General features: G+C 45.0%; 6 protein-coding genes and 1 long non-coding RNA gene across 9 annotated transcripts; 4 read left to right on the top strand and 3 right to left on the bottom strand.

Moving 5' to 3' along the window:
• The first annotated feature begins 524 nt into the window (after positions 1–524).
• Positions 525–5,168, top strand: LOC127345440 (probable disease resistance RPP8-like protein 2). 2 transcript variants are annotated; one of them, XM_051371916.1, is made up of 3 exons: positions 525–1,383; positions 2,590–3,979; positions 4,092–5,168. In XM_051371916.1, exons 1-3 carry the CDS (start codon positions 864–866, stop codon positions 4,999–5,001), a joined length of 2,820 nt encoding a protein of 939 aa, XP_051227876.1. In that variant the 5' UTR covers positions 525–863; the 3' UTR covers positions 5,002–5,168. The 2 variants fall into 2 exon arrangements, with proteins under 2 accessions (XP_051227876.1, XP_051227875.1); XM_051371915.2 differs by lacking the exon at positions 525–1,383 and adding an exon at positions 1,551–1,758 and having other exon boundaries at positions 2,591–3,979.
• A 755-nt stretch (positions 5,169–5,923) lies between these two features.
• LOC127340267 (F-box protein At5g49610) lies at positions 5,924–7,057 on the top strand. Its single transcript, XM_051366038.1, has one exon. The coding sequence runs from the start codon at positions 5,924–5,926 to the stop codon at positions 7,055–7,057; it is 1,134 nt and encodes a 377-aa protein (XP_051221998.1).
• A 3,322-nt stretch (positions 7,058–10,379) lies between these two features.
• Positions 10,380–13,824, bottom strand: LOC127345439 (E3 ubiquitin-protein ligase At3g02290). The gene is made up of 5 exons (XM_051371914.2): positions 13,563–13,824; positions 13,127–13,390; positions 11,116–11,497; positions 10,806–10,915; positions 10,380–10,686 (listed from the first exon to the last, which is right to left on the bottom strand). Exons 2-5 carry the CDS (start codon positions 13,226–13,228, stop codon positions 10,660–10,662), a joined length of 621 nt encoding a protein of 206 aa, XP_051227874.1. The 5' UTR covers positions 13,229–13,390; positions 13,563–13,824; the 3' UTR covers positions 10,380–10,659.
• Positions 13,825–14,985: 1,161 nt separating this feature from the next.
• On the bottom strand, positions 14,986–16,570 carry LOC127345438 (putative UDP-rhamnose:rhamnosyltransferase 1). Its single transcript, XM_051371912.2, has one exon. The coding sequence runs from the start codon at positions 16,503–16,505 to the stop codon at positions 15,084–15,086; it is 1,422 nt and encodes a 473-aa protein (XP_051227872.1). The 5' UTR covers positions 16,506–16,570; the 3' UTR covers positions 14,986–15,083.
• Positions 16,571–26,182: 9,612 nt separating this feature from the next.
• On the top strand, positions 26,183–36,440 carry LOC127345437 (uncharacterized). Of its 2 annotated transcripts, none has more exons than XM_051371911.2 (8): positions 26,183–26,202; positions 27,116–27,249; positions 27,772–28,019; positions 31,193–31,282; positions 31,378–31,531; positions 34,178–34,317; positions 34,461–34,496; positions 35,362–36,440. In XM_051371911.2, exons 2-8 carry the CDS (start codon positions 27,174–27,176, stop codon positions 36,040–36,042), a joined length of 1,425 nt encoding a protein of 474 aa, XP_051227871.1. In that variant the 5' UTR covers positions 26,183–26,202; positions 27,116–27,173; the 3' UTR covers positions 36,043–36,440. The 2 variants fall into 2 exon arrangements, with proteins under 2 accessions (XP_051227871.1, XP_071684732.1); XM_071828631.1 differs by lacking the exon at positions 26,183–26,202 and adding an exon at positions 26,996–27,027.
• Positions 36,441–38,420: 1,980 nt separating this feature from the next.
• Positions 38,421–39,750, top strand: LOC127338831 (auxin-responsive protein SAUR40-like). Its single transcript, XM_051364798.2, has one exon. The coding sequence runs from the start codon at positions 38,837–38,839 to the stop codon at positions 39,326–39,328; it is 492 nt and encodes a 163-aa protein (XP_051220758.1). The 5' UTR covers positions 38,421–38,836; the 3' UTR covers positions 39,329–39,750.
• Positions 39,751–50,750: 11,000 nt separating this feature from the next.
• LOC139837707 (uncharacterized) lies at positions 50,751–53,148 on the bottom strand. The gene is made up of 3 exons (XR_011754338.1): positions 53,097–53,148; positions 52,930–53,004; positions 50,751–50,803 (listed from the first exon to the last, which is right to left on the bottom strand). It is a non-coding gene; the product is annotated as an uncharacterized lncRNA (long non-coding RNA).
• Positions 53,149–60,948: the final 7,800 nt, after the last annotated feature.

The following is a 60,948-nucleotide window of genomic DNA, read 5'->3' as shown; positions in this document are numbered from 1 at the left end:
GTTTATGGAAATTGAAATAAAAAAGCCAAAAAAAAGTAATTTAAATGTTTGGGGCGGCGTTTGGGGGACGCGGCTGGGGAGCGACGTCCCCCAAACGCGGCACGAACAAAACACGTCCCCAAACGCTCAATCCGGCGAGGTTTGGGGGACGCTTTGGGGGACGCGACTGGAGATGCTCTTAGTCTCGTGCTATTTTAGTTTTCTCTATCACTCTCATGCTCAAAATATGTTGCATATAAGATTTGGTCAAAATCAAACTCCGTAAAGTTTAATCATCTATATTGATAAAAATAAAAACATATACAACAAAATAATAATATTTTGGAATTGTTATGAACTATATTTATATATATATATATATACATTTGACATGGTAGAACTTTATATTATTATTTATATTCTTAATTAAAGTTTGCACAGTTTAACTTACACGAAAAATTATGCACAACACAAAATTAAAATGGGCAGGATGGAGTATATTAGTTTTCTCCTCGACCTCCCAGAGACTGCACTGCAAGTCTGCAACCACTAAACTCAACCCCCATCCGGTTCACTCTTCGCCTCTGACCATTTCAACAATCTCAGCTGCAGCTGCACAGTGCACACACACACAAGGATTTAGACTAGTGATAGTGGCGAGAGAGTGAGATCGAGGTGTTTGGTGTTGGTTCCCTCACGCCGGCGGCCGGCTCCACCATTGACCTTTCACCCCCACCAAACTACGAGCTGCTCTTACTACATTCCTAGAACCCTCAGCCTCAGAGGGGATATTTGCTCTGGTTTGCTTCAGGGCTTCAGGCTGCCTGAGACCATAGCCAGCAAGCACTGCACGCACAGGCACATCACAGAGTGTAGGCGAACCGATGGCGGAGACGGCGATCACGACGGTGCTGGCGAAGGTGGCAGAGCTGGTAGCCTGGGAAGCCGCAGTGCTGCTGGAGGTGGGCGACGACGTGCGCCTCCTCCGCGACAAGCTCGAGTGGCTCCACACCTTCATCCGCGACGCCGACCGCAGGCGCCGCCTCCGCGACGACGAGTTCGTCGCCGTCTGGGTGCGCCAGACCCGCGACGTCGCGTTCGAGGCCGAGGACGCGCTCGACGACTTCCTCCACCGCGCAGGGCGACACCGCCGCCGACGCAACCCGCCCCCGGCGCTCCCCACCGGGGCTCGGTGCTCCGCGTGGCGGTGGCGCTGGCAGTGGCAGTGGCCCCGCCGCCCGCGCTGCGCGGGGCTGCAGGTCGCGCTCCGCCACGACCTCTCCGCCCGCGTCCGCCAGATCAGGAAGAGGCTCGACGAGATCTCCGCCAACCGCGCCGCCTACAACATCGAGCACGCGCCGGCGCCCGCCTGGGCCGCTTCCTCCGCCACCACCCTCGATCATTTTGCTGCGGCAAAACAGGGGATTAATTTGGTCTCTCGATCGGGTTCTTGCAGTTCCAACCGAATTTTGTGTCCTTCATTTCGTTTTGTTCTTGACGATTCCTCTTTGTTCGTTCTTAAATATCTTCATTGTTGATTGTGTTTGTCTTTTCATTTCGTTTTGTTCTGCGAGCAAAGATTCTGCTGAATTCTTAAGCTACTTTATTTTATATTACAATGATTACCCGCACAGCCACTCTGAAAATGACATCAAACTATATGATTGAAGGATTGACTATAGCTCAGTCGATTTCGATTTGCCTGCTCGACCAAATTAAGTTGTCAGCGTTATATTGTTCCGGTGGCAGCAGTCGTTCTAGCCACACCCATGGACCATGGTAAAGTCTTCGGTATTTCAGCGCTTCTATAGAAAGAATCATGTTTACAAACAGTTGACTAGCTTGTGTTTTGAAATGCCTTTCTGATGAACAGCTTAGCTTGTACTAGTAACATTTTGATGATTCTGCTATCTTTCTTTTATTGTTGTCTTGCAAGGTTCTGCTGAATTTCGAAGCTACTTAATTTTACATTTCCTGTTTTTTCCACTCTGAAAGTGGCATCAACGCATGTAATAATATTCACCAAAATAGCGCCATCGATTGGCCTGCTTGTGCTAATTGACAGCAGCACTTCTGCAGCACTAGTTCTGAGTGTTAAATTAAGCTAGCTACCAATTAACCTGCACTACTGTATTATGCACAGAAAGAAGAATCATGCAAGGCAAGCAGGAAAATCAAACTGCTTGAACAATTTGTTCACTTAGATTCTTGCAGTTCCAACCAAGAACCCCACAAAAATTTGGTGTCCCATTTCATTTGTTCTTGACGATTCTTCTCCGTTTGTTTTAAAATGTCTTCCTTGATGATTCTGCTATCTGTGTGATAAGATTCTGATGACTTATCAGGCTGGTTAATTTTATATTACAGTGATTACCCACTCTGAAAATGTCATCAAACGCACCTATAATTAAGGAATTTACTATAGCTCACTCGACTTTGATTGGCCTGCTTGACCAAATGAAGATGTCAGCATAATTCAGTTCCGGCAACAGTAGTTATGATAGCTAACCATGGCAAAGCTTCAGCATAGTATTCAGTGCTAAACAAGCTACAGAATATCAAGCATTACTGAATTATGTACTGATGACTGGCTTGGTGCATTTGGATGCAGGGATGATCTGGAGGAGTACACTGTCGGCTTCGACAAGTACAGCAACATGCTCAGGGAGCAGCTCCTCGACGTCGACGCTGTCTCTGGCCGCGCCGTCGTCTCCATCACGGGCGAGAGCAGCATCGGCAAGACCACGCTAGCTCACAAGGTCTACCAGAGCCCCGAGGTCCGCAACCACTTCGCCATACGCACCTGGACGGTGCTCCCTCCCAACAGCCGCCCATCCGACGTGCTCCGTGACATCCGTAGGCAGGCCGGCTCCCAGCTTCGGCGGTTCACGTCCCACGGCCAGGTTGTGGAAGATGGTGGTGGCTGCGACGCTGGCAACAAGGGCAAGGACATCAGCAACTCGCTGTTCCGGAACATGACCGGCAGGCGGTACCTCGTCGTGGTCGATGGCAGCATCGCGGTTGCTGACTGGAACAGCCTCCGGGCGTCGCTCCCCGATGAGGGCAACGGCAGCAGGGTGTTGCTGGTCACCGACGCGGCGGGGCTGGAGGTTGTGGGCTACGCCGGTGGCCCGACGTACGACCCCATCGAGCTGACGCGGCTCAACCCGGAGAACACATACGAGCTGTTCCGGCGCAGGGTGTTTGGCCGCCGTGGCGACTGCCCTGGACGGTACAAGTCGAGGTACTACCAAGACGTGTTCCGGATCACCCGTGGCCTGCCGCTGTCCGTCGTCGTCCTTGCGGGCGTGCTCCGGTCCAAGGAACTGCCGGTGGAGTGGGATCAAGTGATGATGCAGCTGCTGGCGGCAAGGGACCAGCCACAGTGCAAGAACAGCAACGGCGGGAGGCGGATAATGTCGCTGGCATTCGACGACCTGCCGCACCACCTCAAGTCATGCTTCCTCTACTTTGCGGCGATGCCAGAGAGCGTGCACGTGGACGCGGCGAGGCTGGTGAGGCTGTGGGTCGCTGAGGGGTTTGTCCGGCCGCGGCGTGGGAGCACCATGGAGGAGGTCGGGCAGGGGTACCTCAAGGAGCTCATCTCCCGGTGCATGGTGCAGCTGGTGGACAAGGACGAGTTCGGCACTGTGAGGACGGTGGTGGTGCATGACCGTCTCCACGCCTTTGCCCAGGACGAGGCGCAGGAGGCGTGTTTTGTCGAGAGCCACGACAGCACCGACGTGCTCGCCCCCGCCACTGTGCGCCGCCTCGCTGTCCAGAACACCACCGGCAAACATGTCCACCTCGGCAATGCACTGCCCAAGCTCCGCACCATCGTCTGCGACTTCGTCAATGGCAGTACTACCAAGCCCAGCGTCTGCTTCCACTCCACCGACCTGGGCTTCCTCCATGCTTCCAAGTTCCTCCGCGTCATCGACATCCATGGCCTTGAGCTCAAGAAATTACCAAATGAGATCGGCTCAATGATCCACATAAGGTAACCTGAGAATTTTCTGAACATTTTTTTGAGAGAGAAAGAATTTTCTGAACATTGGTATAGTAAGTTTGATGCTAAATACTGAATAATTTGAGATGATTTCCTGGATCAGGTACCTTGGCCTTCAGTGCGGTCAGTTGGAGAGGCTGCCGAGCACGATAAACAAGCTGGTGAACCTGCAGTCACTGATACTCAAGGGCAGCAATGGCATGCTGGGCGTGACCGCCGCGTTCTGGATGATCCCAACGCTGCGGCACGTCGTGGCACCGTTCGCGCTGCCCAAGTGCTTGGGTGACCTGTACAGCCTCCAGACGCTCCATGGCGTGCAGCCGCACTGCTGGGACACACGTATCGGTGCCGGCAACCCGCTGGGGAGGGCCACTAACCTCCGGTCGCTGGAGCTCAGCGGGCTCACCGCCGCGCACGTCGGCACGCTGACTTCTGCACTGGAGAGCCTCGACCTGCTGGTACACCTGGTGCTGCAGGGCGAATCACTGCCACGGGCCGTGTTCACCGTCCCGAGCCTGCGGCGGCTGCAGAGCTTAAGGCTGGTGGGGTCCATGGACGAAGATGAGGACGAGGAGGAGGCCGATGACGTTGCCGTCCGGTACATCCGGCCGAACCTGACGAGGCTGTCGATGTGGTACACGATGGTGGGGCAGAGCTTCGTGGACATGCTGGGCGAGCTGCCGAGCCTGGCAGAGCTGAAGCTGATGTGGGGCGCCTACGACGGCGAGCAGCTGGTGTTCCAGGACGGCGGGTTCTCGGGACTGCATACGCTGGGGCTGGCGCTGCCGGAGCTGGAGGAATGGACGGTGAGATCAGGGTCCATGGCGGCGCTGGTGACGCTGACGCTGTTCCGGTGCGCCAACGTGCAGATGCTCCCAGAGGCTCTGGCCGGGATGAAGGAGCTGGAGGAGGTTGTGCTGTTCAAAATGCCGAAGATGGTGGGGAGGATCGAGGAGGGAGGCGAGGATCACCACAAGATCAAGCATGTCCCTGTCGTTCAGACCATCCGGTAGAGAGTGCCATCCAAAGTTCCAAACCATGCTATCACAATACTTACAGGAACAACAGAGCATTGCTACTTTCTTATATGCACTTGTATTATCATGTATGCATCTGAATGTGCAAATGTATTACCTTGAACATTTTGGATTTAACAGAACATAGCGTACCGTTTGTGTTAGCTGCCTGCCTGCTAAAAAATGATCAGGGTCTGTTTGGTTGACGCCCAGGCTAGCCACGCCAAATCCAGGGCGTGCCAATATTTTGGTCAAGGATTTGCTCGCCCCTGTTTCGCCCGCGTGTGGCGTGAAATCTGAACTGGGTTGCCAATATTTTGGTGTGGCTCAGCTAGATGGGCTTCAATCCAAAGGCTGGCCTATACTTCCAGTCAACGCCAAGATTTTGGTAAGGTAGGTGCTGGCCACAATCCAAACAGGCCCTCAGTGAGTGTAAGCTGAACGATGTTGTTTCAGGTTCATTTTGCACATTTTCTGTGCTTAGGTTTGGCACCAAATCGTCCAGGATGACATGTATTTCCTGATTATCAGATTGATCCTATCAACTTTGAACTGATGAACAATCTCATTTTGGTGCACCCAACTTGTTTTTTTAGATGGGCCAATTGTACTCCATTATGGCACATTATGGCACGACATAATCGTCCGGAGCCAAAAAGTTTACATCAGGTGATAGTATATCATCAAGCCATACATAAACATTCTACATTTCACACTCAACGCCTAATGCCGCCAAAGCGTGAGCTGGCACAAACTAAAAACTATAGAAATTGAAAGTGATCCGTGGTCTTCAAAGCTGGCTTGAGTACAGGGCAACGCAGCGAGCGCCAAATAGAAGGACACGATCACCACCATGCATCACCATTGACCCTCGTTAATTTCTGTGTGGAAAATGAGCTCTCCGCCGGCAAGGGCGACCATGGCGAAGCCCGTGAGAACATGGGGTGCCCATGGAAGCAGCAGCCTCCCGGAGGAGATCTTGGTGTGGGAGATCCTCGTCCGTCTGCCCCACAAAGATCTCGTCCGCTGCCGCGCCGTGAGCCACGCGTGGCGCCGTGCCGCCTCCGCCCGCGATCTCCTCCTGGAACACCACCGCCGCCAGCCATCACTCCCCCTCATCAACCGCAGAGTAAAACCCGGCGCCGGGGAACCCCGCTGCTGGCTCCACGTCGCCGCCTTGGACCATGAGAAGCTCCAGCCCGTGGCGCGGCTGGACAGCCTGCACGTCTGCGTGAAGGCTTCCTGCGACGGGCTGCTGCTCCTGGCGGAAGGAGTTCGCGGCACGCCTACCGGCATGAGCGCCTCCATCTGCAACCCGGCGACGCGCCAGATGGGCCGTCTCCCGCAGCTGAAGGGGTACGTCGCCATGGGGCTCTACCGGCACCGCCCCACGGGCGAGTACCGGCTGCTGCTGCGCTGGTGGTTCAGCAGGAGCTCGATGTACGTCTTGGAGCTGGACCGCCACGAGCTGCCGCTGAGGCGCATCCAGTGCCCGCCGGACGCGTCGCACTACCGGTTATCCTCCTCCTCCTCCTCCACGCCTGTCCTGCTCCACGGTAACCTGCACTGGACATTGGACACTCTGGCTGTGCCGCGTCGGACAGAAATACAAGTGTTCGACACAACAGCAGAGTCATTCCGTCGAATGAGTTCTCCTGATGTTCCTATACGCGGGGCTGATCTGTTTGAGATGGACGGCGTTCTTGGCATGTACAGCTGGGATGATGCCATGAGAGTTGTTCGTATCTGGGCGATGCAGGAGTACGAGAGCCATGTCTGGGCTCTCAAGTGCAGCGTCGAATTGCCCATGATGCCGGAGATGCCGCTGACCCAGGAGCGTCGGAGGAGCATGATGGTTGTGTGCGAAGAGGGGGTTGTGCGCGTGCTGGTCGCTTGTGGAGGATTGCTGCTCTGTGTTGACACTGAGGGCAAGTTGCTGGCAAGTTCCCGTGATGATGATCATAGCCTCTCCATTTCGAAGCAGTTCCTGAAGACAAGCCTGGTTTCACATGACTTCTTCTCAACGTTTCAGGGTGACATGAATGATCGATGAAAACAGAATGATCGATGTGTATGTAAATTCTCACACGCCTTGATGATGTTAGTCAACCGTGGTGCTGCTTCTGCATTATTTTGCTTTATAAAGAACAGTCTCTATGTTCTGCGTCATGTTTGGGCCGCAAGTTCTCCTTATGGTGTATGCGTCATGTGCCAAGAGTTTATGATCAGCAAATCATGGATGCTACTATTTGGTGCCATGACATAATAATTCCCTGCTTGTTCTCTACTAATGTACAAGGATACTCAAATTCTAGTCTGCTACTCTGCTTGTCAATGATTCTGAATTGTTGTGTGGGCAATGCTTTTGCTGCCACTATGTTCTCATTTGCAAAATTTACAGTCTCTAGAATCAGGAATTATGTATTCAGACTGTACAATTAATGCCATCTCCTTTTGTTTTTGAATCATAGCCAAGTATTCGTGAATGTCCGCCCTTGTTCTATTTTTTCTACTATGAATGTCTGCCCTTGTTGTATCATGACATTTCCATTTTTTGCTTTTTTCTCAACTACATAAGAATGTTCATGCCTTAGCTGACGAGAAGAAGGGCAGTGCGCCTGGTATTACCTTGGTGAAACACAATCTTTTTCTAAGTCTGCACCTGTTTCCTTTTTCTTTTCGGCAAAGAATTTTATGAAATTGATATAAGAAACAAAGCAGTGAAAAAAAGAATTTTGACCCGTAGTTCTCGGTTCACCTAGGCATGACATCGGTTAAGGCTTTTCTCAGGTTGGTGGACAGTCGTCATTCTTGTTGTAATGACTGCAAACATTCTTCAGAAGTTGTGCTGCACTTTCTCTGCCTGCAACTGTTGTTCTCAACATGCACGTATTGCAGTGAAATGATCTGGCGGAGCCAGCAGTGTGGAAGGGCGGGGCAGGCCGCCCAACCCATATGTCTTCTATTGAAAGTAATAAAAAAATCCAGAGCAAGTTAAGGGCTCATTTGATTCATAGGATTGATATAGGAATTATGTAGGAATTGAATCCTATAGGAAAATTTCCTATACAAGTCATTTGATTCATAGGAACATATCCTATAGGAATTATTCCTATAGGAATCTTGTAGTACAAATCCTATAGGAAAAAAGCATTAGCTCATACCTCATGGAAAAATTCCTTTGCTACAATCAAAAACATACCATATTCCTATAGGATTCAACTTAGCATGACATTCCAATCCTACACCTTTCCTATTCCTACACTCTTCATATTCCTATGAATCAAAGGAGCCCTAAGGTCTGCCCTACCCTAATAAAATGGGCTGGATTCGCCATTCAGCAACATCGTCATCCACTAAAACTGGAGATGCTCCTGGAGGTGCTGGCCGAGATGAAGGAGCTGGAGGAGGTGGGGATGGCTTTACCGGTGCTTTCTTCAAAAACTGTTAGGGGCTCATAAAAAACGATGGCATGAACGCCATCCATCAATTCAACAATCTTCATGTGGTTCACCTTCAATGGCTAAATTCGGCCAATATTGTTCTTTTGCCAAAACAGGAGATCTCCGAGCATAGACCGGCGAGGGCGCCCTGCTCTGGTGGGCTGGCTGTGTGGCGAGCGTTCTGGGCATCAGAATCGTGTGCAGGTAAGGAATTCCCCTCTTCAGGAGAACTTAATCATAACAATCTATAAAATAAAGGATGTGAAGAATCCCCTCGAAGTACATGGGTGTTGTGTGCTTGTTAAATGTATTACTAGTAAGTAGTAACACTCGCTACTGTATGTATGCCATGGTTTCAATACCTGATACTTTGGTGTCAGCAATATTAGTTTGGTACTGACATGATCATGATCTCTACCGTACAGATCCTGAACGGAAGATCATTCTACCTAGGTACTTCAATCCTGTTGGGGCTCATCTGAGTGGATACCTTGGTGAAGACCCATGTGGAATTCCTAATAATCCCATGTCCTATGTTTAGCAAGTTGTTGTTGGTAGGAGGCCATCTCAGACAATATTGGGGAATGACTACGGAACAATAGATGGAACTGGGGTAATTATTCTTGTCATTTACACCCGCTGCAATTTTATTTATCCATAGTTGTGCCTTTTGAAGATATGTTAGCATCTGGATTTTGAAGATATGCACCAAATTTAGTAGGCTTAGGGTCCTTCATTTGGGCCTGGATGGCCACTGATGCCGGCTTAAGAAGGTTAATACCAGATGTTTTTGGGGTGACAAATGGGTGCAGAATATTGTGAATGTCATACTGACAACCATTAAGCTACGATCTAACCGAACCTCCTCAATCAACAAAAGCCATGATACAAACAATCAGAAAAAAGGAAAGGGATTAAAAACTTTAATATGTTTCTCAAAAAAAAAAATCTGTCCTGTGATGTTCCTGTTTGCTGGAGAATATTTCTGTATGGACCTACCTCGCGAAAATAAATCCATATATGTTAAGTTAATTGCAGATTTTCTAGCTATGTCTGTCCTGTGACCCTCATATTCTCGACCATGTTGTGTGGTGCAATCTAGTCTGGTGTATGATATGTGCCTATTACTTACCGCAGGAAGTCGCAAAGAGCTCTCTCACAGCGGTAGCGCCTAACTTCCTCATCATGGTGGTTGGTCACTTTTTATATGGCATAGGAATTGGATTGGTAATAAAACTGTGCAATATTCTCATTTACATCATAGTTGATATTGCAAATTATATGATTATTATGGACACGCACACATTTCTTTATGAGTCTTGTGTGAGTCACTTTCATTAGGTATGCACGCTGCTACAATGTATATCACAAATACTGTTATATGTTGGTGAAAAGAAAAAGGCAGGCTTCACTGAGATCTTTCAAGGAAAGTGTCTAGAAGCAATGATAATTTGATTTTGAATATGGTTTCAAATTCCCTGGAGATATTAAATATCCTATGATTATGGTACTTAGTGATGTCATTGCTTCTGTTTCATCTCTCCAAGAGACAGGGTTAAGGCAAAAGTTATTTATGATAGCCATATTATATTGTGCTCTGCAGTTACAGGTTTCACTTTCTGGTTACTGGAATTTCAGATGTTGCTGCTAAAAAAAGCACTATTTTCAGTGAGTACAGAGAACTCTTGGCTACAGCAGCAGCACTACAGGTAAGTTTCTTTTATCCATTTATTTCCCATGTTGTGGATGGTTTGCAAGCTGTGAACAGAGAAGATACGGACTGGAGCATAGAACAATTAGTTTTCTTTATTTCTGAAACAAAGGAAGAAAGAAATAATAACACTTAAAACACCATCCTTTTCGCGAGAATCATTCAATAAAAACAGCACGGTTCCTGCTGTAAACAGTTGGCAAAGAAGTAGCAATAACTGGTGAAGTTTCCAGAGTTTCAAGCTTCAGTATGCCAAGCTAATGTAATCACCCAAAATTCATCAGACTAACATCAGTTTGAAATGTCAGTTTCACATTGGCACAAATCATCAACTTTGTGGAGAAAAGAAAAAAAGATTATCTGCTCTAGAAAGAAAAGCCGAATTTTTGCTGGAGGTTTCAGCAAACAATCTAGCGACTTGATTTGATCAACGCTATGTACACAGTACACAACCTACACGATTCATGGCTTCAGCATACGCAAAGACTTGCGGCAGCATGGCTATTGCTCCTCGTTGAATAGCATTACCTGCAATGGGGCGGTTCAGTATTCAAAATGTTAGACATGGTTTTTGCCAGATTCATGCAAATACAAACTAATGCTTCTCTTTCTAAGGTGAAAGAATTTCTGTTAAAGAAGCTAAGTACCTTGGCGCAGAGAGGGCAAGATTGACTTCTTTCCATCCACTCGTAAATGCAACCAAGATGGAAATTATGGTTGCATTGCAACTCTATTTTTGGATTCTCGTAATCATACTCTGTAAGAAAAAAAAGAAATGAATTCAGGCAGGTGGAATGCTACATTTTTCGTTCTTTAACGTCTGTTATCGACAATGGTAACATGAATAAATGTGAATCTTCTTTGTAACACACACAAGGTGAAGAACTCTACATTATAAAGCTCATCGAACGAAAAAAAAAAGATGTCAGGATTGGAGTGGTACTTGCGTTAACTGACCTTCTAGGCATATTGGACAGTCATCCTGAAATTCAGAAGGAACATCGACTTGTGTTCCCACAATCTTTTGACCGTGTGATTGAGCTTTAAGGGTTGACATGTGAGCCTTGTGAGCTGCGCGACCTGAGCTGATATCAGAATTGTTACTTTCTTCAAGTTGAAAAGATTTCCGGAACCGCGTTGAACCTTTGTCATGCCCTGCCACTAGTGGGTGCTGCTCCATCTGATGGATGGACTGAGGATCGTCATAAGGTAATGGCCTCGGAGGGCAGCGAAAAGTATTCATTGCATCATCCTGCCCTGAACCAGTGGAACCAGCAAGAGGAACCCTTCCCTCAACAGGTGCAACCCGTGTATCAGCTCTTTGACGTGCAGCGGGACCCTGGGAGAAAGTAGTTATGAAACTGTGTAGCAACTGACTGAAACATGCGAGTGTGAACAAATGGAACACATTTTTTGAAGAATCAGCACCAAGGCATGCTGCAATTCTGTATTAGTATCTTGCTTATTCAGTACCAAGTTGTCAAGCTTCAATTTCTATAAATAGCAGCTCTGGGCTGATTGTCAAACAAGGCGATCAAGGCTTGTCCGTTTGTGGAGTGAATAGCATAAAACCACCACATTGATGGCGAAATTTACCGTATACTACCACTTTATGTTTGCGGGACAGAAAACCACCACATTTTGCTCGGTTTTTTGCGGGATGACCTAAACCCGAATTGAACGCGAATTGACAGGGAATTTGACTAGTCAGGGCTGAGGTGGCATCACAGTTAGTGAACCTGACCTTGGTCCCACCTGTCAGGCAACATTAAAAAAAATAAAAGTATGGAAAATCAGAAAAAGGAGAGATCATCTTCCCAATCCCGACCCGACCGTGCTTCTCAGGCCGCCGCCGCGCGCTTCTCCGGTCAGGACGCCGCCGCGCGCTTCTCCGGGCCGCCTCAGCTCACCGCCGGCGCGCCCCCCCCCCCCCCCCCCCGCGCCCCATTCCCGCCGGCGTATGGCCCGTGGCCGCCCCCCTCCCCAGCCCCGTCGGGGAGCTCCGCCACGACACCAAGAGCATGCGGCGGCGGCGCTCTGCGGCGCCCTCACACGAGTGGAGCGGGGGAGGCGTGGAGGTAGGGGCCGGCCTTCGGCCGCGAGCGAGAGCGTGGCGGCGGCGCCCTATGCCGGTGCCATCTCCACCATCCTCGCTCCGCCGTCGACGAGTCTTTGGCGCGCCGTGTGGTGGGCTCGATCTTGAGACGCCGGGAAGGCGGCGGCGCTGATGGGAGGCGGGGGCCCGCACCGGTGGTGAGCTCGCGGCGGCGGCCCGACGGAAGGGCGCGGCGGATGGGCACGGTGAGGCGGCGGCGGGCGGGCTCGGCGAGGTCCGCGGCGGCGCAGGCACGGCGAGGCGGCGGCGGGCGGGCTCGGCGAGGTCCGCGGCGGCGGATGGGCAAGGTCAGGCGGCCACGTGCGGGCTCGGCCAGGCGTGCGGGTGCGGGACGGGTTGGGATCTTTTTTTACAGTTTTTTTGGATTTTTTTAATTGAACTATTATATGGGTCCCTCTCCATCTCACAGATTCCTGCCAGATCATCACTTACAGGAGACCCCACCGGTCAAAAACGGTGTCAATTTCGGATCAATTCGGGTTTAGGGCATTCTGCAAAAAACCGAGGAAAATGTGGTGGTTTTTGTCCCGCAAACGTAAACTGGTAGTATACGATAAATTTCGCCATCAATGTGGTGGTTTTATGCTATTAACTCTCCGTTTGTGGGTTTATCCACTACTATACTTATGCACTAACAAATTGTGCAATTGAAGTGAGGCACGATGAAATGCCATCTCGGTGGCGCACCGAGACAGCTATGTGTAGATCAGAAATTAAGAAAATTCAACCCCCACCGGCCGTGACTAAATTGATCACATATCTAGACCCCATCACCGCAGCTCCACTAATAGTAGAACATAGGAACATCGCCAAACGGAATGCGTAAAACAAACAGATGTGTAAAATACATACCGAGTCCTGAAGATCGTTGTTCAGGAAAGGCCATGGCAGGCACAAGCAACAACCAGGCGCCTCGTCGTCGGGGCCGCGCAAGCAGCAGAGGATGGCCCCCATCTAACTCTGTCTTCTCCCCTGCACACCAAACAGAGTGTCGTGCCGGCCCTTGTAGTTCGTCGGACTCGCCGGCCGCCGCAACACCGATTGGAAGGAAGAAAGAAGCCGATCGGTCGGTGGCCAATCCGCACAGGTTTCCTTCCTTCCTGTCCGCCGCCGTATCTGGGAAACAACCCCGCGAAATTATCCTCTCCGCGACCGGTGATAGAATCAATCAGAAAGAGATGTTGACAAACTTGGGCGACGGCGATTATGCGGTGCCAGTGAAATAGTACTACTGCCACCTACGCAAGACGGAATCGGAGAAGGCTCTGGGAAAGAAAAAAAGGCGAACCTTGGGAGGAAGCGGAGACGATGGTGCGAGCCTGGGAGGAAGCGGAGTAGCAGAGTTGGGTAGTAACTGAACTCGGAAGAATCGGGAGTAGATTAATATTGCTCCCGATTGGAGATGGAGCCGGATTGGAGAGGAGAGAGGGGCGGCGGCGGCTAGGAGAGTGGAGCTGCCACGCAAGGCATTGCGATCGATTCACTGTTGCACCCAACAATGGTGGGGCGGAACGTCGCATTAGTTTCTTTTCTTTCCGCCGTTTAGCTTTTGCTTTGCTTTATTATAGTAGTGCAGTACGTAAAATAAAGGGAAAATTGGTTCTGTACCATCAAAAGATCCATACTTCAGAAAAAACGATTTTGCTAATTCTAAGTGAACTGAGATTTAGGTTAGAGCTCAGTAGAGTCTGCAGCCGTTGAATCACGCCAAGATTCATGCGGCGTCTTCTACCTTGAGCACATCGAGCGGGAGGAGGGAGGGGACGACGGAACATCCACCGAGCCAGAGCTGGTGACGGCGCAGCTGGCCGCGTCGGAGACAGCGATGGCGAGGATAGACCTTACGGTTTAGGATGCGAGGTGCTGGCGTCGGAGAAGAAGGTGGCGGGACTTAGAGGGATGGCCGGGGCGGTGGTGGACTGGCGGAGGGGGGAGCTTGGGGCAGGGCCGGCGGCGAGGTGCGCGGCAGCGGGCGCCGACAGCGGACGGGGTGGACGATGGTCCGGCCAGCGGTGGCTGCGGGGGAAGCCGGTGGTGGAGAAGAAGATCGATCAGACGGGGTGGACGGCGGTCCGGCCAGCGGTGGCTGCGGGGGAAGCCGGAGGTGGAGAAGAAGATCGATCTACCCTTAGAAAAACTTTGGATGGTAGTTTTCTAAAGCCAAAATTTTCAGTGGTATTTTTCTAAAGTATTGAACTTTTTTTATGCTATAGAACCAATTTTCCCTAAAATAAACCGGTCCGGCCAGGTTCCATTCCTCCGGGTCGGAAGCCCGAAAATGGTGAATGGAACATGGGTGCGCGCGCACCTATTTACAAAAAGTTCAAAAAATGCTATTTAAAAGTTTCAAAAAAATGTGAAGTAAATTTTTGCATGTAGATATTATGTTGATACTTACTCGTGTGTGTTTTCACGGAGAAATACCATTGTACGTGACCTACAAAAAAATGACAAAATGCAAATTCCTATTCCTGTGAATAGTACAAATTCCTGTTCACTATTCTCATTTGGACATTTTGTCATTTTTGTGCAGGTTACACATAATGATATTTTTTCGTGAAAACTCACACGAGTAAGTATCAACATAATATGTACATGCAAAATTTTACTTCACATTTTTTTGAAACTTTTAATTAGTATTTTTTTTTTAAACTTTTCGTAAATGGGTGCGCGCTCATCCAGGTTCCATTCCTCCGGGTCGGGTCGAAGCCTTCATACTTTCGTGGCCAAGGTAGCCAGATTGTGCCTGGAGCTCAGGGCCTTCCTCCATCCTTTATTCATTCGTGAAGTTACATGTGAGAGGCTGATTTTATGAGCTGGAGGTGGCATCGGTGTACGAAATCGATCTAAGTTGCTCTACGAATTCGTCGATGTATCTCTCATGGCGTTCGGCGTCGGCGACGACCTCCTGCATCCTCGCTGCGCCCACGACGAAGCCCCTCCTGGACTCTTCCTCCAGCATGACGGCCCGGACCGCGCTGGCGACGCCATGGCGGTCGAACGACCCGTCCTCCTCGTCTCTCGCCACCTGCAGCCCCACCTTCTTGGCCTCCATCTGGCGCGCGTTGGGGCCCTGGTCTCCGAAGATGGGCAGCATGACGAGCGGGTGCCCGAACAGGAGCCCCTCGATGAGCGAGTTCCGGCCGCAGTGCGTCAGGAACCCGCCCACGGCGGCGTGCGCCAGTATGCTCATCTGGGGAACCCACCCCGTGGTCACCAGCCCGTGGCCGTCGTTGCGGTCCTGGAAACCGGGAGGGAGCATGTCGTCGTCGTCGGCGGCGCCGCTGGGTTTTCTCAGGGCCCAGAGGAAGCGCGTCCCGGCGAGCTCCAGTCCGAGAGCCAGCTCATGCACCTGGTTCGCGCGCAGCGGCACCTCGCTCCCCAGCGCGACGTACAGCACTGAGCCGGGAGGCTGCGCGTCCAGCCACCGCACGGTGGCGTGCTCCATGTTTGCCGCTGCGGCGAGGCGGGCTCCGTCCGGTGGCGGCGGCAGGAGGCCGAGGGCCAGGACCGGCTTGCCGAGGAGCGGCGCCACGAGTGAGAACGACTCGGGCTCCCACTCCACGCAGCTCCTGATGGCCGCGACCGTGCACCCCTGCGCCGTCAGGACGCTGCGCTGGCGGCTGGACATGCCCGACGACGCGCCGTCGTTGGCGAACACCAGCGCCATGCCCTCCCGCTCGTACCGCGGCACGGCGCGTGCGGCTGCGGCCGCCTGCAGCTCGAAAGAATAGGCGGCGCTCCCTGGCGACGGCGGCGGGCGGGGCACGGCGGCGACCATAGCGGCGGTCGGGAGGAGCATCGCGAGCGGCACGCCGTGCTCGGCCGCGGAGGCGGCGGCCCAGTGGTGGAAGGAGTCGGCGACGATCCAGTGGGGCCGCGTGGCCGCGTCGGCGCACGCGGCGGCGAGGAACTCCGCGAAGGGCGCGGCGAGGCCGTCGAAGGCCTTCCAGTGGAGCTCCCGCTTGTCGTCCGGGACGTCGTTGGTGGACTCGGCGCCGTCCGGGAGGCCCTCGACCCGCGGGAGCGGGAGCGCGACGAGGTCCACGTCGGAGCGCAGCGGGAGCGGGAGGCGCGCCAGGTTGCGCGGCGTGGAGACGTAGGACACGCGGTGGCCCCGCGACGCCAGCCGCTCCGCGAGCTCCAGGTAGGGGAGCAGGTGGCCGAACGCCAGCCACGGGACGATCACGATGCGCAGCGGCGCCGGCGAGGAGGACCCGGCGGCGTCCATGGTGAGCTCACACCGCGGTACAAGAGCAGTACAGGCCTGCGTGTGTGTGCTGGAATGCAGAGAACGAAGCGTGGACTTGTATACTGACAGATGCTATTACGAGATGCGCGCGCTTTGTTCCTTTGTCATTAGCGCGAGATTGCGAGATGCAGTTTTAAATTGAGAAATTGTCTAGGACGGCAGGCGGCTGCTTTGTTAGGAAACCGCAGTTTATTCATCCCAAAATTGGATGAATCCATGATTTGCATTTGGCATGGTATAAATTATGAATTTATGACAGAAAATTATGTTGCGTTAACTTGAACGAGGAGGACATCAGTACATCATCACTTGTTTGTTTGTTAGGGACAGCCGATGGTTTAACATTAGCACATTTTACATTACCTTGTGTTTCGAACATTCATAGTGCAAAACCAAGTGCTTTAACATTGTGTTGCAAAACCAAATGGTCTAGCCAAAGGTTGCAATTTCCTGTTTCAAATTGTGATAATTGGATTTTCGTTTTCACCCCTCTTTCATATTGAGTTGTTAACCATAGTTCGTTCCGAGTCTTTTTGGCCCTTACTTATGCCATATTAGAGTCACCTTAACGGTACTTCGTTTGGAAGTGCTAGTAGGTTGTGTAATATACACTCATATCTAGGCATATACTTTTTTTATATGTATAAGTTTGATTTTTCCTGACCATTGGATATAGGTCATCTCTCGTCCTCTGCCCCACCACTTCCTATATAAATTCACCACGCCCTACCCTAACCCTCAACTACTCCTCCCCAAGGCCTTCGGCCCGCCGCAATCTCCCCACAATGATGGATCTCATCACCCACCTCCTCCGCCTTCATGCGCATGAACCTCCGCATCCTCCACCGTCACCCTACCCATGCTTGGAGTCTCACTCCCATGGCGGGCTATATGTGGGCACTCACCAAGCACTAGAATTTTCACCTCTCTTGCACTACACTAGTTACACTCACCGTCCATTCTCTCTATCTATGTTCAGGAGATCAAGTGGACCATGGACCTTCACATGATTGTGCAACATATGTGGAGAAGGAGGAGGATCTGGCCAAATGATGAAGAAAAAGTTCGTGCATGTAAATCATGGTACACGATCAACAGGTTAGAGTTTAACTAATTTCTAGAAAAATCTTAGAGATTTTGTTATTAACTAATTGCTATGAATAGAAATTCCTTCGACGACCTTACGAAGTAGGATGGGGCCTGGTGTCTGCCACCTCCTCTATATAATATGAAGTATAATAAAATGATTATCTTAGAGGATCAATGTTACAATTGTGTTTCTTATGCTCCATATTGAATCTTGAGATCCTCTAGTGGAAAGTTCATGTGTTGGGCTTCAACATCATCGTCATTGGTCTAGACCAGACCACTATAGTCGTATGTTGCCACATCTAGGTAAGATCTACTAGTGGGACCTATGCCTTCCTAGATTTGCCCCATGTTTCGATTCTATTTTTCGGCCTTGGGCGTCTCTATTCACTAGTGACCGAAGGCGAAGGCCCATTATTGGTGCATGGCTCTCTAGATCTAGATCTAGATCCCACTTCACGTCCATATCTTTGCCATCTTAGTTTTCCAACCATGTCACTTTGTTCTTGCTCTAATTCCTCGTGACAATAAGCTTCCCTACACTACCTTGCTTCTTTGGTGATGATGCTTTACCTCATCTTGGGTAGATATCAATGATGAGATTTCTTTCTGCTTATATATTGCTTGTCTAGTTTCACACATTAAGTGCTCTAGATGGATTGTTTGAGTGTATGTGTATGATTTTTAACTCTAGTTTCTAGCATCAATACCTCCCATATTGGTCATTTTCGTTTATGCCCATATTTTTTGCTGATGTGGGGTGGTCTATGGCGTCAGTTTGTCTTTTGAATTTGTATGGTTTTCCCTTTTGTGGGGTTTGAGTTTGGTCACCTCCGTGTTAGGCTAGGTGATCTAGTCGACCCACGACAATAACTTTGTGGTGCCACATCAAAGGATGGCAATCTTGCTAGAGACAATGGCAAAGGCCCTTTGGACGAATCAAGATGCACAATCAGCATGTTCAAAAAGTCATGTGACTTTATACATTTATAAAAATATAATAATATTCATTTTCCATAGACACAATACTCACTTTACATTGGTAGAAAATTCTACAGTAGCCCGACTAGTAAGAGTAGAAAGGAAGGGGTTCACGTCACCTCCTATGTATAAAAGGTAGTAAAATAAAGATTTCCCTCAAATGGGGCATGCCGCCACAATGTTTCTCGATCTTGCCACTAGATCTTGGCCACCTCCTATGGATTCCTTGGGTCATGGTATATTTGTTTATGTTGCCTCTAGGATAGCTTTAGACACCCCCAGAATCCCAGATATGTTGTTGCCCATAGATGAGATATTGCAACAAGGCATTCTTTGTTCCCAAATCTAGTCCCCAAATTAGTGATGACTTGTACGAAAATGCAGGGGTATTGGTATCAATCACTTCTCATGCCATCGGCATGGTTCTACTCTATTTTTTTTTATCTATTTAGGTAGCTCAATATCCCTTCGAATTCCATTGGAAGACATCTTCGTGGATTTCAAATGAATCTAGCACAAAGTTTAAAAATATGGACCAGATGTCTGGTTGGATAAAATAATAATAGTGCCACATAATCCATTGGCCTGTTTTTCTGACAAGAGGATTGTATGATCAATCAACTACTCCCGGTGTTTAGGATGTTAATCTGACCAACTATTCTCTGTGATTTTGGTGCTTGTATGTATTGCTATGAGGACAAGGAATCATTTGCCAACATGAGGTGCAAAATGCAGAAGCAAACTTGGTTAGATAGTATATACAAGATAAAAGAAAAATGGGCTGTTGTTTTATGAGAGATATCTTCAGTTTGGGATTGAGAAGTACACAACTAAGTGAGAGCTTCAACAATGCACTAAAGAACCACTTGAAATTTAATTTAATTTATCAGGTTTTTAAGCATTTTAAAGGACAGTGGACGACAATAGAACAAGGAGTTGGAATCTGAATTTGAGTCAAGGAAAAATATACCAAGAATCAAGATGAGCACCCCAATGTTGGTACAAGCAAGCAAAGTGTACACCCCAATTATTTTTGAAGCTTTCCAAAGTGAGTATGAAAGATCCATGGCTGCATACATTAAATTATTAGATGGAAACAAATATGTTGTTGCTATTGGTAATTTGCATGGTGATTTAACCTTTGAGGATGAGCGCTTAGTGATAGATGATCTTCTAAACCAAACAACAACATCCTCTTGTCGAATGTTTGAAAGGATAGGAATATTGTGGGGACATGCACTAAAAGTTCTAGATATGATGAACATACAAACATTAACAATACATTATATCTTGAAGAGATGGACTAGAGAAGCACACAAAAGGACTATATTGGACAAGCAAGGAAGGAATACCGTGGAAAAGTCCAAAACTCGAAGCTATGCTTCGGTACAAGGATCTCATAATTTCATACTATGGAATATAAAGTGGCATCCTCTATGGAATGTTGTTTGTTGTTAGAAAATGCACTTTGTTCAGTTGGTCCAAAGTTGGCGGAAAAATTGAATGCATCCACTAGTGCTATGAATGAACCAAATAGCGACAAGGAAAATGCTGACCCAAATGTGGAACAAATGGATGATTTGCTAAGAGATGCACGACTGAAGAAAAAAGTTCAATCAAAAATTTTGAAGATAAAGAAAACCTGGCTTGATAAGTTGTGTAAGGGCAAGCGAAAGGCAACTAAACCCACTACTTTGAACAAAAAAAAGGATCAAATGTATGTTCTAATCTTCACATGACACAAAAATGTTGTCATCTATTAATAAACTAACTAGTTAAACATTTATTGGCAGCAACAAAAGAAAAATAATCATGTACAACCTCAAGTAGAAGTGGAAGATGATGACCACAAGAAAGAAGCCAATGTGGAGAGTGAAAAGTAGAATTTCATCTGAGAGTTTTACCCAACTCCTCAGAGCTCCTTCTACTTGCGTTGATGATAGTTTTTATGGTGGAAATATGTACCAATGTCCAGATGTTGGTTACACGGTACTTCGGGAGCTAACTATAGTCTTTTGGGTGTATTTTGGAGGTTAACGATAGTCTTTTGGGTGTATTTTGGTGGTTGACAATAGTATTTTTTGGCCAAGCACAACCGGTGAGGCCTGAATGGAGGCTAGCAATTGTGTTCAATCAGTAGTACTTGTTGCCACAAAATTTGAATGATATGCTACAACCAAATGAAGTGTCTCATACTCTCATGTGAACTCTACAATGCTTTCTCGGTTTTATTTGTGAGTTGTCAATAGTTGCAAATGTGTAGATGGATTTTCTGTTGTTATAATTGCATGATGCTAACTGGTTTTTGGAGTACTAACAAGTGAAGCTAATGATAACTTAAACTTTACAAAAGTGTTGCTGAAATCATGCAAAAATGTTGTTGAAATCATGTTAAAATGCAGCCAAAGCTCAAAGTTGGCCAAAATTTGAACTGCCCGAAAAATTCGGAAAAATCTAGTAAATCAAACTTATCGAGTTATGTTTTATGGGAAAATTTCAATGAATTTCGACATACAGTTTGTGATCTGTGAGCATTTCAAGTTCGGTCCTAAAATTTGAAGTAAAAATTCGAACTTCCCAATTTTTTTTTGAAAAAATCCAGTAAATCACATATGTTAAGTTATGTATTACGGAAAAATTTCTTTGAGTTTTGACATATGGTTGACGAATAAACGAATTTGTAGTTTTTAACTAATGGCTGAAATTGGCCAATCTGGAGTCACTTTGTCTCTCTCCGTTAGCTCGTTAGATCTGCAATCAATGTTGCTGAAATCATGCAAAAAATGTTGTTGAAATCATGTTAAAATGCAGCCAAAGCTCAAAGTTGGCCAAAATTTGAACTGCCCAGAAAAATTCGGAAAAATCTAGTAAATCAAACTTATTGAGTTATGTTTTATGGGAAAATTTCAATGAATTTCGACATACAGTTTGTGATCTGTGAGCATTTCAAGTTCGGTCCTAAAATTTGAAGTAAAAATTCGAACTTCCCAATTTTTTTTAAAAAAATCCAGTAAATCACATATGTTAAGTTATGTATTACGGAAAAATTTCTTTGAGTTTTGACATATGGTTGACGAATAAACGAATTTGTAGTTTTAAACTAATGGCTGAAATTGGCCAATCTGGAGTCACTTTGTCTCTCTCCGTTAGCTCGTTAGATCTGCAATCAATGTCCGAGATGAGGACTAAGTCTCACGGTGACTTATGACCAACAAGTCACTGAAGCTGAGTCCGGATGGGAGAGGAGGAGGGGGAGGTTTGGCTTTTGGGGGAGGAGACGTCCGTTACTGTTGGCAACCTGCGGTGGTGCTCTGGATGGATGTGATGGATGGCTGTGGTGACGCTATAGCAGCCGCCTGTGCTTCATCTCGTGCTGCGACGCACCTCGGCAAAGATGGGGCGAGCCAATGATGGGCTCCGCGTGTTAGAGAGGGCCAAGGAGGTTGTGTGTTGTGGCTGATGTGCTGTGTTGGCGTTTTTTGAAGTTGTTTAACTGTGTGCAGTGTGCCTCATGAGTAAGCGGCTGGTACGATGTTAATTGTGGCAATCTTACATGGGCCAACCTCTACGCTGTAGTAGTGACATACATTATTTGTTTTTTAATATTACTAATGCTTTTTCGCATTGTTTAGAATACTAGGAAACATGTTTGTGCTTTGGAGCGGTAGAATGAAAATAAATCTTGAATAAAAAGCCAACACAACCTAAAATTTTCTTACTTTGGAATTTAGAGAAGAAAAGTTATATTCAAAAATCGTTAGAAATCTTCTAAATTTTACTTCTTTTTGCATTGGCCCGCTGAAGATGCCCTTATCGGAGCAAGAGATTGAACAACTGAGGTGGGCAATGACCATGGTGTTTGGGAATTGTGGGGGAGAGGAATACTCCCTCCGTCTAAAAATAAGTGTTTCACTTTTGTCTTGATATATAGGGCTCTTGGTTCATTGCGAGGCCATTTTAAAAGATTCCTAACAAATTTTTAATATAACTTTTCTTCCCTAAATTTCAAACCAAGTAAAATTTAGGTTGCATTGGCTTTTTATTCAAGATTTTATTTTCCATTCCACCACTGCAACGCATAGGCATGTTTCCTGGTATTCTAAAATATATGAAAAAACATTAGTAATATTAAAAAAATGCATTTCACTAGTACAATGGATAGGTTGGCCCTCATGTAAGATTGCCACATTAACATCGTACTAGCCGTGATTCATGGGACCACCACACACAATTAAACAACAAAAAATTGCCTAAACAACACAGCAACCACAACACGCAGCCCCTTGGCCCTCTCTGACACACACATACTGCCACTCACGTGCCCCACCATCGCCGAGGAGCGCCGCAGCGCGAGACGAAGCACACATGGCTGCTCTCTCCTCACCACATCCACCATCACATACATCCAAATCACCGGCGCGGGTCCCCAGGAGTAATAGACGTATCCTCCCCCAAAAGGCCAAACCTTCCTCCTCTCTCGTGTCCCGTCCACATTTTCAATTCGGATGCTACCCCACGCCACACCCCGCCCCACCTCCACACATCTCCCCCTCCTCGCCCCACCCCTCTCCGAAATCAGCAATTAAACCCTAGACTACAATTCATCCTCTCCCGCCCAATCCAAAGTGCGAATTGAAGGCGTAGAAAGGTTAGATATTCCCCCTTCCCCTTCCCGTTCTCCACTCCTCTCTGATGCTCTGGTGGGTTGTTGCTAGGTTTGTAGGCGGCGGTGCTTGGTTTGCTGCCGGCCAGGGAGGGCGCCTCTGCCTCCCTAGGTCGTCTCTCGCGGGGAATTTCCCCATCCGGTTGGTGCAGCGGAGGCCGGGATCGTACAAGATTTCCTATTTTTTTTCTAGTTTACTATTAGTGTAAGTAGCGATTCTGTAGGCGTATTTGTTGATTAGAGCGACAAAGATGGGAATTTTCTTCTTTGTAGTTTTGATGGATGCAGAGTTGAGAGTGCGTAGCCTTTTCATTTACGGCTCCATCTACCTGGTATCTCTGTGATACTAGGTGCTGGAATATGATCTGTGCTAAAGATTGCATTTTCACTGTGCCGATTTTGGAAGTGTCTGCATGGGTGTGAGCAGTCAATGTTTCTTTGGTGACCTAGTAAGGAGCACTCAAGCGGATATCTCTGGAGACTAGCAAGTCCCGCCCATACCGTCCGCTCGTACTGGGTGTCGACGCATTCTTGAGGTCAAATCCTATAACTTTCATGAAGGAAGCCAGTCCAGAGAGAGAGAGAGAGAGAGAGAGAGAGAGAGAGAGAGAGAGAGAGAGAGAGAGAGAGAGAGAGAGAGAGAGAGAGAGAGAGAGAGAGAGAGAGAGAGAGAGAGAGAGAGAGAGAGAGAGAGAGAGAGAGAGAGAGAAAGAGAGAGAGAGAGAGAGAGAGAGAGAGAGAGAGAGAGAGAGAGAGAGAGAGAGAGAGAGAGAGAGAGAGAGAGAGAGAGAGAGAGAGAGAGAGAGAGAGAGAGAGAGAGAGAGAGAGAGAGAGAGAGAGAGAGAGAGAGAGAGAGAGAGAGAGAGAGAGAGAGAGAGAGAGAGAGAGAGAGAGAGAGAGAGAGAGAGAGAGAGAGAGAGAGAGAGAGAGAGAGAGAGAGAGAGAGAGAGAGAGAGAGAGAGAGAGAGAGAGAGAGAGAGAGAGAGAGAGAGAGAGAGAGAGAGAGAGAGAGAGAGAGAGAGAGAGAGAGAGAGAGAGAGAGAGAGAGAGAGAGAGAGAGAGAGAGAGAGAGAGAGAGAGAGAGAGAGAGAGAGAGAGAGAGAGAGAGAGAGAGAGAGAGAGAGAGAGAGAGAGAGAGAGAGAGAGAGAGAGAGAGAGAGAGAGAGAGAGAGAGAGAGAGAGAGAGAGAGAGAGAGAGAGAGAGAGAGAGAGAGAGAGAGAGAGAGAGAGAGAGAGAGAGAGAGAGAGAGAGAGAGAGAGAGAGAGAGAGAGAGAGAGAGAGAGAGAGAGAGAGAGAGAGAGAGAGAGAGAGAGAGAGAGAGAGAGAGAGAGAGAGAGAGAGAGCGCCATTCGTCGCTAAATAAAGCCGCCATCCACTAGATCCATTTGCAACCACCCAGAAGAGATTCACCACCATTGTTTATCCATTTCCTCTCCAATCCCCTCCATTAGTCATAGCCATCACCTTGTAATATAGATCTCATTGAGAATTGACGACCATTGTAAGAATATTGTGATTTCAATTCAACTATTTGCTAGAATGATTTCTATCTTTGATCTTGTTATCATGCGTGAGTAGTCCTCACGGGCTGCGGGTTTGGGGTGGATTCTCGCAGCGTTTATGTGCATCTAATCATATGAGTTTTGTGTAGAAATTAAATAAGAGCTTTGTAATCTTGTATCATTATCTCTTTGCCTCGATTCGAGGACTTGCAGGTACCCAAGCCTTTCCGGATCGGTCAAGGAAGAGGTGGGATGCATGAGTAGAGAACGGCGTGCTACTCGAACCTCAGTGATAGAAAGGTAAAAGTAATGGTACACGTTTAGTGATTCACTTAGGATAAACACACAATCATATATCTCAATGTTTTAATCTGTTTTACTTAATAACTGTTGTTACTCGCGGTTGTGGGGACGATGGTTGGATCAATAGGTTGCTGTCACTTCTGATTTTAGGGGCAATAGTATTTACGAATGTGTTGCTAACAAATCTCTTATCACTATTTTATTTACTACACATTGTTACGCTTTATTTCTATATATGTATGCCTAGATGCATGATTATCCTTGACCCTACCCTATCTTTTATCTATTGAATACAACCCAAAACAAAGTAAACCGGAAAGATTCGGTAAACGTAAGATAAAATTAACTAGCAAATTTTGTAGGCGTTTTCTTCATAACCATTTTATCAGTGCTTCCCAAGGTTGAATTAAATTTAGAACTTTTAAGAAAAAAATATTACAGTACTACAATCTATAATCCATATCGAAGGTATCAACTGACCACTTGGTGAGGCACCAGAGCATGCATGAACAAGCGCCAATGTAGTTTAGATTTTCAGAGCGGCTGTACTCTTGTTCCTTATCACGGAATGTAAGGTGTTTTAAAGGAGGCACCATCTAATAAAGCTCTTTTTAATCCATATGAAATATTGTCATGTATTACTTTTTTCTGAATTTCTTTGAATTGTTTCAGACATTTCCAAGTTAGGAACAACAAAACAAGGAAAAAAACACAGATAAAACGGGCTGTTTTCGGCCCCGCGAGCAAACGGGCCGACGTGCTGGTCCGTCAACCAACTGTGCCGTGCCGAAAAAAAAAAAAGTACTATGCCGAGTTGCGCCGCAGCACGAGACGAAGCACGCTCTCGCGTCACCACAGCCCCATCCAGGCTCCAGCACATCCAGCCACAGCGGTACAGCACCGCCGCGGGTCGCCACCAGTAACGGACGTCTGCCCTGCTCCCCCCCCAAAAGGCCAAACCTTCCCCCCCTCTCCCGTCCACGGTTCCAATTCGGACGCCACACCCCGCCCCACCTCCACCTCCACCTCCACACATCTCCCCTCCCTCCCTCCCCGGAACCAGCAGCTAAACCCTAGACTACAATCCCCCCCCCCTCTCCCGCCCAATCCAAACCGCGAGCTTGAAGGCGCAGCAAGGTTAGAGATTCCTCCCTTCCCCTTCCCCGTTCCTCTGTGATGCTCTGGTCGGCTGTTGCTGTGCTTGTGGGCGGCGGTGCTCGGTTCGCCGCCGGCCGGGGAGGGCGCCTCTGCCTCCCTAGGTCGTCTCCCGCGGGGAATTTCCCCATCCGGTTGGTGCTGCGGACGCCGGGATCGTACAAGATTCCTTTTTTTCTAGTTTATTAGTACTGTATTAGTGTAGCGGTTGATTGGAGCGGCAAAGATGGGAATTTTCTTCTTTCTAGTCTTCCTCGATGCAGAGTTGAGAGGGCGCAGCCTTTTTCATTTACGGCTCCATCTACCCAGTATCTCTGTGATACTGGGTGCTGGGAGTATGATCTGTGCCAAAGATTGCTTTTTTACTGCGCCGTTTTTTTTTTGTTTTTGGAAGTGTCTGGGTGTGTGTGAGCAGTCAATTGTTGTTTGGTGAGCTGGTAATAAGGACCATTCAAGCCGACACCTCTGGAGTTTTGTTTCCATTCTCATTTTGCTTGTTTGTCTAGATGCTTAGAACCAGACATGCCGTGCAATGGCATTGCTGCAGATAACTCGTGTGGATCTTAGCTTCTACCCTCCCTTTTATTTGTTACTTGGTAGTATATAGGTTACGATCGAGGACATTAAGAATATTTCTGTCCATCTGCTGTATCATCTGGGTGTTCCTCAAATGTTGCTTGGAGCACATTCTCCGTGCTAATTTATCTTTCTTATGGACTGTATGTACATAGATATAAAAGGAAATTGTGTACACAGGAAAGGAAATGCGTGCTGCTTTTATCACCAGCATATGGATTTTAATGCTAAGTACTGGTTTATTGTTTCCTTGTGGCTGCTCTAATATATCGCTTTATAAGGGTCGCTGGTTTTCATAGTGTGCTTGTGTATTTTGCAGATTTCCGTCTGATGTGCCACCTGGGAGTCCCTTAAAAGAACAAGCCAGGGTGCCTAAGATGAGCACAGGATTCAGCTCAGAGATCTTTGCGCAGAAGCTTGTGAAGCTCAATATTTCCCAACAGAGTATAGAGAGTATCCTTTTACTTTCATCCAGCATTAACTTGGTGGTTTCTTTTCTGCATCTGCTTTAGTGTAACTACGGCCCAACTAGCGTTTCTCACAGAAGAGGCTGAGTTGGATTTTGTTCTAGTTGCACCCTGTACAACAAACAAATAGCACAAATCAATCGTTTTCATCCTACTTCTTCAGTTGACTTGATCTCGCAGTTCACTGGCTTCTGTGGTTTTGGAAGCAAAACTCAGAGCAGAAAGCTGTTGGAAAAGGCTAGTATTGACTGTGTTGTTAGTTGTTACTTTTAACTTTTCAGACCACTGTGCCAAGTAGACCTTTTGCATCCAGCTGATTACCGATTTATTTACGGTGCTGAGCATTTAATAGCACTATGCTAGTCTTTCACCAGTGCCTGCTCAGATATTCTTCTTCCTGAACTGTGTACAAAGTAGACATTTTTTCTCTAGGCTTGTCTAGTTATTAGCTCACTGCTCAGCTTGTCATTTTGCTAATAAATTATTGTTATGCTTAACCAAAAAAAAGCTTTATCACACTGGTGTGTCTTTCATCATCGGTGCTGCCAGCAAGTTGTTGAAACATGGGATAGAGATTTTCACTCTGCTCCTCAAGAGAGGAAGATATCTTTGCTGTATCTTGCAAATGATATTATGCAGAATAGTAAGAAGGACGGCATGAGATATATACATGAATTCTTCAAGGTCATTGCTGCTGCCTTAGATGACTTGTTCACCAACGGAGATGATTTTGGACGGAACGTCGTACAAAGACTGGTATGTGAATCTTATTGATCTTTAACCACTTAGAAGCTCACATTCTTCAAATCTACGATTATAGCTATTATCTCTTATTGTAATTGTTGTGTCTTTGCGGCAAGGCTGCTAAATTGTTGAGTTTAGCTATCTAGTTACTTTTTTGTGCATGTAATTGATATGCCATCTATTTAGGTAATTGAGAGTGCACATATTGCAATCTTTTTTTTTTACTTTATGCCCTTGTTCAATTGCTTCTGTAATTATTAATTGGTTGCAGTATGTCATTGAAGGCTGCCATGTATTAGAATTCTTCTTAGATTTATGTTCACCCTGGTGTCATACTCCTACGCCAAGAGGAGATCTGCATAGAAGGAAGGAGGCCACGTGTATAAAAGGAGGATCCAGGACCCAGCAGGAGGACCAACTTCTTCAGATCCACCGAAGCTCAAGCCTTCAAGTTGTCAGAATCCAAGACAGATTTGGGGTGCTCCGCCTAGTTTCGTCTTCATAGATTCATCAAGTTGCCCATTTAACTCGTCAGATTCACCTCTGTAACCCCCATTGTACTTTGCTCCCAATATGATATTAATCAACGGCAGTAGTACGGCTATTACCCGTACAAGGGGAGCCTGAACTGAGTAAAATTCATGTCTCGTAGACACATGGTGCCCCAAGCGTATCTCCACGACCAAGAAAATCATGTACAATCATCATACCCTTGCGAGGTCCCGATATTTTTAATCCTTGACACCTTTCCTTTGCGACAACTTTGGGGCCTTTGTGCAACCCATTGCGAATGTAGTCGGGTTAGACTAGACATTGCTGTAGGAGCAAATGACGGTCTAGACCTTTTGAGTTTTTAGTGAAGACACAATCCTTGCGGAGGTGGGCCATGGTCTCAATCCATCGGTATCTAAGGAGATGCTTATTTTGTTTCTGATTGGATCACAAGGCCTTTGATTGTGGCCATAAGGGCAATCACTTAATCTAGGTGACATGTGAAGATGATCATTCTGGGTTTGGCTAGACAGGCTTCTAATGCTCATGGTACGTACAATGGCCATTTGTTTCTCTGTTTCACTATTCTGGCCTCGTGTACAATTTTTCAGCTCGGACCTCTTTAGCTGTAGCGCGAGCTTTCAAAAAACATGACTGGCGATGAATGCATGACTAATTCTAGGTCCCGTAACACTGGCGTATTTTGAGAGTGGCGAAACAATGAACTATTCAATAGTGTTTTACATGTTAGACGCCACCTTTTTTTAAAGTGTGTTAGACACGGAGATGTTAGAAAACACCTTTGTAGAACCAATGTTGCAGTTTTGGAATGCCATTATGAACAGATATTGCAATGACATCTATAGTTGGAAAGATCTCTAGTTATATGTTTGATGTTGACGTTACTCTCTCTAGTAGGTCTCTGTAACTTCTTAACAACAGAACAAATGCTGAATAACAGAGGAAGAGAAAACGAAACGTTGGGAGGGGGAGAGGGTGGTTTGTTGGGTTCAGTCCCACATCCATTGTGGGATGGGTTAGAACACGACTTAGAAAGGTGAGGGTGGCCCCAGGCTTTGGTGGAGAGGGCCCAAGACCTCTTATAAACCTATGTCACTCTTTGGTTGGGCCTATACATTGGGGTTGGAATGCTGTTTTAGCGAGCCATGGTTGCGTAAGAAGTGGGCATCAGACCGTAGGTGCTCGAATACAAAATCTCAATTGAGTCACACTTGCAGGTCATGATTTTGGGGTGTATATCCCGATAGATGACCTATATGTGAGGGGGAGATTTGTTAGGTTTAATTCTTCATTGGTTGTAGGAGGCAGAGCACGAGTTATAAGGGTGTTGGTGGCCCTTGCTAGCATGCTAGCCTTGTATGGATAGAGAGCCCAAAACTTCTTATAAGCCTATGATACTATTTGGTTGGGCCTGGGTGGGCAGCCCAACCACTGGTATAGAGGGCGGTGCAACAGGTACTTAAACACTGATTTGGGTTGCGTAACAGGGTTGCCAATTGACAAGTTCCGATCAAATCCTAGGCGCCAGGCGCCAGCGTCCTACACTAGCCCCACTCATCCTTGGCGACCTTCTAGCCACTAGGAGGTGGGGAGAACCCTGGATCTTTGCATGGCATGTAGTTTTGGCCTTTTTCTCTTGGTTTTCTGTGTCCTTAGTGCCGGTGTCTCGGTGGGGGATATGACGTCGTGTACAATAGTAGTTCCCCCGCGTGGCCTTCGTGGCTGATATCGGGGAGCTAGTGGTGTTGGGAAACCAGTGCTCATCCTTTCTGTTTTGCCAGTCTCTTTGGCAACAAATGCACCTACCAAATATATTGGTAAACAGGATGAGTTGACCAAAATATGACCTGCATGTTCCTTTTTTAGTAGCTCATGTATCACGTGCACGGGTATTTGGTAGTGCAGGGTTGAGAAAGGCATGAATTAGGGTTTGATCTGGATTGTAGCATGGAGAGTCGCCATCGTTTGTATGGTGGGGGCTTGTCCCTTGTTATAGCACGAGGCTCTGATCTTTTAAATAGCCAGGAGCAATTTTTGGTTATTTATCTCATTTTTTGGTTATTTATCTCATTGCACACAATCTTTTTGTATCTTTCTTATTTTCTAGGCGCCCGTGTGGAAGTTTCTAATTGTTTTCTTGCTTCTGTTCATTTTCCTTTTCCATAGTGCTGCCTGCTATAACCAACATTTCATGATTATCTTCACTCATTTTTTTGCTTGGGCCAGTTATGCTTAAGCTTATTGGAAAGCACCGTGAGGTTTGCTAGATCTGCCCTGATGGGCCGTCGACATGCAACCATGTAAATTTGCGTTGGAAAATATTGTTAGCACGACATTCTTGTGTTATGTCTGCCCTGGTTACGTATCGCAGAAATAGCCTGTGCATGTATATCTCAGGTCTTAGGAAAGTCTCTTACATATGACATGATTGGGTTTGCATTTATTTGTGACAGTGACATCTCATGTTGCTACTTTACATTGCGTTGCACTAGCATAAAACTTTTTTTACGGGCTCAAATTATAGCACTTTTGAGTTAACAATTTTAGTGAAAGCAAGTATGAAAGCCCACACAAGTGTGATTTATGTGGTTGCTGGAATTGGGGCCGCTGTGGTGTTACATTATGTCTCTCTTTCCTCTGTTCAATTTCATGACTTTGTGTAAGCGTTGCAGGTTAACATTTGGGATGATCGCAAGTTGTTTGGCACCCAAGGACAACTTCTGAAGGAAGAATACACACGGAAATTTAAGGAGCTGAAATCAGTAAGTAATATGAATTATTTGTTTTGATATTCATATCATTCCTGTATGCTTGTTGTCTGCCGTGCACAACTTATTATGGTTCCACATATTTACAGAAAAAACCTGGTGGGGAGCTAATGGAGAAGGTCATATCGAGCTACAAGCATATGCTGCGTGCACCTATAGATGAGGACAAGTTAATGAGAAAATGCAACAGTGCTCTAAGCTTTGTTGACAACCTCAACAAAGAGTATGGAAACTCGTACTTAGGTAAGATATATATATATCGACACGGATTTTCTACAACATTGTCCAATATTGTCTCGTGATTCGTGTTGCCGTTAGAGTCTGTTAGCCATGCCTGCCCGTGTCAATGAAAAAAAAAGGTGTCCCATTCACACCTTACAGCCTGGCTAAGTGGTGCTGTCCACTGTGCGATCATCAGAAGGTCCACCAGCGCGGTGTGTGCGTCCCCAACCCCATGCAAGATCCATTCACTCTTAACTTCTGAGAAAAATTCACAGATCCATTCTTTTTTTGGTTAATTCACAGATCCATTTTTTATGCGAATTAACAGATCCATTCAAGATTCAAACATAAATAGGGAGGTTCATGCATGTTTTATTTAGTGACAACACAAATCGAATGAAGCATCATGCAAAATTCTGGATCAAAATAAAAAAATGCAAAACAGAAAGTGAAATGGGGGGAAGGTCAAACGAGGCCCTCTCTTCCTAGACCCGTGCCCAGGGAGGCAGGACGGGACGACACAGTGCAGATCATCCTGGAGGCGGGGCTTGGAACAGGCGGCATGCCAGGAATCTGGTGGCCTTGCGATCCATATTCCAACCTCTTCTGCGCCATCATATCTTGATCTCACTTAACAGAACCGCTTTGGCAGACATACGTGATTTTTATCTGCAACAAATTAGTTAGAATTCAGTGAAGATTCCCGGTTACCGATTGCTCGCAATGCAAAACTAGAACTGCTCAGCCCCAACCAGAACAAGAAATGACAATAAAAAATTTAAAAGGGAAAGAGGCCATCTTCGGTCAATCCCAGGGAAACTTGAAGTCGGATGGTTTGATGCAGTAGGACTTGCAATAGCAGCAAGAAACAGTGGAGATTTTGTAGGAGCGAAATCACCTCCAAGGAGCATCTGGAACGAGTCACCCAAGACTAAGCACCTTCGCCGAGAGATGCAAACTAAAAACACAGGTGCATATTCGTCTGCAAGAAATTCTTTGGTGGTCAACACAAATTTTATTCAGCAGGAAAATTGTCCGATGTTAATACAAAGCAATACGTAAAATTTGCAGATCCAAGAAAGATACTACTTGGATCGTAGAAAGCCAAATTCTCAATCAAGAAAAAAAAATCCCAACAAATCATACAGGGAAGACAGAGCTAACACATGGCCCGAATCCTGGCTTTACTGAGGAGAGCAACAATAATCCTTTGCTGAAAGATGCAAAATAGCGGAGCAGTCCTGGCACGAATCAGGCCCGATGCAAAACGGCGGAGCAATCCTGGCACAAATCACAAAATTCAACTCTAAAAATGTCTCAAATAGAAGTGGTGTGTTTATTTAAGCACAGTGCTGAAAAAATCCGCTGGAATTGAGAAGCTCAAACGATGACCGATCATTGTCACCCAAAACCAAATCCAGGACACTAATTCAGTCGGTCCTTGCCCAAATAAGGAAAACACGCGCAAAGGATCCCACTAGAGAATCTTCCGACCACATATCTAATAGAGAAACAATTCTCTGAACCGGGAGATGGAAGAGGAAACTCCCTGGGTGCCAACGAATTCTGCAACCGTGCTCCGACAGCGGTGGTCGATCCACGCGGGATCCACAGATGCTGCAGCCAAATCAAACCAAAGCAGACCAATCAAACAAGAAGAGGTGTCCAGTAAGAAATCACACCGATGGGGAGAAGAGATCGGCAAGAAGAAAAATAAATCGAAATTTCTCTTGTTCTACGAACTTCGATCTCGGCCTGTGGCCATGTGTACGTACGCTCGCCGTCTTCGACAGTGGTCCACGGTGGTCCATGGAAGGCTTGAGGAGGCGATGCGGAGGTCGCAGGCGGCTCCTGGGAAGGGAGCAGAGAGAAGGTGGTGCTGGGCTGCGCCGGAGTGCGGGCGAACATGGGGGAACGCTTGTGAGAAGATCTGCGGGTGGCCAGGGCAGGTGGCTGAGCTGGCTTCTCCGCTGCGGCTCTCGGGCTGAGAAGGTGGGTTGGCTGGTGCGGTTCTCTCACGTGGGTGAGTGTGGGTGGAGCCGAATAAAAGGAAAAGAAAGAAATCCATTGGTTGCTAACGGCGTTAGTCAGATCTAGGGTGGAAAATGCCCTATGGGCTGATCCAATGGTAGGATGGGTGTGCACAGTTATCACCCTAGGCACCCCAATATATAAAATATTATTTTGCATCTCATCTAGTATTTAGTATTATGTTGGCGCTGCGCAAGCTGGTTTTAGTATTACTTTAAATCTCATCCAGCTGTTAGTATTATCTGGAGCTTCAGTGTCATTCTGTTGCTTAACTAATGGCCTGCTTCACATGTGGGTTGAAGAATGAGACTTTTATTTCTTTAATTAGGAGGTACTATATGCATAGCAATCGTCTGTCCTTTGGATATCACTACAGTATTTGTTTCCTACATTGGAAAAAATGTACCTTTAACGGTGGCGTTTGATCTTTTCTCGAAAAATCAGTCAACCTGTCAAAATTATGCTGGCACGACAGAGCACACTGGCTAGTTCCTCCTTGCTAATCCATCTAAAACTAGCCAACCTGGGTGTATGTGTATCCAGCTGTGTATGACTGTATTCCCCTTTCCATAGACTGCTCCAATTATCAGTATTGTACTCTTTGTAGCTCAAATATCTTCACTTGCATATTGCCAGGGAGCAGTGATGGATCTAGCTTTGTGAAGGAGCTGCAGGAACAACATAGTACCTTGAGAAACACCATTGACCAATTCAGAACGGCTGAATCACTCAGGGCCACTCTGGTTTCTCATTTGAAGGAAGCACTCCATGAGCAGGTGTGTAAAAGTAAATGCCTATGCAAAGTTTAAGATCTATTTTTTTGCTGGCAAAGTTTAAGATCTATTTGACTCATTGACTGAACTATTTATTTGTTTCATGGATATTCAAATGCTCCTTGTAATGTTTGAGTTGTTTTCAGGAATTCAAAATGGAACTAGTCAGACACCAACTTCGGGTATGTTCCTACATTCAACAATGTTTTTTTTCTTAAGTTATCTGGTTCTGCAGAATTCCAATTATAGCACACTTTACAAAAAAATAATTTTGAAAGAAATAAAATTTGTATTTCATAAAGAGATATACACGTTGAAGGGCGGGCCTGGTGCAGTGGTAGAGTATCTCCACTTGTGTCCTGGAGGTCCTGGGTTCGAATCAGCCTCCTTGCATAATAAAATGTAAGGGAAAGACTGCCTAGAAATACCCTTCCCCAGACCCCACAATGTGTGGGAGCTTTCAGCACTGGGTACGCCCTTTTAAAGAGATATACACATTGTACAGCATAAACACATCAATGCATGGCTGGGTCCTCAGGTGTTGTGTGCACTAGAATATTACCTCCTGGTTCCTAAAACCTGGCAGCCCAGTTTTAGCCCATAAAACTCCAGAATGGGCTATTTATTACCTGCTTTCTGTGACTTATATAACTGGCATATTCGTTTGCAAGTTTCTTCTAAGTAAAGAATTAAAGGGTCTGAAGTTCCGATTTGGGTCAAATTGATATCTTCTGTACTAGCATGGTTTTTGAGTCGCGACTCAAAAGTGAGTCGCCAAACCCTACGACTCATGTATAGTCGACCAAAAAACATGTATAGTCGCCATAAGTCGCTGTATAGTCGCGAGTCGCCGCCATTTTTGGAAAACGACTCGGCGACTATACAGCGACTCAAAAACCATGTGTACTAGGTACATAATGGTTTATGCCTAATTTGTTCAAAATCAGTCTAGTAAGCAGCGGAATTGCATTGTCTCAGCGAGGCAGCGAGTTATGCATGGGTGCTTGAATGGCCGTACTTTGTACTAATGTTTCCATTATTTACCAGGCAGCTCAGGCCCGATATAAAAAAGCTGATGACCTCTGCCAGAAGCTTGGAATAGATGTAGCAAGGCAGGAACCATCTAATGGGCTTGAGAACTCCAGTTTCTCTGAAGTGCCTGTTACTTCTTTCCCAGTTTCAGCTAATGGTGATTCTTTTGAGAAGAGACAATCGACTGCAGTGATGTATTCACGGGAAGGGGATGGAGGTGAGTATGAGACCCTCAACGGTGTTTTTTCTTCAGGAGCCACCAGGGACAGTATTGACCAGAAAATAGAAGAGCACTCTCCTGGTAATAAGAAGCAGAAGCTAGAGAACGGTGGATCTGTTCCTCACCCTCAAGCACCTCCACCGCCACCCCCATTCCCGTATCCTGATTTTGAACAGCCACCACCACCACCTCAGTATCCTCCATCACCAGAGTCTAGCCCACCGCCACTTCCGCCTTCAATGCCACCCCCAATCCCACCACCACCACCTACAACTGATGTATTTATGCCAGTTCCTGCTGCTCCAATGGGAGGAATGCCGTACGGCGTTTTCCCACCATTTCCTCCGCCTGTAAACTATCCCATGATCAACATGCCACCGCCTTTCCCTGGTGCTCCAAACCCTCCTCATCTGGGTTTCCCTGGATTCGGGGGTCCGTTCTATGGCCCGCCTTTCCCGTCGGCACCCCACCAATGAACAGAAGTTCTGTATCAGAAGATTAGTAGTGCCAGTCAGCCAGCATATGAGATCGTCGTACATGGAGGTCTGGACGGCTTGCCATAGGTTTCGTTTCAATCAAGAATATGGCCCGTGATGATTCATCACTGTATGTTTGTTGTGGAGCCTGCAAGGCTGTCCCAGTGTTGTACATTTTAGTCAGTTAGCCAGAGATTAGCTTGCTCAGAAAGTTAGTTAACTGATGTAGTTGTTCCTGACTTGGTCGTGGAGTGAAAACTATAGATTTTGATGTGTCTGGATTCTGTTGCTCTGTCAGCCAGAAGAAGTGTGTCTGGCAGTGGACAGATGCTGTCTAGCATGACATGTTTGTAACTTGTTATAGCATGTGCTGGTTACAAGATTATCAGAAATTAGAAAACATAGCTGTCCCTGTGATGTTTTTCCTGGGGTAGGCAATTCTAGTGCTTGGTGTAAGGGGGTAATGCTGCTTGGTATCTGAATCTTTTGTCCCCGTAGTGCCTGATGTTTTTGCGTGCCTATTCATGCTTTGCTTCTAGTCATCATGTGTGTCTTTGTTCCTTATGTACGCTGTTTTCTGATGCTGCAGTCTTTGACTACTTGGTTTTTCCTGGCTTCAGTGTTGTAGGAATGCTAAGCTTCAGTTGCAGCAACTGTGTTAATGTTTTGTGTAGATCCTTGATATAGGTAGGTTGCTTTTGTTTTTGAGGGTAAACAGTGGGAGAGAGTCCCACTGCAATTTTTATTAATATGAAGCAATTTGACAAGATAATTACAGGGTATAAACCTAAAAGTCTAAAAGAACTGTCTAAACTTAAGAGTTCCGCCATTGTTTGAACGTTTCAGCATGCTTTGATATAGGTTGCTGGTTATCTTGCCTGTCTACTGCAATAGAGTATTCTGCTCTGTAAACTTTGATATTAGCTACATGAGTAGTGCTCTTATTTCTCGTCCATCCACTTTTTTGCTTGGTGATTTGTCAGAGGGTAAAGCTGCTTCTATATTACTCTGTTCATTTGCCACTGGATCCTAGTTATAAGTTTTGATGGACGCTCCTAAAAGCCCACCTGGATAAGTCTTAACACCACATAACTTGGACCATACTAGGCCCTCTTTTGACTTGCAGAATTGCAGAAATAATATAAATAGTTAGAATTGTAGTGACATGTCCTCTTACGTCCTATATGACAGAAAAACCATGGAGTAGACAACCAGTACATGGAGAAGAATGGAGTTGTATCAGGCGGTTTGAGTGGAACCACCCACGCACAGTAGCTTTCGACCTTTGCGAAGTCCCCACGCAATTCGGCGGTGATGGAACATTCTGCAAATCAAAGTCCTGTACGCATTGACTGTCAAAAAAGAACCCCTGTACGTGTTCAACAATGAATCGATACGTGGTAGTGTAGTAGCTATCAGATAGCTGGACAAATGCCACTGCACTGTTGTCAAACCCAGAGCTTTCAAGCTCTGCAAATTGGCAATCGCTGCCAAATGTTTCCTCCTTGAAGTTATGTTTCATCTCACGCTGTAGCTAGCTAGCTAGCAGCATGTGGCTGACCATTATCTACCTGATGTCTGTCTGTGTGTGTCTCACCATCAGCACACAGCCCCTTTGTTTGACACACACGAATCTAGCTAGCTAGGTTTCTCAGTCATTGGCACTTGCAAGTCATAGCACCAATAATTTGGAAAGCAACACTTCATGGAGCCAGTTCGCTTGCCTGCCTTTCGCCGTGTGATTACAATGAAAATGATTTACTCGAGAATCCTATGGACAACGATGTTTCTATAGACATAGGGAATGATTCTGTATGCAGCGTCGGTTTTGTAGTCCGCTCATGATTCTCTCTTCTTTTTTTTCTTTCAAATCTGGCCCCGAGTCTCAAAATCATCCGTTCTAGATGGTTTGAGTCTGCGATGAAAGTCGAACACCACCAACTGTTGAAGGTTGAAAGATGGATATGTTTTTCATTTCACATGTCAGTTTCTTGCCGTGGGTTCTCTAATGGAATAGCTTAAGAAAACAGAGAAACCCAAAAGGTAGTCTTTGCGCATATCCATCCAGAACCAAGTCAAACAAATACATTTAACACAGACAAGTGCATGTGCATCTCCATTATTCCTTAATTTGTGCCAAAGTGACTAACAATATATATGGCTCATATCCATCCAGGCTTGGCGTGAGTCTGAGCCCAAGCCAGCCGATCTTGACATCTCACATCACCTTGGAGACGTCGACATTCTTCTTGAAGCGAGACTAGATTCCCTGGCTCCATCTCTTATATGGAGTACAGTAGCTTAATTCTTAGTCGACTCATAGACCACATGGTTACACTATGATTTGTGCAATGCAACCATAAGTTGCAACTTGGGTTACAATTGAGATTTATCCAGTTGCACATGAGGTTGCATGTAGGAAAAACATCCACTTCGTGATTCGTGTTAGTCATGAGTTGCAACTCATAAAAATAACCGGACCGTTGTATTGCTTCGTGCTAGTCATGAAGATGGTTGCCAGATATTGTGGAACTCCTCTTCCTCCTGGTCACCCAGATATGCTGGCCGGCAAGGCAATGCCCCCTCGTCAGCATCAGGTCTACGCACCATGTCACACCACTGCGTCTTCAGCTAGGCTATCTTCATACAGTACCTAGCTAGCTTACTGTGCATAGCTCGCATACTTATATACACACGCGTGCATGCATTAGCTCGATCCATCCATCCGTCATAACCCGACCGTCCGGCATCAATCTTGGTAGCCCTCCCTGCTAACTAATTTGAGCCCCGCGACATGGCAGCCGCAACGGAGAAGGGCGGGAGGAGGAAGAGCCTGGCGTCGAGGACGCTGGAGCGGTGCAGGTCCGGGCTCACGAGCGCCGCCGGGAAGCCGTCCACGGTGGCGGGGTGCTTCTCGGTGTACGTGGGGCCGGAGCGGGAGCGGTTCGTGGTGCGCGCCGACCGGGCCAACCACCCACTCTTCCGGCGCCTCCTCGACGACGCCGAGCGCGAGTACGGCTACGCGGCGCAGGGTCCCCTCGCGCTGCCCTGCGCCGTCGACGCCTTCCTCGACGTCCTCTGGCACATGAACCACGACAGCGACGACGGCGATAGCGTGGTTGCACCGACGTCTCCGATCTGCGGCCTCCAGCGCGGCGGCGGCGGAGGCAACAAGGGCCGGGCGGCGGGGCACCGGGTGCTCAGCACGGCCAAGTCGTCGCCGGCCTCCTTCTTCCTCTCGTCCAAGGCTTCTCTGACGACGATGACGGATGGCAAGAGGAGGTGATCGAGCGAGCTGCTAGTATCTGCGCGTGGTGCGTCGACCAGTACGTAATCTTCATGTACTTAGTCTCTCTCACGCATTCACGCATACAGCTTAGCTGATTTAGGTTGATAGTATGAGTCAAGAGAGGAATATGCATCAACGCATGCATGCAAGCGTGCGGGTGCTAGTGGAATCATTTTCGCAAAAAGCAAAGGAAATACTCCGTAGAAATAGGCATACTTCTTTTTATACAAATGTAAAATACTCAGTACATGTTTTTATCATGGAGCAGAGATCAAGCAAGTAACTACAAAGTCTACAGATAGTTGTGGACGGCCTATATATATATGGGACTGCTCATATATCATGCCACCAGTCCTGCATGCCACTGTTGACCGGCTCCTGGCTTTTTGGACCTCCAGACACCCTACAACGTATAAAGTTCCCACCCGGGAAGCACCCCCGGTGCACCCATGAGTTTAGATGTACATAAATGTTTTTAAAAAATGTGAAATAAATTTACAACATTGATGCTACATGTATCTATCATGTCATAAAATTTAAGAACTAAATCCAATATGCTATGCACCTCAAGAAATTTAAAAACAAAAACTTAACATTGATGGTGCCAATATGTCAATTTCATGACCCAATTTTAACTAGCCCCATTCATAGCTAGAGTTGTCTTTTTTTGTTTTGTTTCTTGGGCTCGGTTTTGAATTTAGATTTGAACTTTTGTGAAACGATAAAAAAAAATTGTTACTTTTTTTCGTGACTTTAATTGTTAGGTTTTTGAATTTTGGAGTAGCCGGAGTACCTTTGAGCGGGGATGTACATGATACGTTCTCCTAGAAACCCATTTCCTCTTTCTGACCTTGCCATCGGATCAGGCCATCCCTCTAACACCTCCCACCTCCACCCCCGTCCACCCGAACCTATACCTAGGTAAAGTGTTGTTATGCACCCGATCAATAAGGAAAAATGTCATGTGGGCAGGTGTAATCAATATCAACTTGATATTAATACATTTTTCTGTTAGAAAGAATACACGATACACACGTACACACTTCTCCAACCACAAACTCAAATAACGAATCAATGCATGTTAGTGACTTTTAGTTCGTGAAATGAAAATCATTTTGGTATTATTTCCCACTCATGTGTTAATTTGGGCCCCTTTATCTCGGTTCTCCATCTTCATATTGGTCATTCCCCAATGGCCTCTCTCCTCCCCCCATTCTCCCCGTGGTCAGCATTAAATGTTCTCTTGATGTGGTGTCATATCCGTGATCGATGTCTAAGGAGGGCAACATTGGTCTCAGCATGACCAAGAAGATCAACAGTTCCACATTTGCATTATACATTTCTATAACTATCTTCAGAGAATGGTGAACTGGAGTCATGTAATGTTGGTGTGAAGATATGAGTTGTCGTTTCTACACGATATGGATGTAATGGATTGTATGTTTATGTTTGTTGTGGATTATATCTTTCTAATGTTGCGTGAATGTTTTTGATGAACTACTTTGTGGGGGCACATTGCAGGCAAGAAGTTATCTACAAGGTTCGATTAGTGCACACGGACATACTAAACCGTCCGTTTGCATTGTGACACCAAAAAGACGGTCAAAATAGAAACACGGACATGGCCTCACATCGTCAAATCTTTAATTTCTGTGGCCGTCAAGGGTCACATCGGAAACAATATTTCCCTGTGTTGCTAATGAGTCCTTCACATTGTTGATAGGATCCTGGTGGCAGAGCCCATCTCCATTTTCTTAGATGGGTTTGACATGTTTCCGTAAGTACTAATGACTTGCCATAGGTTTCGTTTGATTCAAGAATATGGTTTGTGATGATTCATCACTGTACGTGTTGTGGAACTCACAAGGCTGTCCCAATGCTGTACATTTTAGTCGGCTATCCAGATATTAGTATGCTCAGACAGTTTTACTGATCTAGTAGTTCCTGTGTCGATCATGAAGTGAAAAACTATAGCTTTCATGTGTTTGGATAATGTTGTTGTACATCAGCCACTAATAATCGAGCACATATGCTGCTGAGCATGACATGTTTCATTATAGCATGAAGTGTTGGTTAAAAGATTATCGTAAATAATTTTCTTTTGTGGAAATGCAAAGCTCGCATTTCAATATATTGAGAAGGTAGTCTTTATCGGCCTAAAAACCAGCAACCAAACCAACAAACAGATGATCATAACTTAGAATCATGACTGTTTACGTGATGTTATTTCGATGTCGACAGCCCCGTGTTTTCTCCAGGAGGTGACCTGGGTGCCCTCAGCGGCGCCCCCAAACCCCTCCTTCTCCCCCGTTCCTGCCACCGCCATCGCCACCGGAGGACACCAGTGGTCAGGCGAAGCCCACTTGGCCCACAACATGGTGGTGGGGCCAATCGAGATGTTCTGTGTGGATCCTTGATGTAGATTGGTGGTTATCTTGCATGTTTTTCATAACGAGTTATATCAATAGGATGTATTTCATAACGAGTTATATCAATAGGTTGGAGTGGAACCAGCAGTGATGAAATATGATGGTGCAACACCCTGGACTAGCTCGCCCTCCATCGTTACTGTATGCTCATAGACAAATTTACAAGATGATGAAATGCGGAAGACATCACAATTTTCCTGGCGATGAACGCCTCGGCGCACAAACACCCTTTTCTTTTTCAACAAACTGGCTGACACAAACAAGAGAGCACATGACGCTGCGCCCCACTTTTGCCTACGCGCCCATGACACACTCCCACGCGCCTATATGGGCGCGTTTGGTTGCCTGGGCCGGATTTCTGCATGCCTGGCGCAGCGAGATGGGAGGCATTGCGCGCTGAGAATGGGCCATGGTCCACTTTTTGCCGGTCGTTTGGTAGCCTGTGCGGCCTTTTGCATGCCGGAGAAGGAACCCAGGCCCCATCGTTTGGTTGCCCGTTTTCAGCCCATCTTGCACAGAGGAAAAAGGAATCAACTGTTTGGTTGCTCAAATCACAGTTTCATATCCTTACCACAATTCAAATAGGGTGAGATTACCATGCCATGGCATATTACATACGATCATAGACCACTTAGAAGAAAATGATCCTCACGATCACCACGATGAGGAAGGCAATGATGTAATCTTTGACCCGGGTGCTCCTTGTAGAGCATGTACTTCCTCCGGCGGCAGCTGTGCTAATGGCACTGCATCATCGATGTCATGGTCTTCCAGGAGCTCCTCTTCCAGGTAGGTGAGGTACTCTTGCTGTGCCTCCTCCAATGTTCCATATCCTCGGTAGTTGTTGTTGGAGTAGCCATTGACCTGATCTTGACAGACTCTCCATGAGCTGTAGATTCCTCGAACCCGCCCGCGAAACACCACATACCACTAGAATGGCATAAGAAGAAGTTAGCAATCACAACAATGAAGCAATGCAGAAATGAGCAATAGAACAAGACAAGTGTTGACAACAAATCTGAAACTAACAGGGCATGCATATCATTCCAAAAGTCAATCAGAAGTTTACCCTACACTACCGTGGTGTCGTCCTACCACCACAACAAAAGTGGGTGTCTCAACAGCACACCACAAAGTTCACCATGACATGAGGGGTTAGTATATATCACCTCATCATACTTACAAAAAGGGGCCAAATGTTTTCATCCTAGCTACTGCCAAAATATACATCATCACATCATCATCACCATCTCCATGCATGCCTCCGTGAACCACCCCGTCAAGGGCACCACTACACCTTGCTGTGGTACTTGCCAAGGTAGTTCCTCAGCCAGAGGACGCGGTGTGGCTCGGTCATGCCGACGAAGCTGGAACCCTGGGCCTTGTGGTCGACGAGGTGGTTGAGGGCGACCATCAGATCATCCTCGGTGAAGCCAAGCATGTCCATGACCGCATTGTAGAGGTCAGGGTGCATGTCCGTGGGCTTGTTCGCCCTGATGGCCTTTGCGACCTCCTTCACAGCAACATTCATGTTGGTGAAAGCCACCAGCTCGTCGTCCGCAAAGGCACCTCTCTTCCTCTTGCTGGCGGTCGGCTTCTCAGGCGCGTTGGCGGGCTTGTCAGCATCGAGGTTCACCGTGTCGGACTCCTGGGTATCAGCATCCTCAGGTGCAGGGGAAGCAGAGCCCAGGGGCTCACTGGATCCCATGACGTACCTGCCGGTGGCGAGGCCGAAGGAGAAGATGGTGTGCATCTCGTCGTAGTTGGCGATGGCACATTGAGGAACTCCACGTCCTTTGGGTGATCCTACGATACGAAGGGACAATGATGTTAGTTGTGCTCGTGTCTGATCACAAAAGTTAGTGAGGAGAACTGAGTTATTGAGGTGCTCACCGCGACGTGCCCGCAGTAGTGCTCACCCTCAAGGACGATGCACTTGGTGTCCTCACACCACTGAGCACCGCTTAGATCGCGGAGCCTGCTAATGGTGAGCCACCTCTGCCTCCACTTCCTCAGGTGGTTGTACACCTGAGTGGAGCAGACGGAGACACCACAATGCTCAGCTAGGCCCTTAGCCACGGAATTCAGATGGACTTTCTTGAAGCCTTTGTCAGTACGCACCCCGCTCTAGGTCAAGCCACACATCTTCTCCAACACGGAGCTGGACATGAATGGAAGCCATTTCATGGTGGCATTCCTTTCCTGCCCGGACTTTAGGGCCTTCTCCACTTCCCTGCGGTTCTTGTTCTTCTTAGTGGTGGCCAACCTAGCAGCCACCTTTGCCGCTACCTGAGCCACCAGGTCATACACGGGCAGAGGGGTGACCTTGGACTCGAACGTGGGCTGCGAATCAACTTGGGAAGGGATCTGTGAATCCCCAACGCAGACAAGCGCCTGGCTAAAGTCATCGCAGAAGAAGTCCTACACACATCAATGTACATCATAAATCAGACAAGCAGTTCATGGCAACGTTAGCAACCGGACAAGTTCATACTAAATCACACAAGCAGGTCATGGCAACGGTAGCAACTGGGCAAGTTCATCCTAAATCACACAAGCAGATCATTGGACTAACCCCTGCTACAAGACCAAACCCTTGACAACACCATCACTACAAGAAAAGTTCTGATAGACAACGTCCCAAAATCGTCCGCTAAGGGGTATTTTTCGTCGCCTATGGGCCTAACCCGACGATATGGGTTCTGTTGTCGAAACTGCGTCAGGCAAAGTCCTACCACGTTTTTTTCGGTCCATCGCGCTTGGGCGCCCTTCCGCCACGGAAAATCAGACCGTTGCAGAAGTGTTTCCGGGAGCCTGTTGACTGCTGACGTCATGCAAACTGACACGTGGCAGATGCCGTTAACTGCCAGTTAACGGCGTTAACCGGCTAAACCCCGTGGTAGATGGTAGGCCCACACGAGGCCTGCCCAAAGTTTTAAATAGCCGGCTATAGCCTGGCTATAGCCCAGCTATAGCCTTTCGGGAGACCTGCCGCTGCGGCTATGCCAGTTGTAGGCTAAATGAGAAAAAACCGCTAATAGCCGGCTATAGCCCTATTTAGCCTCAAATTTAGCCGCTAAACCTCCCGCATTTTGAATTTCTCTTCTCTTTTCTTTTTTATTTCTTGTTTTCCAAATTTGCATTCAATATAATTAGATAAAACTTGTGAATTAAATAATTGAATATTTGTTTGCCTTGAATAGTTGAGTAAGTTGTATCACAAATCGTATTTGAGTCATAAGTTTCCTATCTTTTGGTAATATATGACTAAAATATTCTAATTTTTTGAAAAAAGGCTAAATGGAATAGCCCGCTATAACCCGGCTATAGCCTTTTATAGCCTCCAAAAAAATCGCGGCTAAATGAGATAGCCCGCTATTTTAAACTATGGGCCTGCCACGTCTTAAGCGGGCCGACCCATTAAGTTTGCGGGCCGGGCCAGGTGACTTAGTTTGACCGGTCAACTATATAGCTGGGCTGGTCCATTAGTTACGTGTGCCGGGCCTAACCTCTCAGGTTGACTGGTCAAAACTTTAATGGGCCGCCCCATTTAAAAAGTGGGGTCCACCTTGAAGCAAGTGGGCCGGCCCAAGAAGTTATTGGGCCGGCCCAATTAGCATGTGGGTCCCACTTTCCTGCTATCGGGCCGACCCATTTAGTACGTGGGGTCCACAATAGATCAAATGGGCTGGCCCAACAAGCCAGTGGGCCGGGCCAAAAACACAGGTGGGTCCCACTTTCCAGTTAATGGGCCGGCCCATTTAGTATGTGGGGTCCACCATATAGCAAGTGGGCCATCCCAAGAAGATAGTGGGCCGGGCCAAAAACACAGGTGGGTCCCACTTTCCTTTTTAAAGGGCCGACCCATTTAGTATGTGGGGTCCACCATATAGCAAGTGGGCCAGCCCAACAAGAAAGTGGGCCGGGCCAAAAACGTAGGTGGGTCCCACTTTCCTGCTAAAGGGCCGGCCCATTTAGGACGTGGGGTCCACCGTATGGGCCGGCCCAACAAGATAGTGGGCCGGGCCGAAAACACAGGTGGGTCCCACTTTCCTGTTAAAGGGTCGGCCCATTTAGTACGTGGGGTCCACCGTATAGCAAGTGGGCCGGCCCAACAAAATGGTGGGCCGGGCCAAAAACGCAGGTGGGTCCCACTAACCTGTTAAAGGGCCGGCCCATTTAGTGTGTGGGGTCCACCACAAAAGCTTTTGGGCTGGCCCAACAAGTTAGTGGGCCGGCCCAATTAGTATGTGGGGTCCACGGTAAATCAGGTGGGCTGGCCCGACGAGTTAGCGGGCCGGCCCAATAAGCTTGTGTGGCCCACTTTTCATTCTTGGGCGGCCCGATGGTGGGTGGGGTCCACCTTAAAGCAAGTGGGCTGGCCCAATATGTACGTGGGCCGGCCCGTTTAGTTAGTGATTATATGCCGGCATAATAGGCGCTTTAGGATATTGCGGGCCGGCACATGTGTGATTTCGCTTAATTGGGCCGTTTAAGTGATGGAAATTTGTGATTTACTGAGAATATTTACGCAGCACATGATTTCTGTCGGATAGCCTCACTTACCACAAGCACCAAAGAAAAAATGCGCGAAAGAACTATAAAAACTAACTAAATATTACATCAGCTGCAAGGCTTTGAAAAAATATTACAGAACCCAGAAAAATTGAATGGTAATTAAACCTAGCAATACAATGAAGCGATCCAGCAATCTTTTAAGTTGTCCATGCAGCACCTATATCTGAAACAAAGACATTACAAGTAAAGACAGCAACAATGGAAAGGCAAAGACACTACAATATTGTTTGCCAAAGAATTTGGAACTAATCATTTCGTCGTTATAACAAGATCATTGTAATGCGCACAATAAGCAAACAAAGAGTGCATGCCGCATACCAATAGCCAATATAACAGAGCATGTTAGAATGAAACAACAGACTTACTAATGTCGAGTCCCATGCAAACCAACATGTTCAGGGAGTACAAGATTGGCATGAACAACATAGTAGCAGGCTATAAATTTTGTAACAACGACTGAGCAAGATGAAGTTATGATGGCTACATCTACAGAGCAGGGAATGTAAACCAAAAATAGAAGTTACGATGGCAAAAGCTAAAGAGGAGGGAATGTGAACCAACATGTACCAAGTGAAATTACTTCATTTTGGCCGTGAACTAAATAATACTCCTGAACTTATAGTGAAGGGGATGCAAATCAAGATGTTTCGGGATATAAACTTGTAATGAGCAACACATAGAGGATAGTTAATGCTGGAGCTTACGATGGACCAGATACAGAATATAGTGGGATCACCTGTGAACTTGTATAAGAGGGAATGCAAACCAATATGTTCAGCATTCCATATGTGAGCGTCATGCCAAGTCAGAGAAACAAGTCAATAATGCAGCTTTTGAAGAACAAGATGGCATGCAAAATTATTATCTAGTAGTATGACAAGTTTATTTATACTACAGGCTAGATAGCAGAGTGATAGCATGCCAAACTAAGTCCTTACTTTGTTAGCTTACAATGAACTAGATACAAAACAATGGCATCACCTGTAGTACAGGGAATGCAAGCCAACATGTTCATGGAGTAAAAATTGGCACAAACAACATAGTAGCAGGCCATAATTTTTGTAACAACGACTGAGCATGATAAAGTTATGATGGCTAGATCTACAGAGCAGAGAATGTAAACCAAATATAGAAGTTACGATTCCAAAAGCTATAGAGCAGGGAATGCGAACCAACATGTGCAATTACTTAAAATTGGCCATGAACTAAATAATAGCAGGATGTTACTATAATAGCTAGGAATAAAACAGATAGGAGTTATAATGGCATCACTCATAAACTTGTAGATGAGGGAAACAAATTAGTTTGTTTCGGGATATAAAGTTGTAATGAGCAACACATATAGGATAGTTAATGCTACGGCTTAGGATGGACCAGAAACGGAATATATTGGGATCACCTGTGAACTTGTAGAAGAGGGAATGCACACCAATATGTTCACCATTCTATATGTGAGCGTCATGCCAATTAAGAGAAACAAGTTAATATTGCAGCTTTTGAAGAATCAGATGGCAGACAAAATTATGATGGAAGTAGCTGCTGTGACGAGTTCAAATAAATTTGTACTGCAGGATGGCAGAGTGGTAGCATGCAGGAACTAATAGCAGGCAGTTACTTTGTTAGCTTACAACGAAGTATATAGAAATAACAATGGCATCACCTATAGTACAGGGAATGCAAACCAACATGTTCAGGGAGAACAAGATTGGCATGAACAAAATAGTAGCAGCCTATAATTTTTTATAACAATGACTGAGCAAGATAGAAGTTATGATGGCTACATCTACAGAGCAGGGAATGCAAACCAAAATGTTCAATCGCTTAAAGTTAGCAATGAACTAGAAAATAGAAAGGTGTTACGGTCATAGCTAGGAATGAACTAAAAGAGCTTCAGACAAACAAGCATCTGAACCCAGAACATGGCGCTAAAACAAGGGACTTACATTAGGAGAAGCACTCAGTGGGAGTCACAGCAGATCTTCCTGGGGTTGATAGATCCGGTGATGAAGTACGCTACATGTGCTACTTGGGGTTGGAGAGACGGCCATTACAATTCATGGTTACTCATCTCATCTGCAAAAAACGTAACGGCGCGTCGTTAGCACAAACAGGTTCCCCCAAGATTAAACAAGAACTTGCAGGCAAGCAATAGAAAAGCGATAGTAGAAGAGTTTAGATCATGCACGGCGCCGGTGAAGCAGATCCGGTTCATGCACAGCGGTGTCGGTGAGCAAGATCCGATGCGGTGGCCGACGGCTCCGGTGGGGTGGACGATACCGCAGCTGTAGCGACTGCGGTAGACTGCTGGATGAGCATATGGTTTCGAGGTTCGGCGGGGATGATACGGTCCGGTTGATGACGGCGTTGATGAAGCGGCTCCGGCAGGCAGCCGGATGACGAGGATCGCGAGGCCTCGGGTAGGCCAGGGACGTCCGGCGGGGATGTTCCGGTGCGGTGGTCGTGGAGGTGGGAGAGAGGGACTTGGAAGTTCCGGTGGGTGGTCTGAGGGAAATAAATTTTTTTTGGGAGGGTTTCCGGGCTAGGGAGGTGGTGATCGAAAAAATGACGGGCATACCCCCCACCAACCGACTTTGCTGTCATCTCCACAGGGGTAGAATGAGAATTTGGAAGCGTGTGAAATTTTTGTATTTTGTGGGCGGGAAGTTTTGCCGCTATGAGATTTTTAATTTGGCTAAGGTCCAACTATAATGATAAAAAATTGTGAGACCGTACTAGTACCTCTGTTCAAGGCCGAGTGCAAAATCAAATCATCATAACATTAAATACCGGTCACTACCATGATCATGATCTATAGTCCCTATCTTCTTAATCCCATTCAAAAATGCGTTTGAAATATATCAAGATTGGTGGGAGATTTTGCCGCCCGACTGAGATTAAATTAAACCACACGTTCGACAATTCAAACTTGAGACCTTGGCTATGATACCATTTAAGTTTGAACTGATTGAAAAAGGCTATGCAATTAATTTATATAACATCCACAGGAACAACTACCTAGTTGATCCCAACCGCAGATAAATGCATCCACCAACAAAAGTAGGAACGGTGCCATAATCTAAGGAAACATTTCACAAGACCAATGTACTCACTATGTAGTGTTCATCTCCAATTATCTATGGAATTTTCTTAGTCTTTGGGAGATTATAACGAACTTGATTGGCCTCGTGCAGTAGGGCATCACATGCTTCTAATCTCGATCTCAACATGTCAACTTTTGTTCTTAGCATAGCTGTTGCAACTCGTTCTACTTGGAGTTGTTCCTCCAAAACTTGAGCAGAGAAAGACTTGGACTTGGGCTTCAAAACCCAGCATTTCGCAGGAAAGAGTTTTTGGCGATATCTTTATCTTTCCCAGGTTTTGCCATCTCGAATTTCATATTAGCATGACAAGTTTTGAGTTGTGTAAAAAGAAAAGTTATTACAGAGAAAAATGCAGATGGTAGATTTAATGTGTACGAACTACTTTTAATCATACAAGTTGGCATGCCTGACTATAATAAGGACCATCTATCTTGCTAGCAGGCATAATTATTAAGGTATTATTAATGGGCTACCATGTTCGTAGTCTTCGAAGAAACAGCCTTTATTGCATTACGAGCAGAAAACGGTTCACACGTGCGCTCAGATTCAAATTTTCAGCATGCAGCCAATTTATGGTTTAATTGAAGTACACATCAGGATATTATTTCACACAAAATACAGCAGCCACATGGAACATATCTAATTTTAGTACAACAACAAAATTTGCAATTATTACAGACTACGAAATTTTGAACGAAATTTTGAGCAGTAATTAATTACAGCATTGGCATCAACAGTCCACTTGACTGAACAACAGAATCAAAGTTTATTTAGACACCTTCAATTCCCAGACACATCACAACTGGCTTACCATGACAAGTGCATAGGAGATTCTTTAGAACATTTTCTGTCAAAGTTTGCCTATTTTTCAATTCATGTATCTCTTGGCGTGTGTTGGCAATTATTTCATCAGCATCTTTGTTTTCCCGCCCAAATATATCAACTGCCTCTTGGAGTGCATCCCCCAAATCTCTTTATGCCGGATTTAGTTGAGCAATAGATACCATGGGCCTATGCGAGCAATATGCACTCTCACTGCTGCTTTGTGAAACATCAATACTTGAGGCATTGGTCCTTGCTTCTGGCTTTGTAGCTTTATTTGAAGCCTGAAATTTAGATAAAACAAGTTACAACATCATATGATGCAATAAAAGACCTCCAATTTCAAGAGCATCATTGAGCTGATATAACATAGCAAGCAATCAAAAATAGGGCCTCGTACATCTATTTCTTCCTGAACGGTTGGTGTCTTGGACTCGGTGGACCAATGAGAGCACGTGCCACATCACTTTGTTGCTCTGTGAAATGACGGCAACACTTGATAAATGGGTTGTCCCTACTGACATTACAGCTTTGTTTGCAGGCTGAAACTAAGACAAAACAAGTTAAAATGCAATACAATACACGGCAAACAAACAACACTGTTGACATAATTTTGAAAGAACCATGGGCAGATATAACAAAGAAACCAGTTAAGCCACATGCCTCTTAGAACAAACCAAACTAGATCATGCGATGATGTATACAATGAACCAAGCAACTAGACATCATGTGCCAAATAACGAAGCCAGTCTTGCCACGTAAGAAATCTAGCAAATAGCCAAATACAGTCAAAACATGTGCATGTTGGATTGGATACAATTAGGAAAATAATGTATGATTGATTTAAGCATGACTCAGATAGTGCCTTCGACAACGTAGAAGGTCAATGCAACAATTAATTGTATGGCTTGTATGAAGTGCCATAACATTTAAATTAAGCATAACGAGGCATTTCTTAATGCGAGCGAGTGCTAGCTCGGTGGCAAGGCTTGCGGTGCGCGACCAGCCCACCTGGGTTCGAGTACCAACGGGACCGAATTAAACACGAATGAAGCGAGATGTCAGTACAAGTAGTGGCAATGAAATGCAAAATCCATAACAGGGCCAATGACAACATTCACTTGCCAACAAAATCTAAGGCTTTAGCTTTCATATACCCTCAAAATTTAAAATAGTGTAATCCCCCGAAAGGGTATCATGGTATCATTTAATATCATCCATCTCGCCCCTAATACCAAACATGTATCATTTAATCTCAGTCGTTCTTTTGTTTTACTCAAGAAAACATTTTTGTTTTGGGAGTTTATAGAAGCACAAGCCATCGTCTACATTGGCACTGTGTTATGAAAAATATCATCTTCATCGTACATGGTTATGTGAAGATATTGATATATAATTCTGTGCTAGGAAAACAAATAGCAATTACTATGTTACAAGAACCATCTTCAAGCTCGAAGATACTAAGTTCATTGGTCCACCAACCAAGGCTGATAAAATATTATATATTAATTTAGTACTAATATTTCGTATTTACTCATATTAAGGTCTAACTTTTTTCCCCATGACAACCAGTTTTGATATAAAATCTAACGGTGGCCATGTGTGGGTCACATAAAAAGTATTGATGTAGTAAATTTATACATAGATATTGGATAATGTATTTTAAATTTCAAAAAATATGGTAGAAATATATAAATTAGATAGTCTTGCCGTGCAATATGCATGCCGCAAAAGGTAAGATAGATCCTTAAAAATTCTCGACTCAAATCACAAAAATATACATAATCCTAATGGGTGTCCATGAAAAAGTTGTGTCACTTTCGTATTAGGGTATACTTCCATTTCATACTGACTAAAAAACTTAATTGTAGTGAACTCACATATTACTCCTTCCATTACTTCTTTTAGGGTGTATTAGTTTTTCAAAAGCCAAACTTTAGGCTTTGTGACCAATTTTAGCAAAAAATAATAAGTATCAACATCAAATAAAATATGGAAATATATTTTAAAATTATATATGTCGTGACGTGCAAAGCACGTGCTACTTACTAGTAGATTACTAGAAAATGAATGAAGCAATTGAACATGGAACGTATTATATAAACAGCCAGATCATTTGAATATGGATATACCACATCATGTCAATGGGACTCAGAAAAACAAAGCTAGACATTTAAATAAGTAATATAACTATTTTTTTTCACAATGTTTCAAGTAGAATAGGAAGCTAGGTTAGGAATAAAGCAATCATGTTTCAAGTAGAATAGGAAGCTAGGTTAGGAATAAAGCAATCATGTTTCAAGTAGAATAGGAAGCTAGGTAAGGAATAAAGCAATAAAAAAACACGAAGTGCATCATTTCAGCTAGGATCATTTCTATCAAACTTCATGCACTAGCCATGGAACAACAGGCAAACTCAATGAGCAACAGGCAAAAAATTAACATAATACAATTTCAGGACTTGTTTAAGATAGCCAAATCATGTAACTTATACCCAGGCATGCCGGATGCCAGATGGGTCAAAGGCAGTGTGCAATGTTCCATATGGTCATTGTTTATATTTTATTAGATTCCATTAGGCACCTTAGGTAGTGCAACATACAGAAAATGATGCAACTGAACTACGTACAGGAGGTAAATTAACATTCCAAAAAAACAGGGAACTTACGTGAGCTTTTTTTTGAGTCACACGGACCTCATCAGGTACTTGGACAGAAGAACCTGGTGCCTCACTATTTCTCCTCTGCATGAAGGAGAGGCCAATTGTAAACAGAAACAGGATCCAAGATATAGAAGTTTGCATTAAGCAATATACAAAAACAAAGCAGTACTTACATGATTATAGGCGAGCTTTACTCTACGTTTCTGAGTGTAAGATGTGCCTGCTGCACGTGTAATAACAACAAACAGTTACGAGTCAAGGATTTGCTATAATTAAATTGACACCAAACAGTAGTAGAAGCATTATGACGTGCATAAACATGTAATACAGGATCGCAGAAGATATCAAACATGATGTAACTAGAGCAGTAGCCTACGGCCAAATAGTGAGAAATTGTAATCGTGTCAATGGTGGACTTGTATAGCCTACCCCCAACTTGTTTGGGAATAAAGGCTTTGTTGTTGTTGTTGTTGTTGTTGTTGTTGTTGTTGTTGTTGTTTTTGTTGTTGTTGTCAATTGTGGACATGTAGAACATTCAACGGCTCGTGATTGGTGGCTCATATTTTGTGGAGTTTCAGCGAATGGGTGGGTTAGGTCACTCAGACCACCACACTCTGTATTTATATCATCTGAGTTAGGGTCACAATACCACTGGACATGGGTCTCTATGGGCCTCACACTGGATACAATATTACTACAGCGCTACTACTAAACTCACTCATGGTCCAACACACCCCCTCAAGATGATCATGGGTAAACAACCATGGCCATCTTGCAACAACAACATGACACATATGACAACTACGAGTAATGAACTTTCAGCATAACTCCTAGGATACATGACATCATTGCACTTTCCATCATCTTGTCATCTCGATTCATCTCTTCATCAGCAGCGAAGACATCCAGCTTCAACCATCTGGGATACGCACAACTCCTAACCATACACGTCCTCAACAACCCCGGCTGCCTCACCACACAAGTTTCGCAGAACAATCCACACTCGCCTCAATGTCCTCAGCCTCTCTTCTCCACTCTGCCCGGCCACTGACCTCTTCCGTCTCTCCCACAAACCCCCAGCCAACTCCTGCCTCAACCATCCACTCCTCAAGCACCCATGCCTATCCCCCGGTCAGGCCTCAACCAGTCTCACCTCAGGCATGCATGCCTTTCCCCTGGACAAATCCACAACCATCACCATCACCACTAAACCGTAGCCTCATCAACTCCATCACGACTCAACCGCAGCCTCATCAACTCCATCACGACTCAACCGCAGCCTCATCAACTCCATCACAACATATCCTCAAAGCCTCACATCTCCATTTTCTCCTCACTTCCACTCGGATGGCGCAGCCCTGGCCAACCTGGCAGACCGCACCTGGCCACATCGACCGGCTCGCGCTGGTCAACGTCCAGCACCAACCTCCGGCTCTGCCCTACGCTCAAAGGCTTGGCCCACTCCGCACGCCTCCAACATCTCCACCTCGCACGGATCCATATCTCTCTGCCACGGATTAACTTCCTCTTCTCTCCTTTCTAAACCAAAACGATCTTCACCCTCTTCTTTGTCCCCGCGCGAGTAGCCGCCGATCTCACACAACTCTCATCGCTGTGTGTGATAGCCGCAACCCACGCAAAGCACCTGATGCGGCGTCCCGCCGCCTGGATTTCTACATCTCAACGGTGGTTTTTGTGGTCAAAGGAAGAACTTGTATGGTACTGTTTGGGGCGGCTAGCACTAGCAGGAAGGAAACCTAGGCTCTGATACCATGTAGAGTTTCAGCAAATGGGTGGGTTAGGTCAGGGAAAAAAATACTTATGCGTCCTGTTTAAATCTAAAGGATGAGGTGGTTACCAACGCAAGCACTTGTAAGTTAAAAATACAGCACGAATTCAGAAATACAATCAGCTGCAATACTCCTAAACAGAACAAAACACGCAGGGATGTCTGGTTACCTATTTCTGGGCGGCGTTTAGACGTGTTCCGCGTTCTTACGGGTGACGTGGAGGTCGGCGAGGGGGCTGCTGTTGCAGTGGGTGCCGGGGAAGCAGATCTTGGGGGGTCAAAGAAGGACATGCTGGGCGGTCAATGAAGTGTTCAGCGCACCGGCCGAACTAGAAGGTCGGTGAAGCAAATGATGTGCAGTGCACATGGGCGTCGGTGTCGGCAAAGCTGGTCAGGTGCGGTGGTCGATAGAGTCGGCGAACGAGATACGGTGCGGTGGACGCCGGAGTAGGTGCGGATCAAGCGGATAGGGCAGCCTCGGGGTTTGAAGCCGTGGCAGCTTGAGCGGCGAAGTGCGGCGGTGATTTTCCGGTGCGGCGGCCGTGAAGGTCTGGAGGTAGGTAAGAGGGGCGGTTTCTCTGAGGGCTTGCGGGCGAAACTAGGGCGAAGCTGGGCGATAGAGGAGTCGAAGGGAATTTCGCAGTCCTTCTTTTGAGGGAAAACAATATTCGCAGATCTGAAACTTTGCGGCGCGAGATATTTGGGCGTTGGCGGGGAATTTTACCGCTCGATGATATTAAATTTTGGCTGCAGTAGGTAATAATAATAATAAATAGTAGGCCCTACTAGTACTGTATGTCTGTTCAAGAATCCAAGGGGGGTATAGGTAGAGGTATAGATATATAGACAATATAGAGATATAAGGATGCTTTATTACTTTTAGAAGCAATTACATCCAGCCTCTGCATAACCAGGATGCACACAGCCTTTTTGTTGTCTCAAGTCCAAAAGGAGCATATGCTCCCATTATGTGAATCCATATTTCAAAGTGTCAAAAAATTCTAAACTAAAATTTTACATGTATATCTAGACATTTTATGTTGGTATACAAGTTTTCTCAAAAAAAAAAGGTGGCTCCTGCAAAAAAGACAAATTTTGATGTTGTAACACGACTACGTACAATACATTTTTTGCCTTTTTTGTACACGCCACACAATATGTCGTTTTTCCACGAAAACTTATGAACGAACATAGGATGTCACAACGTATACCAAAAAAAAATTAACATTTATATAATTGTTTTTTTATTATTTTATATAATGGGTGCATATGCACGCGTGTGCCAAAACGACACCTCCAGGGGCTAGGAGTTTCTAAACTTCTTATGGCACATCAAATAAAATATTGTTCAATCAATAATAATAATGTGCTTATGATTGTTACTCCCTTCCACCATGAATAAAGTCCACATCGGTTTCGTGTCAAACTTTGACTCAAGATTTAGGTACCCACATGATAGTGCTAGTATCATACACATTGGTCCCAAAAAAATGTTGATGTGGCAGCTAATTAAGTAGGAGAGAGGAGATTAGTGTAACATAGGTAGATACTGTATCATAGCGCAAACAACGAGAAAAGTTAATGCTAAACAAATTTTGTACACAAATTTGCATTGAGATTCTAAAAAATAATAAATGTAGCACGACTATGATACTACTCCATGATACTACCCACTATAGAAATAGTATGACCAGCCTAATTTTATGACATCCGCAAAATATACCATTGGAAAGTTCATCGAAACAAGCACCCGATGATATAGTTCCGAATGACATGCAACTCATAATTGGCGGGCCCAAGTATTAGTCTAAGTTTGCCTCTGAAAACAAATTGGCATTGTACTCTAGGACAAAGGGAGACTACTCACAATGGCAATATCATAAGTAGTATCATGAACTACATGCATGCAAAATGTTGATGTGTCATATCAATTAATGATGAAAGAGACGATAGTGGTATCATAGGTAGATATCGTATCATAGCATGTAGAACTAGAAAAATTACTGCCAAACAAATCTTGTACACACTTTTGTATTGATATTCTACAAATCACTAAATACATGTAACATATTATACTACTACATGATGATACTATGGATTGTTAAAATAATATCGTACACTAGTATCATATGCATGATACTATTATATGATACTCCCCATTGTGACTAGTCTAATAATAACAATAGTACTCAACTTTGTCTTGTTCCTCAGGTGTTTAGAAGTCTATGTTCGGTCCCTCAAGTATTTAAGAATTATGTTTGGCCCCTCAACTCTAATGTGGTCAAAATCGAACACTTGAACACTTAGTTAGGTCTAGCAATGATTAAAACTTGATTGGTCTGTTTATTACTTGTTTTGTGGCACGACGGCAAAGCATTTTGCCAAATCTCAAGCACACATAGTTGGGGTCCATTAGAGGGACTAATTAAATCAAAGTACAATGGATGTATAAAAGCAGGTTTTATCATTGATTAGCATTTCAACGGCCTATCAACTGTAAGTGTTGCATGTTTTCTAAAGAACTATGTTCATCGTCAGAGATCAAGATGAGTACGCGGTGGAGGACGCACAAAACAACCGTAGGCCGGGTGGGCACACCTTACTATTTTTTTGCACTTTATATGTGATAATTTTTTACATAAATAACTAACTAAAACATTTTTAAATAGGGTGGGCCATCCAACCCAAACACCATGTTGCGTACGTCACTGAGGGTAAGGGGTTTCATCTTCGTTCTATGGTGTGAGTATGTAATGAGTGTGCTACTCATCGAAGACAATATATATAGCAGACATCACATCAGATGAGCCTATGGATAAAAATGGGCCAAATCATATCTACTAGTGCACAAATGAAGTTAAAAATAGGTCAACCATCATTAAACTGATACTACTTAAAAGACCATTGTTTGACCTAAGGATGCTTTATTACTTCTCTTCGTGCTTGACGTCATAAGACAGAGTTTAAGGTTAGTGGGTAGATACATGATTTTTCTGGTTTGAATATGTCTAGACCTTGTTTATCAACTTGAATGCTTGCTACATGACATCAGAAGACTATGTGTTTGGTTTTTATTTTTTTTGAATTTGTTATGCCCATTTGAATCTTGGTCAAATCCTAGGTTTGACCAAGATTTAAACCAGTTTAAAACATGAAAATGAAAAGGTAAGCCTGGATCCTTCTTAGTCACTCCAAAATGGAGCTTTTGGGAGGTTTTTGAAATTTCCATGTTTGAAACCCAAAACCCTTGATGTTTGACTTCATAAGACAGAGTTTAGGGTTATGGGGTATATACATGATTTTTCTGGTTTGAATATGTCTAGACTTCGTTGATCAACTTGAATGCTTACTATACGACATAAGAAGCTTATGTGCTTTGGTTTTTGATTTCTTTTTTGAATTTTTATGCCCATTTGATTCCTGGTCAAATCCTTTGTTTGACCAAGATTTAAACAAGTTTAAAACATGAAAATGAAAAAGTAAGCCTAGATCCTCCTTAGTCATGAAAATGAGTTAACTTGGCTTTCCTACCCTTGAATCCATAGGAAACTTTGTACTAATGCAGTATAATAATCACCCGAGTATTTACACCAACAGGTCTGTCACTTACGTGTGGTGCCCATGCATGAGGTCCCACACTTCAGTGAGCATGGATTCATACCTTCAGTGAGCATGGATTCATACCTTCAGTGAGCATGGACTAATGCGTGAGGTCCCAATATGAAAAATTATGCATATATCCTTCTTAGTCACACCAAAATGAAGCTCTTGGGAGGGTTTTTGAAATTTCCTTGTTTTAAACCAAAAACCACATATCTTCATGCTTGACTTCATGAGACAGCGTTTATGGTTAGGGGGTAGATACATGATTTCTCTGGTTTGAATATATCTAGACCTTGTTTATCAACTTAATTGAATGCTTACTATGTGACATAAGATGACTATGTGCATTGGTTTTTCATTTTATTGTTTTTTTTGAATTTTTATGCCCATTTGAATCTTGGTCGAATCCTAGGTTTGACCATGATTTAAACAAGTTTAAAACATGAATATGAAAAATTAAGGATATATCCTTCGTAGTCACTCGAAAATGAAGCTCGATCTTGAGAGGGTTTTTGAAATTTCCATGTTTTAAACCAAAAAACCACGTACTTCTCTTCATGCTTGACTTCATAAGACAGAGTTTGGGGTTAGGAGTTGCTTGATACATAAATTTTCTGGTTTGAATATGTCTAGACATTGTTTATCAACTTAACTGAATGCTTACTAGATGACATAAGATGACTACGTGCATTGGTTTTTCATTTTTTTTTGAATTTTTATGCCCATTTGAATCTTGGTCAAATCCTAGGTTAATTTGACTATGATTTAATCAAGTTTAAAACATGAATATGAAAAATTAAGCATCTATCCTTCTTAGTCACTCAAATATGTAGCTCTTGGGAGGGTTTTTGATATTTCCATGCTTGAAACCAAAACCACTTCTCTTCATGCATGCTTGACTTCATAAGACAGAGTTTAGGGTTAGGGTGTAGATACATGATTTTCCTCCTAGTTTGAATATGTCTAGACCTTGTTTATAAATTTAAATGAATGCTTACTATATGACATGAGCAGACCTTGGTTTTAATTTTTTATACCCATTTGAATCTTCGTCAAATCCTAGGTTTGTTGACCAAGATTTGAACAAGTTTAAAACATGAATATGAAAAAGTAAGCATGTATGCTTTTTGAAAATTCCATGTTTGAAACTAAAAACCACTTCTCTTCATGCTTGACTTCATAATCAAGTCAGAGTTTAGGGATATATAGGGGTAGATACATGTTTTTTCTGGTTTGAATATGTCTAGACCTTGTTTATCAACTTAATTGAATGCTTACTATATGACATAAGAAGACTATGTGCCTTGATTTTTCATTTTTTTTTAAATTATGCCCATTTGAATCTTGGTCAAATCATAGGTTTGACCATGATTTAAACAAGTTGAAAACATGAATACGAAAAATTAAGCATATATCCTTCTTAGTCACTCTAAAATGAAGCTCTTGGGAGGGTTTTTGAAATTTCCATGTTTGAAACCAAAAACCACATATCTTCATGCTTGACTTCATGAGACAGAGTTTAGGGTTAGGGGGTAGATACATGATTTCTCTGGTTTGGATATATCTAGACCTTGTTTATCAACTTAATTGAATGCTTACTATGTGACATAAGAAGACTATGTGCCTTGATTTTCCATTTTTTGTTTTTTTCTGAATTTTTATGCCCATTTGAATCTTGGTCAAATCCTAGGTTAATTTGACTATGATTTAATCAAGTTTGAAACATGAATATGAAAAATTAAGCATCTATCCTTCTTAGTCACTCCAATATGTAGCTCTTGGGAGGGTTTTTGAAATTTCCATGCTTGAAACCAAAAAGCACTTCTCTTCATGCATGCTTGACTTCATAAGACAGAGTTTAGGGTTAGGGGTAGATACATGATTTTCCTGCTAGTTTGAATATGTCTAGACCTTGTTCATCAATTTAAATTAATGCTTACTATATGACATGAGCAGACCTTGGTTTTAATTTTTTATACCCATTTGAATCTTCGTCAAATCCTAGGTTTTTGACCAAGATTTGAACAAGTTTAAAACATGAATATGAAAAAGTAAGCATGTATGCTTCTTAAGTCACTCCAAAATGAAGCTTTTGGGAGGTTTTTTGAAAATTCCATGTTTGAAACTAAAAACCACTTCTCTTCATGCTTGACTTCATAATTAAGTCATGGTTTAGGGATATATAGGGTAGATACATGTTTTTCTGGTTTGAATATGTCTAGACCTTGTTTATCAAGTTAATTGAATGCTTACTATATGACATAAGAAGACTATGTGCCTTGATTTTTCATTTTTTTTAAATCATGCCCATTTGAATCTTGGTCAAATCCTAGGTTTGACCATGATTTAAACAAGTTGAAAACATGAATATGAAAAATTAAGCATATATCCTTCTTAGTCACTCTAAAATGAAGCTCTTGGGAGGGTTTTTGAAATTTCCATGTTTGAAACCAAAAACCACATATCTTCATGCTTGACTTCATAAGACAGAGTTTAGGGTTAGGGGGTAGATACATGATTTCTCTGGTTTGAATATATCTAGACCTTGTTTATCAACTTAATTGAATGGTTACTATGTGACATAAGAAGACTATGTGCCTTGATTTTCCATTTTTGTTTTTTCTGAACTTTTA

The sequence above is a fragment of the Lolium perenne genome, chromosome 3 (genome assembly GCF_019359855.2).
Source record: "Lolium perenne isolate Kyuss_39 chromosome 3, Kyuss_2.0, whole genome shotgun sequence".
NCBI classification, from domain to species: Eukaryota; Viridiplantae; Streptophyta; class Magnoliopsida; order Poales; family Poaceae; genus Lolium; species Lolium perenne.
Note: the sequence above shows the minus strand (reverse complement) of the source record. Positions and strands in the feature narration are given on the sequence as shown.

Coding starts and splice junctions, on each gene's coding strand:
- LOC127345440 (XM_051371916.1), top strand. CDS start 864: ATGGCGGAGACGGCGATCACGACGGTGCTGGCGAAGGTGGCAGAGCTG. Junction 1,384..2,589: donor CGCCACCACCCTCGATCATT/TTGCTGCGGCAA, acceptor CATTTGGATGCA/GGGATGATCTGGAGGAGTAC. Junction 3,980..4,091: donor GGCTCAATGATCCACATAAG/GTAACCTGAGAA, acceptor TTCCTGGATCAG/GTACCTTGGCCTTCAGTGCG.
- LOC127340267 (XM_051366038.1), top strand. CDS start 5,924: ATGGCGAAGCCCGTGAGAACATGGGGTGCCCATGGAAGCAGCAGCCTC.
- LOC127345439 (XM_051371914.2), bottom strand. CDS start 13,228: ATGGGGGCCATCCTCTGCTGCTTGCGCGGCCCCGACGACGAGGCGCCT. Junction 11,498..13,126: donor ACAACGATCTTCAGGACTCG/GTATGTATTTTA, acceptor ACTTTCTCCCAG/GGTCCCGCTGCACGTCAAAG. Junction 10,687..10,805: donor CTTGCCCTCTCTGCGCCAAG/GTACTTAGCTTC, acceptor GCCCCATTGCAG/GTAATGCTATTCAACGAGGA.
- LOC127345438 (XM_051371912.2), bottom strand. CDS start 16,505: ATGGACGCCGCCGGGTCCTCCTCGCCGGCGCCGCTGCGCATCGTGATC.
- LOC127345437 (XM_071828631.1), top strand. Junction 27,250..27,771: donor TTCCCAACAGAGTATAGAGA/GTATCCTTTTAC, acceptor ACCAAAAAAAAG/CTTTATCACACTGGTGTGTC. Junction 31,283..31,377: donor AATTTAAGGAGCTGAAATCA/GTAAGTAATATG, acceptor ACATATTTACAG/AAAAAACCTGGTGGGGAGCT.
- LOC127338831 (XM_051364798.2), top strand. CDS start 38,837: ATGGCAGCCGCAACGGAGAAGGGCGGGAGGAGGAAGAGCCTGGCGTCG.